Raw genomic sequence first — 72,089 nt, 5'->3', positions numbered from 1 at the left:
TGTAACACTAAAGAAATAATTACTGCACACTGCACAGTGAAATAGTGCAGAGTTCCAACCAAAAAAATAAAGTCACATCAATTTCAACCAGTAAATATGAATTTCTGGAAGAGAAGTCTCTTTCCAGAGGCAATTATTTGTCTCTTCAGAAATGTTTCCAAAAATAAACGGCCATCCCCCTCCTCCCTTGTCTGTGGAACTCAAAAATGGAAATCACAGAAATGCATCTGTATGGAAGAGGCTGGAAGGTGTCAGGCAGGGGGCACGCAAGGCTCTTTACACAGCTGCATGTGACCCACTTTACAAGTTACATTGTATTTCGGCATACATTATATCATTTTAGCCTCCTAATATTACTTCTAGGTAGGCAGGACAAGGATGATCAAATCTATTTACAGATGAAGAAGGTGACAAAGCCAGTTGGGGCAGCAATCAATTCAGAGTCATAATCGAGGGGAGCATAGCAATAGAAAAGTGGCATACTTTGAACTTCTCACTGCCATCTCTCTACAAGCACACCAGACACTGACTTTAATTCATCAAGGAAAACAGCTTGTATTCTAAACTTCAAGGAAATTGGGCAAGGCAACATAATCTTTTGATGGTGGTCAACAGCTGATCTAAGGAATTGTTATTAGGTACTAATGGGGCATCTTCATAATATTCTTTGACAATTCAGTATCTCTAGCTACTACAGAGTTTGATTGTAAAAGTTCATTTTGAGACCCTTTTGAAGTAACCCCATAGCAAGTTTCTCACACTCCAAAGGGTCACCAAAGCACTGACAGTAATTCAAGGAATTATGAATAACTCCCTCCCAAACTTTATCCCTATGGATATTTAGGATCCCTTTCAAAAGTGTCACATACCAGGACTTCAAGTTCCTGTCGTAGGCCCCCCCTTTTACAGAATATGCTCTGGCCTTGTTCCAGCTACACGACTCTCCACAGGGCTAACAGTCTACAGGGGCAAGGGGAACTGCCAATCCCAAACCCATGTTTCCATCTTTGAAGCAATTCTTAGAATACCCAAGGTTGAAAACATGCTGCCCAAGTACTCCAAGTTGGCATCTGTACCTGTATAGAACTCTTTCCTGCTCTTCCTTCCCAATGATAGACTAAATTTTGTAGCTAAGGGATGACAGAGGGGTGGCCCGAGGGAAGCTATTGCCACTCCAGCAAGTGGTAACAGATGTGGAACATATGGGTGCAGCATGTGAATTACTTAGTATCAAGTTAAGAGTCCAGATACTAGTTCAGGAGGCATAAAACTGGACATGAGAATCTGAAGTTCCTACAGGCTTACAGGTAATACTGTCCTGTAGCCTGGGGTTCACATTTTAAGGAACAAGGCTTCTGTCTTCAGGAAGCCCTATAGAAGGTCTTTCGAGTAAAGGACAGAGCCAAAAGATTAAAAAGAAGGGAGAGTTTGCATTCGTTGAGCCTATTATAGTTTGCACCCTACCCCAGGGGACCAAATTTTCATGCCAAGAGATGCATCAAAAGTATGCCAACTATTTTCACACAAAAAGGAAATAGTCGGGCCGGGAGTTTGGCCTAGTGGTAGAGTGCTTGCCTAACATGCACGAAGACCCGGGTTTGATTCCTCGGTACGACACCTACATAGCAAAAAGCCGGAAGTGGTGCTGAGGCTCAAGTGGTAGAGTGCTAGCCTTGAGAAAGTCCAAGAACAGTGCTCAAGTCCAGAGCTCAAGCCCAGGAGTGGCAAAAAAAGGAAATAGTCAAGTGAGAGACATCATTGTTATCTGTTTCAAAGTCCTAGCCCTTCTCCCAACATCACATTCCATGTCAGAAACTGTAAGCCCATCCACTATGACACTCACAACGATAATATATCATAATTTTTCAATATCAATTGCCTCTGTACATGAACTTTTTGCCAGTCCTTGAGGTTTCTTAAAGCTAGCACTCTACCACTTGAACTGAAGCTCCACTTCCAGCTTTTTCTGTATATGTGGTACTGTGCAAAACTGCTCTACCACTAGATCATGCTCCATACCCAGTACATGGACTTTCTGTTTGGGCTTTTTTAACTGTATTTTTTCTTTTCTTTTTTGGTACTGGGGATCTAACCTAGGATGTTGCACTTGCTACGGAAGTACTTTGCCACTTGCCTACATACCAGCCCTGTACATGCACTTTCATATGCTGTTTTATGACCTTGCTATGTCTGGCACTAAGAAATCATTCCAATTTATACACCAATAGTTAGCATCAAAACCTAAGACATTCAGAATTCAAGTATGTTGGAAAGGAGATCTGTATGACAACACAACCTCCAGCAGTCTTTTCTTATACTTTATTGCCCATCAGTGAGTGAGATAGGATCTTTTCTATATACCTGATTTACACTAACATATAGCCTAAAATCAATAATACTCCAGCCATAGATACGAGTAGTCTAGTTAGTTTCAGACACACTATATTTCAATGATTGCCAAGCTTGGATTGTTTTTCTGTTTTTTTTCTCATCATAAAGAGAAGAATAAAAATAAACACAAGTCACAAAGATGTTGTTTAATCAGAATATCCAACTTGAGGGGCAAACAAAAAATACATTCCCAAAGCACAGTAGTCCTCAGAAGTTTTCCAACATGGAATCATTTACTTAAACCCAGTGGTAGTATGAGCACATGTACACTAAGAAAACATAGCTGTCCGGTTGCAGTAGGGGTTGGAAGTTCAGGGTCCTGTGATTTATATGTAGAAGTCATCCTTGACAGATTCAAGAAGCCCCTGGTATATAAGGGTCCTCATTTGAAAATCACCATCTAATAAAATATCACTTCATTAAGGTCAAACTTTTTCACTAATCTCACTGATTAGCACAAGAGAAAAAAATTATCAGATGAGGCAAAGAAATCATGCCACAGTGCTCTAGTGAATAGGTCATAAGAGCTACTGAATGTTTTAATAACATCTAAACAAAACATCATAATCATTTAAGATATACAGACAACAGGATCTGTATTTTAATCTGGCACGTAAACCACTCTGTGATGTCAGATAAAGTCCTTCTCAGTTTCAGATACAGGACCCAGACAGCTATTGGCCAGTTCTGATGCCGTGGGATTTTATATTCTAGGACCCTGTATTTAAGGAAAGATTCATGGTCTCATCAGCATCACAGAGGAAAATAAAGGAAACCTTTATAGTGTTTCTGCTGGCATGGTTCTGTGCTTTCAACCAGAAGCTCAAAGCATCTTAGTAATTTATTCTGTTGGATTTGTAGCAGGAAAACAAAAAGGATATTAATCTTGAAAAATCATATGTCTGCAATCTTTGAATATCTCATATTCAGTAAGGTTCCAAGCTACTTCTACATAATGCCAGACCTTGCTAACTTCTGGATCAAGAGAGAAAGACTAGCATTTCCTTGTTTAAGAAGAGGGATGTGGATATTAGAGACTAAGATCAGAAAGGCAGGGAGTAAGAAGAGCATTCATGGTGTTCCAGATATGAGATAATGAGTACCTGATCCACCGCCATATCAGTGGAGATAGAACAGAATAGACAGATCTAAGAGCTATTCAGGAAGACACACTGCCAAGAAGGTGTGCTGGAATTCAGGGGGAGGGAAATGGAGTGGATGTTAATTTTCTTACTTGAGTGATAGTATGCATAATGGTGCCATTAAGTTGTGACTCTGAGGAGGGAATAGATTTTTGAAAGGAAAATAAGTTATGCCAGAATGCTAATGGTGAAATGTCTGTGGGTCATTACGTGGAAATGGCTACCAACATTTGGGTGCAATGTCTTAGGCAGGGTCAAATGGAATCAAAAGATTAATTGAGAAGCTTTCAGTGTATAGGGATCCTGTTCCTTGTAATTTACTACACTGGCTCATTTATTCATTGAAATATGTAGAGTCATCTCTCCTTGCCAAAATATTGAGTTCCTACTTTGTTAAGCAAAAAGATGTGAGTGAATATTTGAAGTGACAGATATATTAGTTTCATTGTTCCATACAGTATTTATAGATCATAAAATTACTGTGTATCTCCTAAACATATACAACTATACTTTGCAACTGACAAAAAGGAAAAAAATCAAATAGTGAATAAAATACATTGTCTCTGCCATTATATCATCTACCTGGGAAAACAATAAAAACCAAAGCTTAAATGATAGCAACAATAATGATAATAACATCTCAAATTGTGATAAATACTATGAGTAAAACAAATGGGTATGTGATAAGAACTATCTCTGTAAAGGTCTAGATTTACAAGATACAATTACACCAAGTATTAGACCATGACATGCCCTAGAAGCAGGAAGAACTTCTTCCTAAATTTGGGAGATTCATTGCCTTATTTTCACGATATGTCTAGAATATTTGTTGCTGTGGTTATTGATATTTAAATGATAGTAATAAAGTACTACCATAAGTAATGATGATAAAATTATACCAAAGTCAAAATACTTCATGCCTATGAAATGTTTAAAATGTTTACGTTGTCACTAATGTGACAATGTACAGATGATTGCATTAGTCAGATGTACCATTAACTTGAATAAAATTTTAAATAAACTTGCTACATAGCCCTGTGTTCCATTATTAATAACTATTCAAATCACACCATCATATTGAAGCTTTACTCTGCGCAGTCACCATTCTGTAGGGTTTCAGTTAAGCACTGTTATTGAGGAAGCAATACTTAAAATAACATTTGTTTTAATGATTAAAGAGAGTTGGCACAAACTGAAGGACAGGAAAAAAATCTATATAGCCACTGGGGAAAGGATAAGTAGGTTGTGTTTTGTAATTCCTTCCTGGTGGGTTCACAATTATTCCACAGCGTGACAGCTAAAATGCCTAAGAAATCACTTACCTGGATCTCAGTAATAATTACTCCCCTATCTTTTGTGTGTTCGCCATGAGTTCTTTTGACCTCACTGCATGGAAAGATTGAGTTTTCCCTCTTACAGTGCTAAGTATTTATTCTTTATAGGCAAACAAAAGTGTGGTAGGAGTTGAACAATTCCTATCCAACAGTGTGTTTTTTAAACTAGAATGTTTAATGTGCATCAGCTGAATAATTAACGTACAAGTCTTAGTTGGCTTGGTAAGAAAAATTAAAACAAGCTTTATGTCATAGATATACATTTAACTATATTTAACCCTTTCAGCTTTTTAAGATGAAACCTGTATGTTAAAAAAAGACAGATATACTAGTGTTTGTAGTGCAATTAAAATGGCAATTAACAAATTGTGTTAATTTGTTGTGTTTGTGATTTGGCTGAAAAATGTGGTGTTGCCATATTATTATTTGGGTATGCGATGGCATGAAAATGAACCCATCAACAGATATCAACTATTCACTTATTCCTTTGTTTGTTAAGCTATTCTGAAATCCATGGTCTGCCTGTGCTGTTATAATTAAGGCTATTTTTTATCATAAAGAACAAATTTTAAAATGAACATTTTTAAACTTCATTGGCAGTCCCTGTCTTTTGTCCCACAATAACAGAACTGACAGGATGGGCTGTTCAGAAAAGGTACTTAATCTTACTGTAGCCTGCAACAAATCCACCACATATGATTTTTTTGGCAAAAGATGAAAGGTCTTCAGGTTAGTGTTACTGGGAGTCTCTCAAATCCATCGGAGTTCCTGGAATACTGCAAATCTCTCAACTGATATCAGTATACAAATTAAGTACAAATCTTCAACACTAGTTTGCTTCCTGGTTTCCATAAATGCTAAAAGAAATTTACTGTCTTCAACACCCTTAACTCTAACAAACAAGTGAGGAAAACAATTCAACAGTTTTTTTTTTGAAGGGGGGAGATGGGGTGGATACCAGAGATTGCCCAGGATATCAGGCATGCTAGATTATGTTCCCTGAACTCCATCCCTAGTCTTTCTGTTAAATTTTGAGACAAGTTGGCCTCTAGCTTGGAATCCTCCTGTTTCTGCCTCCCAAGTATCTGGGAGTACAACATCATTCACAACTATCATTCATTTTTAACTCTTAGGGTTCTTATAGATTTAGCACAAATGTGTTGCCCAGGCTAGATTAATTTTCTCAGATTAAAAATGCACAGAATTTCTTTCTGTGGTTTAAGACTCACAACTTGTGGACATCCTGTGTCTTAAGTATCTGTGCCTTCTTAGTCCTCTTACATATAAGGAAGCTGGATACAGGACATGTTCCATGATCAATTAGTGGTATAGAATTGATTAAAATCCCAGCTTCCTATCTCCTTCAACATCAGGTAAGGTTCTTTCCAGGATACTGTTGCATCCACCAAGGTTGAGTTTGTAGCAAACGTTTAGGCAGTAAGTTGTACAGAGTAATTTTCTGATATAAAAAGAGATCTACTTGGGTGCTAGTGGCTCACACCTGTAATTCTAGCTACTCACAATGCTGAGACCTGAGTATCACAGTTGAAAGCCAGCCCAGGCACAAAAGTCCAAGAGACACTTTTCTCCAATTAACTGCCCCCCCAAAATCCAGCCAGATGTAGAGCTATGCCTCAAAAGTGCTTAACTTGAGCAAAAGAGAGACATAGGGTGGGCGGGATCTCCATGGTTTATAGTTTGTCATGAGTGAACAAGCATTCCCAGGCTTTTATGAAACAGACTGTTTACTGAGTTCTTAGCCTCCCTGTGGGTGAGATCAAAGCTTAACAATGTGCTGCCTTAAGAGAGACACTGAGGAGCCCTTCAAAAGCTTGAACATCATGGTCCAAAGAAACTTGGCTGACTTAGACTTGAACAATGACCTATTGTTCCTTGCATCTGTCCTCTCTAACCCCTGACCTAACTGTCTGTGATTTGGGGTGAACATTTAAGACTTTAGTTTCATTCATAGATTATTGTTCTTTATCACAACTTCCAAAATTTGGGCTATTAATGTTTACCTAAATTTCGAGCCCTTGGGAGGCCAAGATAACAGAATTATCCTCCTGGTCCTTGAAAGTCCTTCCCTACTTCTGCTCACACTGACACCATCATTCCAGATTCAAAATCCAGGCCACCACGGGAGTTTGGCCTAGTGGTAGAGTACTTGCCTAGCATACACGAAGACCTGGGTTTGAGTACTTGGTACCACATATATAAAAAAGCTAGAAGTGGTGCTGTGTCTCAAATGGTAGAGCGCTAGCCAAAGGACAGTGCTCAGGCCCTGAGTTCAAGCCCCAGGACTGGCATAAAAAATCCAGGCCACCACAATCAGGGTAGTCATATTCTCAAAGTCCTATAGATAAGGACCAGAGTTGAGGAGTGAAGGAAGGGAAGTAAGAACATTTCACTATTTTTATTTCCTTGAAATATCAACTGAAAAAGCTTCTCAAGCATCCCTGGTCATAGCTATTTTGTAGTGAAAAATATAATAAAAAATTAGCCAGTGGCCTTGCAAAGATATTGAAGGATCAGCTGAATCGGCAGGAAGATGAAATAATGTTTCACACATAATTAGGACTGAATGTTTTTTCTTATGTCTTGGCGTTCCAAAATTGTTCACTGTCTATGTTTTTTCATAGTACAATATCTTCTAAGCATGAATTACTATTACTTGCTATAACTGTTCTCATGATGTTTTAAAATGAGCCATGAAGTCACCTCAATAATTACAAAGATAATTCTTCCTCAATGACATAGGTGGAGACCTTTCAGAGACATAAATTCTAGGTAGAGAAAGTAAAAAACAGCACAGGCAGTAATGTCCTTGGAACTCTGATCTCCAATTAACCACTCAGAAAAAGCTGAAAATGGAGGTGTGTAGAGTGGTTGAGTTCTAGTTTTGGACAAAAAAACTCAGGGATAGAACCTAGATCCTGGGTTCAAGCACTAAGATTAGCACAAAAACATTTTTTAAAAGAATATCAATGCGCTAGAACTCCCCTATAACCCAGCAACCCCAATTCTTGGCATTTACCCAATTGTCCAGAAACAAGGACATACTACATCCACTAGCACAATGATGTTCATTGCAGCACTATTTACCATAGCGAAGATATCGAACCAACCTAGATGTCCCGCAGTTGATAAGTGGATCAACAAGATGTGGATTTATACACAATGGAATTCTATGCTGCTGTCAGAAAGAATGACATCGCCCCATTTGTAAAGAAATGAAAAGACTTCGAAGAAATCATATTAAGTGAAGTAAGCCAGGCTCAAAAGAACATAGGCTCAATGGTTTCCCTCATTTGTAATAATTAGTACACATTTAGGACTTTTCTAGCAGAGGATTACAATAGCTCAAATTCCAGGAACATAAGGTCATATAGGATGAGACTAAATGAAAGGAACTCTAGGATATGGAAACAAGAACTTTACTTGAGTGATTGTTGTTCTTAATGTACTATGTTATTTCTCTTTTCTTTTGTTGCCCTTTGGTCAATCTCATAGTGTTACTGTATCTGAATTTGTTATCTTGTATATTGTATACACGTTTATTTGTTTATTTGGAATAGGAAAGGGAAGGGGGAAAACAACATTATTGAGAGGGAGTAGGGGGAAATAAGGGCAATAACATGAGAAGGGGTATCAATGTGTGAGAAGTAATTTACCTAGTGCCTGGCGAATGTAATTGTATACTCTCTATATATTACCACAACAATAAAAAATAAAATAAGAATATCCATGTGAATTCCTATAGGAATTTAAGTCCATAGAATAAACTATTTAAGCTAACACTCATTTTCATATAAATAATTAGTATTCTGATTTGAAATTATTTTTACCTCCTTGTTCAAATATCAATTAAAACTTTTCCTTAGACCCCTTTATGCTAAAAGCTCTGGAGAAACTAGGAATCCATGGCACATTCCTCAGTATAATAAAGGCTGTGTACGATAAACCCACAGCTAGCATTATACTTAATGGCAGAAAGCTAAATCCATTTCCTCTAAAATCAGGAACAAGACAAGGATGCCTACTCTCTCCACTCCTCTTTAACATAGTATTAGAATTCCTAGCCAGTGCAATAAGGCAAAAAGCAACTATAAAGGGGATCCAAACGGGGAAGGAGGAAGTGAAACTTTCCCTCTTTGCAGATGACATGATTCTGTATTTAAAACATCCTATAGACTCCAGTCCCAAGCTGCTTGAGCTGATTCAAAACTTTGGCAAGGTAGCAGGGTATAAAATTAACCCTCAAAAATCAACTGCCTTCCTATATGCCAATAGTGAGAGGAATGAGGCAACAATCAGGAAAGCAACTCCTTTTGCAATAGCCTCAAAGAAAATAAAGTACCTAGAAATTAAGAATGTAAAGGACCATTTTGATGAAAACTTTAAAACCCTGAAAAAGGAAATTAAAGCAGAACAGCGGAAATGGGAAAACCTCCCATGCTCCTGGATTGGAAGAATTAACATCGAGAAAATGGCAATCTTGCCAAGGGCTATGTACAAATTCAGTGCAATACCTATCAATATCCCAATGTCATTCTTTAAAGACATAGAAGAGGCAATCCAAAATTTCATATGGAATAATAAAAGACCCCGTATAGCAAAAACATTTCTTAGCAGAAAGAACAGCACAGGAGGAATCTCAATACCAAACTTTAGACCCTATTACCAGAACATCTTAGTACTGGCACAAGAACAGGTCTGAAGACCAATGGAATAGAACTTAGCACCCAGATATTAACCCACAGACCTATGGCCACCTAATCTTTGATAAGGGAGCCGAAAAAATACAACGGAAGAACGACAGCCTCTTCAACATGTGGTGCTGGCAGGACTGGTTAAGCACCTGCAGAAAATTAAAGTTGGATCCTTCTTTGCCACCCTGCACCAGGGTTTACTCCAAATGGACCAGAGACCTGGAGGCAAAAGCAGATACACTGAAAATTTTACCAGAAGGAATAGAACATACACTAGATCTCCTTGGCACAGGTCAAAACTTTCATAATAAGGACCCAGAAAAACAACAAATCAGAGAAAGTCTGGATAAGTGGGACTGCATTAAACTGCAGAGCTTCTGTACGGCAAAGGATATAGCTAGCAAATTAACTAGAAAGCCTGCCTGAGTGGGAGATCTTCAATAACCATACAACGGACAAAGGCCTCATATCTAAAATACATCAACAACTCAAAAAATTGAATCACTCCAAAACTAATCTCCAAAGAAACAACCATGCCATTAAAAGATGGGCCAAAGTCTTAAAAAGAGTCTTCTCTGAAGAGGAAATAAGAATGGCTTATGGACACATGAAGAAATGCTCAATATCTCTGGCCATAAAAGAAATGCATATCAAAGCAACTCTAAATTTCCACATTACTGCAGTTAGAATGGCCATGATCAAGAAATCTAACAACAACAGATGCTGGAGCGGATGTGGCCAGGAGGGATCACTACTACACTGTTGGTGGGAGTGCAAACTCATTCAACCAGTATGGAAAGCAGTTTGGCAGTTCCTCAAAAGACTAAACATAGGGCTCCCCTAGGACCCAGCAATTCCACTACTTGGCATTTATCCAACCTTCCAGAAACAAGGGCATACTAAACCCACTAGCACAATGATGTTCATTGCAGCACTATTTACCATAGCAAAGATATGGAACCAACCTAGATGTCCCTCAGTTGATGAGTGGATCAACAAGATGTGCTATTTATACATAATGGAATTCTATGCTGCTGTCAGAAAGAATGACATTGCCCCATTTGTAAGGAAATGGAAAGACTAGGAAAAAAATCATGTTAAGTGAAGTAAGGCAGACCCAAAGGAACATAGGCTCAATATTTTCCCTCATTTGTCATAATCAGTAGAAACCTTGGGCTCTCCTAGCAGAGATTTACAATAGAGCAAAACCTAGATACATAAGGCCATATAGTATGATGCTAAAAGAAAGGACCTCGGGGCCAGGAGTTTGGCCTAGTGGTAGAGTGCTTGCCTAGCATGCACGAATACCCGGGTTCGATTCCTTGGTACCACATACATAGAAAAAAGCTGGAAGTGGTGCTGAGGCTCAAGTGGTAGAGTTCTAGCCTTGAGAAAGTCCAAGGACAGTGCTCAGGCCCTGAGCCCAAGCCCAAGACTGGCAAAAAAAAAAAAAGAAAAAAAAGGACCTCCAGGATATAGAAACAAAGCCATATAATGATTCTTGTCCTTAACGTACTATGTTATTTCTCACCTCTTTTGCTGTCCCTTGGTTATCTCATATTGTTACAGTATTTTACCTTCTTATCTGATATATTGTATATATGTTTACTTGGTTATTTGAAATATGATAGGGAAGGGGGGAAAAGAAGTTGAGGGGCGGGGGTGGAGGGAGTGAAATGCGCACCAAGACATGAGGAAGGGTATCAATGTTTGTGAAGTAATGCACCTTCCATCTGGTGAATATAATGTAACCCTTCTATTAATTATAAAAATATGTGGAAAAAAAAACTTTTACTCAGAAATTTTGACAAAGAGCAAACAAACATAGTCTCAGTACCAACAATAGTCCTGTAAAAACCTAAATAGAACGCCTAAAAATTTGAAATTACTACAGTAAAACTGTTGATTAAAACAGCTGTATATGATTTCAATGGCCGAGAACATAACAAGAAAAATGGGAAATGAAAAGAAAACATATGGAGTAGGAGAAAATTTTTGTAGGTTGTTCATCAGATAAGAGATTAATATCCACAAGATACAAATTGCTCAAAAATTGTTCACCAAAAGAACAAATAATCCAATTAATAAATAAATGAACAGAGTGTTCTCAAAAGAATAATTACAAATGACTAGTAAATACATGCAAAAATGTTCAAAAACCTTAGTCATAAAGGTAATTCAAGTCAAAACAATATTAAAATTTCATCTCACTGCAATCAGAATGGTTTCACAAAAATAAAACAAAAAATTCTGTCAAGAATGAGGGGTGTCAATTTGGGTAGGAATTTAAGTTATTACAGTTATTATGAAAAATAGAATGGATTCCTGAGGCGGGAACCCTAAGCTTTGAACTTCCAAATGATGGGACTATAACATTTTTAGATATATACTGAAAACTCAGCTTACTACAGAGATACTCATATACCAGGGCTTATTGTGGCACTATTCATAATAGCCATGGTATGGAATCAACCTGGCAAACAAACATACAAATGTACACACACAAAAATAGATGAATGCCACTTAAAAATATATACGCAAAAAAATCTTAAAATACTATCACAAGCCCAAAAGATGCCATAAGCAAACAGATGTATAGTGTATAACAACAAATAATTGATATTTGAACTGTATTTATTTATTTATTTATTGCTAGATGCCAGTGGCTCATGCCCAAAATCCTAACTACTCAGCAGGCTGAGATCTGAGGATGGAAGTTTGAAGCCATCTTGGGCAGGAAAGTCTGTGACACTCTTATTGCTAATTAACCACCAGAAAGCTGGAAGTAGAGGTCTGCATAAAGTAGCAGAGCACAACCTTGACAAAAATGCTAGAACAAAAAAATTGAACCATGCGGCGTACGGAGGCTCACACTTGTAATCCTTGCTACTGAGGAGGCTGAGATCTGAAGATCAAGGTTCAAACCCAGTCTGGATATAAAAGTACCTGAGACTCTTATCTCCTATTAACCTATAGAAAACAAGAAATGGGGCTTGGCTCAAGGGTAGGATGGTAGCCTTGAGCTGCACAGCTCAGGGACAGTGGCCCAGGCCAAATTCAAGTCTTATGACCCATATATTAAAAAAAATGAGACAAAAAATCAGCTTCACTTGTAATAAGCGTAAATTTAAATATAAATTTCCAGAGACTGGGGATGTGGGGATGTGGAAGTGGCGCTGTGGCTCAAGTGGTGTAGTGTTAGCCTTGAGCAAAAGAAGCTCTGGGACAGTGCCCAGGCCCTGAGTTCAAGCAAGCCCCAGGACTACCAAAACAAAACAACAACAAAAAAACAGAAACAAAAAATAATCCCAACAACAATAAAAATAAAATGCCAGATCTTTATACTCAACATGGCAAAAATCCTCAAAGATAGAAAGAATTTGGCTTTACTCTGCCTCTAAGAGAAGAACTAGGCCTTTCAGCAATGACTCATCAAAAGTCTGAAAACATGCATCGATATCGAACCAGCATTTCCATATTTAGGAATTAATTTGAAGGAAATAATAAAGGGCTTCCACAAAGACTAAGCTAAAGAATTCTCATCTGTGTCATTTACAGGAAAGAAAAAAAGAAAACATCCTAAATGCCCAACAGTATTATATTGATCAGATAACTGATGTTATTTTTAGAAAACAAAGTTATTTCTAAGCAGTGCAGATATAAAAGGATGTTCAGTACACTTTCAGTAAAAATGCTTATCAAGGAACACATAGAATGGAGAAAAATAACAGTGAATTGTGAGAATAAATATTAAGAAGGATTATCTCCAGAAGTCAATAATATGGGTAAGTTTTTGCTTTCCTGTACCTGTGTTTTGTACATATCCTAACAGTAGTCATTTAATACTTTGTAAAATAAGAACCTCACCTCAAGAAATATATCTTGACATTTATATTTGCATATGAGTAAAAAGTAGCTTTAAAAATGAGTACAGCCAGATGAGGTGGCTCACGCCTGTAACCCTAGCTATTCAGGAAAGTGAGAGCTGAGGATCATGGTTCCGGGCACTAAAATCTGTGAGATTATTATCTCTACTTAACCACTAGAAAACTGGAAGTAGCACTGTGGCTCAAAGGGTAGGGTGGTAGCCTTGAGCTAAAGAGCTTGGGACAGCACCCAGGCCCAGAGTTCAAGACCCACGACTGACAAAAATAAATAAATAAATAAATAAAATAAGTACATATTAATAGTAAAAAAAAAAACCAAAAAAATCCAGAAATAGCAATTGTTGAGTATATAAGAATTAGTCCTGGACTAATTGGAGATCACAGATTTAAAAAAAAAATCAGAAAAGCTAGCATAGTATGTTACTATTATATGTGTAATTTTTTTATTAAAAATGTATTAACATTGATTTTTACCTCGTATTTTTTGCCAGTCCTGGGCTTGAGCTCAGGGCCTGAGCACTGTCCTTGGACTTTCTCAAGGCTAGAGCTCTACCACTTGAGCCTCAACACCACTTCCGGCTTTTTTATATGCATGTGGTACCGAGGAATCGAACCCGGGTCTTCATGCATGCTAGGCAAGCACTTTAACCACTAGGCCAAACTCCCAGCCCCATTTACATCGTATTTCAAATGATGTGTTTAAGAAACAAGTATTCAAGAAGGGAATCTCTATATACCATCACTGACACTTATTTTTTAGAACATAATGAAAATTAGGCTGAGGGTTTGTATGTCATAGATACATATTAATCTGTAATAAAATATTATGTCTATAGAGTCATATGTTTTTATGTCTATGTAGTTGTGTTTCTATTTCCAATACCATGTCCATAGCCTTGGGTATGCATATATTGAGTCATTGCTCTTGTACTGTTTGCATCTAATAGCCACGTATTAAGGATACCATGCGCCTTTTGGTCTTGACTTGTCTCACTCAACATAATTCTTTCTAGATTCATCCACTTCCCTACAAATGCCATTTATATGTGTAATTTTTAAAGTAAAATCATAAAAATATACAAATTGAGACTTTAAGGATGGTTAGCTCTCGCTGAGAAGGATATAATGGTTACTTTTATGGTTGTGATTTTCTATATATGTTTTATATTTTCCAAAAGAGAACCAAACCAAATGAACAATGTATAAATATTTCTACTCCCTAGTATTGGAGCAATGTTAGCACCTTTGGCATTTGTCTTGGAGACTGTGGAACAGACTAGTCAACCCCTGGTTCAGGACAGAGCATTCATGGGCCCTTCACCTGATATTCAGTACCAAAAAGCAAGCAACTTTACTGAAACAGTGCAATGATGGTAATAGTGATGGTCTCTTCATTCATTACATGTCTGGAAGCCCCTCACCTATACCAATAACCTCCTAATTCAGGGTTATAGAACCTTCACAGCTTCTACCCTGAAACGGTCTCCTCCTTGCCATGACTCTCTCCTCTCTACCTCTTATGTCATCTGCCTCTGGCACTACACTGTTAGCTCCTACTGGGCAGAGCCTGTGGCTTAACTTCTGTCATGCCTCTGTGCAAATGAACTAGCATCTCAGTGCTGGTGTGAGATTTAGGAGTAGAGGGACATGGATATCAGCAATGTAGAAGCATTTCAACCTGTTGCAAGAACATCATCAAGCCTTCAGCTATCAGCTGGTCACTTCCTAAAGCGTGTACTGATACAGTAGTCTCATAGGAAACAATGCCCTCTAGCGGTACAGAGTGAGCACAGACAGTGAAGGAAGTAGATGAAAGAAATAAAAATATACAAACCATCATACTACATGCAATAAGTCGGCCCAAACAAACTCTCTATGTAAGGATATAGCGCCAATGAGTTCAATATAGCATGATTATATAAACTTACCTATAATGCAGTAGATTTTCTTGTTTCAAACTAAAAGAACACCTCCCGTCTCTCTGTGAAGTGATTTTGAATTGGAAGTGGTAATTAACTGAGTTTAGAATTCAATGTACTGACTCCAGGTTCCTGCGGATATTATGGTAGACCAAAACTGCTTATTACTTTACCATTTTCAGCATTATTTTTCTTATACAGTTTATTAACATTATTATTTCTGACTTAGCATTTTTTGCAAGTCCTGGGGCTTGAACTCAAGGCCTGGGCACTATCCTTGGGCTTTCTCAAGTCTAGAGCTCTACCACTTGAGTCACAGCTCCACTTCGTTTTTTTTTTCTGTGTATGTGATACTGAGGAATCGAATCCAGGGCTTCAGGAATGCTAGGCAAACATTCTACCACTAGGCTATGCTCCCAGTCCAGCATTATTTTTCTTAGGTGAAATTTATCTATCATAAGTATAACTGGAGAAAGATTTTTTTGTTAAAGGTTATTTGAATGGATATATATATATATATATATATATATAGTGTGTGTGTGTGTGTGTGTGTGTGTGTGTGTGTGTGTGTGCATGTGTGTGTGCCGGTCCTGGGGTTGGATTCAGAGCCTGGGTACTGTCACTGAGCTTTTTCTGCCCAAGACTAGGGCTCTACCTCTGAGTCACAGCTCCATGTTTGGTTTTTGCGTGGTTAATTAGAGATAAGTCTCATGGGAACTTTTCCACCCCAGCTGGCTTAAATCCACAATTTTCAGACCTCAGCCTCCTTAGTAGCTAGGATTACAGGCATGAGCTTTTGGAGCCCAGTGAAGAATAATATTTTTATTAAAGCAAACTAATTCTTTAAATATTTCCTGAATTTCCAAAGGCACAGGCTAGTGTTCCTATACAAAAGGAACCTTTAAGTTTTGTTATTTATTTTTAGAGGGAAGGTGTGTGTGTGTGTGTGTGTGTGTGTGTGTGTGTGTGTGTGTGTGTGTGTGCTTGACTGCTATTCCTGAGCTGTGTACTTTCCTATTTGTTGATTTTTGCTCAAGCCTGGTACTGTACCATATAAGACATGCCTCCAGTTCCAGAAGAAAGTTTTGTTTTTCTGGTGCCAAACCTGGGGATTGAGCTGAGGGCCCGGGTTCTATTACTGAGCTTTTTTACTCAAGGCTAGTGCACTACCACTTGAGCTTCAGCTTCACTTCCAGCATTTTTGTGGTTAGAGCACATTTAATTCACCATGTTACAAGTTTCTTCTAATCAAAATAACTTTCTGCAGTATTTTTGGTAAAATACACTGGATGGCCTCCAATATACTGCAATTTTAAAAGGCAACAAAATTGATTAAAAGGAATTTAGCTGTTTGTGGGGGCATTTCCAAACCTTGTAAAATATCCTAGAATGACTCAATGTTAAGAATCACTCTCACCAATATATGTGTCTCTCCATCCTTTATTGTTTCCACCTACAAAATGGGAATTACTGATATGCTTGCTCTCTCCCAATCTCCCAGGCTGGATTTTATGAGGAAACATGATATATGTCTAATACTTCTTTCCCCAGAATAAAGGAGGCATATATAATCCAGAAAAAAAACCAATTTAACTGTAACTCTAAAATTGTCTTGTGCTAGTAAACATTCTGAACATTGCCAATAACAAATGAGACACAATTGCATTACTTGACAACACAGAGAGATAAAATTAATTCTGACTACAGAAAGACATTTATATTATTGTTTACACTTGGAGATCTTGGTACTGGTGGAAGAAACAGATTCAACATCCAAACAGAATTACCATTTGGAAGGAATTCATGGAGGATTGGCTATAGCTTTTGTGGAGAGATTTTCCGAGGTGGGAAAGGGAGTTCAGGACTTTGAGAAGATAAAATGTCATCATTACTATGTGGTCCCTGTTCAGTGTTTCTTCTGTAGAGAGATTAGAGGGGAAGCTCTGAGAGAACAGGATGGAAAAGAAACATAAGGTTCCCTTATCAGTAGTACATTTTGTCTTTACAAAGCTATTTTGTTTGTCATCACAATTCAGTGAGTTCTTTTTGATAAATTTTTTCTTGTAACTGTCTCTATAAGAGATTAAGCTTCCCCAAGCAGGAATGTATCAATAATCCTAACATTGGGCTGCAATTTTTTGTCCCAGAACAAAAGGAAGGAGAACAAATAATCTTTTTTGTTGGAGCTGAAAAACAAGTTCATTTCAAGTAGACTGTGAACAATTCTAAGTCATTTTCAAAGAGTCACAGAAAGTAATGGTTTATGGATTGAATGTTTTTATCCCTGCAAAATTCCTACTGTGAGATCCTAACCCCCCTGGTAATGGTGTTAGGAAACAGAAATTATTACTACAAATCATGAGGGTTATGCTCTCATTAATGGGGTTCAATGGCCATATATAAAGACACCATTGAAAAGTGAGAAAGCTAGCTCATTTTTTCTGCAAGAGGATAGTAGCCTGCAAACTCAAAACAGGGCTTTCATCAGAACATAAGCATGCTGTAATCCTGACCTTGAGTTTCCATCCCTAAAACTTCTCTTGTTTAGGGCCAGGAGTTTGGCCTAGTGGTAGAGTGCTTGCCTAGCATGCATGAAGACCCGGGTTCAATTCCTCAGTACCACATACATAGAAAAAATCCAGAAGTGGTGCTGTGGCTCAAGTGGTAGAGCATTAGCCTTGAGAAAGATCCAAGGATAGTGCTCAGGCCCTGAGTTCAAGACTCAGGACTGACAAAAAAAGTCTCTTGTTTATAAGTGTCATTGTTTGAATGGGTACCTCAAGATCTTGTGTGTTGGCAACAATTCCTTAAACAACAAAGTTGGCAAGTGGGGCTGGGTGGGAGATGCATAGGTCCTGAAAACTGCACATTCATGAACAGATTATCATTATTCTCACAATAATGGTTTCCTTCTTGCAAGAGCAGGTGGTTATGAATGCACAGCTTCCTCAGCTTGCTATCTCTTTCTCTCTTGCACGCTTACTCTCACCATCTCACCTTCTATGTTATAATAAGCATGCCAAATGCTATCATGATACCCTCAGACTTTCTGGACTCCAAAATTATGAGCCAAAGAAACTTATTTTCTTTGTAAATCACCCTGTCTCTGATGTTATGGCCATAGTAAATGTAATAATGCAACCATCCACCCATTTTATGTTAATTTATTATAGCAGCCACAATTGACTAACATAGAACCCAATAATTGAGGACTCAAGAGCCAGAAGACACCTGTACATAACACTTTTTATAGTCTTTTGTAGTGAACAAAAGTGTTTTGCTAATTTTCTATAGGGTTAATGTTAAGGTGTTACTTGGTAACCTCAGCTGAAAATAATGAGAAATAAAAGACACATTTTACTTTCTCAAGTAATATGGATAAATAACTTAAGATCCTATGACTATTCAAGCATGGTAGAGTATGCATTTAAGCCAGGCATTCAGGACAATGAAGCAGGAGGATTATAATTTGGAAGTCAACTAGGGCTATCCTGTCTCAAAAAGATAAACATCCTATGAACATATTTACATACAAATAAGTTAGTGTAAATTAGGTGTTAGCTAATGTGAAGGTGTTAAATATTCCTTGCTGCTTATTTCTTCATCCACATTCCATTGGACAATTGCTTTAATTGCTAGAGTCCTTGGTTCTTACTAAGAATTACAAGGAACTTTCATCTTTCAGAGAAAGGACCATCTTTACCAGACCCAAAAAGAAGGCCACAAGCAGATGACTCATGCCTATAATCCTAACAACTCAAGAGGCTGTGATGTGAGGATTTCAGTTAGAAGTCACACCTGGGCAGAAAGGTCCATGAAACATTTATTTCCAATTAATCATCAAAAAACCACCCCAAAACAGAAGCTGGAGCTGTGTCTCAAGTGGTAGAGTACTAGCCTTGAGTAAAAATCTCAGACACAGGGCTCATACCTTAAGTTCAAGCCCTAGGACCCCCCCACACCAATACATACATACATACATACATACATACATACATACATACATACATACATACATAAAGACAGAAAACAGATTGACTGACAGACTGACTGACTAAAAAGAAATCAGGAAAGGAGATGGGTTTGTACTTGGTTTCCCCTAATAATTTCCATGTGTTTACAAAAGGAATTTCAGATTAAAGCAAGCCAAGAGCCTGCACAGGCATCTTAACTACCAGCTGCAAGTTTCCTATACTAGAATGTGGGTAAAATCAGATACATGGCATAGTTCTGAGCTTCTGAAATCTACATTGCTCTAGCTTCCTCAGATTCAGGAGCTCAGACATTCTAGATCTTGCATAAATTGGTATATGAGCTGCCAAGCTCTTTAGTACAAGGGGAAGTTCTTTGCTGTCTGGAAGTACTCTTCACAATAATTCTAACAGGACACTTGCATGGGATATTAAAAAGATCACAACATTGAATTATATATATATAGAGAGAGAGAAAGAGAGAGAGAGAAAGAGAGAGAGAGAGAGAGAGAGAGAGAGAGAGAGAGAGAGAGAGAGAGAGAGAGAGAGAGAGAGAGAGAGGGTTTGACATTTTCCAACCTTGAAACCCAGCAGTACCAACTGATATTAATTAATCCCTGACCATTATGCTGTACCTTGCAATTTACCAATAGCTTTCTATACACTTGTTACAGTTGATTATCCCAATTATCTTAACAAAGACAATGTTGCTGATGATTTTAGATATGAGAAGTATATGCACAAAAATGTCAAGGAGTACTCCAGGGTTATGTACCTGTTAAACAGTAGAGCTAAGATCCAAACATTCCATTTCATAGCAATACAGGGCCTGAGAATAGAAAATAGTTCTCAGTTTTTCTGTGGTGCTAGCACTTTTGGGAGATCTTTACAGGGTACAGACTTTGAAGAAAACATAGTGTAATTTTGTTGAGAAACTTTCTGCATAGATACGGAATATACAATCAAGGTTGTCTTCAGCACTGTAGCAGAAACCTTGGTAATCCTTAGAGTCAGAAATTGTCTGAAGTGACTTCCTCCACTCTGGGAGGCCAGTACAGAACTCTCTATCTCCGAAAAGAGATACTGCTCTTTGACTTACTGCCAATACCTAAGTCTGTGTCCTTGAAAAGCAAACAAGTAATTATTTGGTTTTTACTAGAACAATTATACTCCCAAGTGGAAATAACTTACTGGAGGCTTCAAAATGACCAGGCAGTATTAGAACTTCATTCAGTAATTAAGACCAGCATCTTTCATTGCAGTATCAATGAAAAATCTCTTTCTAAGACTAATTAATTGGATTGTATATATTTTCTTACCTTGTTCATCTCTAAAACAGAATCAAGAGAATGATGCAATAGTTTACCACAAGGTCTTTCTCACTCGATCATATTTCTTCACCTTAAGTCTTTCTTCCTGAAAAATAGTGGTGATTTTATTTGAAAAGAAATTTCTTTAAAAAGCACCCTTCAGTTTTTAAAGTTCACAAATGTGAAATTTAATTACCAAATAATGAATGAATAGGTAGACATTTAATTATTAAATAGAATATTGTAATTCACATAGTAGACCATACCAATATTCTTAATGAGAATAATCAGGAAACCTACATCAAAATTTTAAGAGGCTGGGAGTTTGGTCTAGTGGTAGAGTGTTTGTTGGCCTAGCATGCACATACCCTGGGTTCAATTCCTCAGTACCACATACATAGAAAAAGCCAGAAGTGTTACTGTGACTCAAGCCTTGAGTTCAAGCCCCAGTACTGGCAGAAAAAAAAGTTAAAACATTAATCTAGTGGATAGGGATATAAGATGAGGCTTGGGTTGGAGGCTTCAACTAAGAGAACAGAATCTAACAGATTTTGGGTAGTCTCTTGGAGATGGAGAAAAAATATTAGACTTGAGAGCCATTATTCTGGTGAGAAGTAAAGGGAAATGGAACTGAGTCCAATATTCTACCAGTTCCAGCCTCACTATAGTTACTGAATTTGGAAACTACATTAAGAAGAAAACTAAGCAACCTACAAACTGGAATTTATACCCTAGCAAAAATATCTTTCAAAAATGATAGAAAGGGCTGGGAGTTTGGCCTAGTGGTAGAGTGCTTTCCTAGCATGCACGAAGGCCCAGGTTTGATTCCTCGGTACCACATATATAGAAAAAAGCCAGAAGTGGTGCTGTGGCTCAAGTGGTAGAGCTCTAACCTTGAGAAAGTCCAAGGACAGTGCTCATGGGCTGAGCCAGAGCCCAGAACTGGCAAAAAAAATGATGGAAAGAATTTGGAAAGATGACACCTAGCACTTTACTGAATCTCTACAAGATTGAAACAAAACAATAACTGCATGGCTATGGAGCTGGGTGGAGTATTATAAAAGTGTATTGGAATGTAACAGTAGATAGACACCAGTTAAAACCCAGAAATATTGGACTTTAGAATAAGATAAAAAGGGTCCTAACAGGGGGGGAAAAGAAACAGTAGGAAAGGAGACCATCTCCCTTCAGTGAGGGGAGAAAGAATGATCACAAGTATAGAATTTTATAGGAATATAACCTAACCCTGGAGATATGAAAACTGCACAACTAAAGAGAAGTCTCTCTTTAAGTCTTTGGCCCATCTTTTAATGAGACGGTTGTGTCTTTGAAGACTTGTTTTGGAGAGATTCAATTTTTTTGAGCTGTGGATATATTTTAAATATGAGGTCTTTGTTATATGGCCAGTGAAAATCTCCCACTCTGTGGGGTTTCTATTCAACTTGGTAGCTATGTCCTTTGCCATACAGAAGCTCTGCAGTTTAATACAGTCCCATTTGTCCAACCTTTCAGAAATGGGGACAATAACATGAGAAGGAGGAGTATCATTGTGTGAGAAGTAATGAAACTACTATCCGGCGAATGTAACTGTAACCCCTCTACACATTACCCCGACAATAAGAAATAAAATAAAAATTAAAAAAAAACTGCACAGTGAGCTAGAACTGGAGAAGCGTTTCTTGCACTTCCCAACTTAGTCATGGGAGTACAGGAGGTCATCTTACAAGGGATCCTAGCATCTTATCTTACTGCATCTCAAATCAGAAGCCCCTACATTTTTACAGCAGCCTGCCACTTCAAGATTCATGTTATAGTCTGGACACAACATAGAGGAAATAAGACATGGGGAATGCATATAATTATCAAAAACATAAATGCAAGCATGTTCATAGCAGCTTTATTTGTGATAGGAAAACAAGGAAACAATTCTGATACCCACAACCTATACGCTGGAATGGGAAATGGTGTAATCAAAGCAAAATACTACATAGTAATAAGAACATCTCACAAACAACATTAAGTGTAGGAATGCAGACAACAGTAAGACTATGCAATATACGATTGCATTCATGCAAAATAATCAAAGATGTTGCAAGTAAACGTATTTCATCAGGCAGAAGTAATGGATTGGAAGGTATCATAAGAAGTCAAAACAGTTTTCTCTACATTTGAGTACTAGTTACATTATTGTGTTAACTTTGTGGATATTTGTGCTCTTTTTTCTGTCTGCAAATCATATTCTCCTTAAAAATATTTTAGAAGTTTGTATGTGTACTTTGTTGTCTCTACTTTTTAAAATTTAGGTTAGCTAATAAGATTCTCTGCTTCCAGGGGAAAAAGTGAGAATTATGCATGAAAACTTTATTATTGATTTAGACAAAAGGATGGGAGAAATTTGTGGCAATCTTTGTATAAAGAATGTTGCCAGGGATTTGACAAAATCCTGGAAAAACAGGTATTTTGTTTTTATTTTACCGATAAGGAAGGCTAAAGGACATAATGACTGTGTTCAACTAAGACTCTGTGATTCCACTTGTTACACTGAAAAAGTCAAGCAAAATTACAGAACAAGATCTTGAAAAAAATCAGGGAAAAAGAAAGAGAGCATTTACACCAGCTCCTTTGTTTCTTGAGACAGTTTCCCTATGTATACCAAGCTATCCTGGAATTTACTACCTTGTTCTCCTGAGTGCTAGGATTTCAAGTGTGAGCCACCATACCAGGCATCATACGAGAATTAAGCCCTTCCTTTTATAAAAGAGGAAGAAAGCTTGTCAAGTCAGTTTTTACTTTCCCTGCCTGTACAGCATGAGGTGACATTAACAAAACATATTCTTCATGTATTTCTTGAAAATGTGTACTTAAAAAATTGTGGTGGTGATGAACAGAGGGGTTACAGTTATATTCATCAGGTACTGGGTACATTACCCCTTCCCATGTTTTTCTCCCACTTTCCCTCCCCCCATCCCCCCTCATCTTGTTTTCCCCTTCCCTTCATTTTTCAAATAAACAAGTAAACATATGCACAATATACTAGGTACCAATCTCAGATACAGTAACAACATGTGATAAACCATAAGGGAAAAGGAAGAGAAAAGAGATAAATTCATATAGTGCATTAAGAACAATAATCACCAAGATAAACCTCTCTTTTTTCCATATCCTGGAGTTCATTTCGCTTAGCCTCACCGTATATGGCCACATGTACATAGATTTTGAGCTATTTGTGATCCACTGCTAGGAGAATCCTAGACGTATACTGTTAGAAATGAGGGAAACCATTGAGTCTATGTTTCTTTGGGTCTGGCTTACTTCACTTAATATGATTTTTCCAAGTCTTTCCATTTCCTCACAAATGGAACAATGCCATTCTTTGTGAGAGCAGTATAGAATTCCATGGTGTAAATATACCACCTCTTCATGATCCATTCAGCTCAATTTGCACTTTTTATCTATTCTGTTCATTTGCTCTTGGTGAACTGGATATTGATTTTGAAGGGTTACTTTTTCTCTGTACACTCTGTTTATTAGACCTAGTCAGATATGTATCCCATCTAAATAGACTATGTCAGGATCAGATGGGGAAAAAATAGGCAGAGTCTGGAAGATCCACAAACACATGATTTTATGCTCTTCTCTCACTTGAGACTCACATAGAACGTAATGTTCCCTTAGCACCAAAATTCAGTGACCGATGTGTGATATTTCTGACCAGGGCAGCCCAGACTCAGTGTCCATAGTTGATATTGGAGAGGATCATGTAGGCACTTCTGCCTATCATATGCCAACATTCCAGACTTCCGGGAGGAAAGCAAGAATTAAACACAAACACTTGTGTGCAATCTAGACACCGTGAGTCACTCATCACTTAAGTGGTAACCAGTTAATTGACAGCTAAATCCCCAGGTCCAAGAAAATGCCTCTAGCAAAAATTCCTAGCAGACCTTTCTAAGGGCAGACATTTCTAAATCTCACACCTCTTATATTGAGTATTTTTTATCACACGATCCCAAATTTCTAGCCATAGCACAGGAATTCTGGAAAATGCTATTTCAAACAAGCTGCAGGTCAAATGTTACATATATATTATATTTAGAGTTGTATACATTGCCTACACAGTACATTCCTGAAGAAGTTTTATTTGACAATGAAACATGAATTTTTTCCTTTCAACTTCACACATATGATTGATGCCTAGATTTTTCCAGTGTAGGTTGGCTACAAATATCATGAGCCTTTGGTTTTCTGCTCTGCCAACCAAACACTGGTGCCAAGTACTGTAAGGCATAGTAATTTTATAATGTACCCTCCCACCTGTCTCTTTAATTGTATTCCCTATATACCAATGGAGGGGAAAAGAGCCAAGGTCACAGAGAATGAATTGCTGAAATTCAAAGTAAGCTATTCTAGAAGACTGTGCACCTTTCCCACACACAACATCATGGCCACACCTACCTATCTGGATTTTCTATGATTGGTTAGGCAACTAAGCTAGAAGGATCACTAGAAGCAACAGGCTGCCATCCCAATCCCTGGGAAATGAATGGTATATTCCTATGTTTACATTATAAAGAGCAATAGGACTGTGTGTTTCTGTTAATGTCTCCCATTCCATATCTGCCTTCCTAGATATGTTTGCAGAAAATTAGAAAATGGAGAAGGCAGAAGTGGTTTGAGAAGGAGGAGAACTGTTTTCCAGTGAATTATCCCAGTATTCTTGGCACATCATCTTATACTCACATTGACTTAGCACTGCATGGAACTTGATACCAACGAAGTTGAAGGCTTGTCTTGCTGATCACCCACCACTTTAACTTCAGCTCAAATTTGGTAGTATAACTGGAGGATGGCACAATAAGGAATAGGTAAACCACATAAATTTAGTCAAACACTAGTTGCCTGGACCAAGGTTCTCCCTCACAAAGGTCAGTCTGGAAGCATCCTCTCGCAGTCTAATGAGTATGTGTCTTCAAGAAGCCCTTTCTGAACAATGCGTGCTGACTTCTCTCTGAACTGAGTCTGATGCTGAATCCTGAGAACTGCCCTTTACTGAAGTTAGGCTCTCACTAATGCCAACAGATTAGAGTGCCCTGTTGGCAATGAACTGGAAGTACATCTCTTTCAAAACCTAGGCTGTTATCTACTGTATCAGGGCAGTTAAATCACCTCCCAGAAGCCTGCTGCAAGGTAAGGGATGTTTCTGTCTATAAGTGTGTAAATGAGAATCATCAGATAGTGATTCTTGATCATTAAGGACCTTGGGCACCTTGTGTCTTCACTCTCATAAAATGGAAATTCTTTTCACCTCACATTTCCTCCACTCCAGTCCTGCCATCTCCTCCAGCTTCAACAAGGAATGATCAGATGAATGTCAGTAGTAAAGAAGAGAGTCAAGTGTGGTGCCAGTGGCTCAACCCTGTAATCCTTGCTATTCAGGAGGGTGAGATCTGAGGATTGTGCTTCAAAGCCAGCTTGGGCAGGAAACTCTGAGACTCTTATCTCCAATAACTACCCCAAAGGTAGAAGTATGGCAATGCCTCAAATGTCAGAAGACTAGACTTGAGCAGGAAAAATTTCAGGGACAGTGCTTAGTTCCTGAGTTCAAGCCCTGGGACCCATACACACATAGGAAAAAGAAGAGAGCCATTCCTTTGTCCTTCAAATATGTACCAAGTACTTACAGAGTCACAGAAATCTAGCTTTGAGAAAGGAGTGAAAGTAGGCCTCACCTTAGAGAATCACAGAAGCCCAGTTGTCAAATACTCAAAATAGGGTGATTACCCAAGTCAAGTCCAGGTTACAAGGCTAAAGCTGAAGCCAAAAGGCAAAGGCCCAATGCTTCCACATCTCACAGGCAGAAGTGTCAAACTTGGTGGCACAGTGAAGGTGACTTCAAACTTGTGCCTTGAAGAAAAGGGATTGCAAGAACAAGAAAAGGGTCCAGGCTGTGGCACCTACATCCTGAGCCTGAACATGGCTCACATCTGTAATCTTAGCTATTCAGGAGGCTGGGATCTGAAATTAACTATTTGAAAGCAATCAGAGCAGAAAAATCTGTGAGCCTGTCATGTCCAATTAACCAGCAAAATAAACAAACAAGAACAGAAGTGGAGCTTTGGCACTGGCCCTGAGCATTTTTGCCAGTGCTTCTACCCTGAATTCAAGGCAAAGGACTTGAACAATAAAAAAATAAAGTTTTGGTGGAGCCTGACATGCCATGATCAGGGATGTCACAGCACAGAATGGTCTTGACCCATGTGCAGAGAGAAGGATGAAGAGGACTGGAATAGACATCTGAAATGCTGGAGCTAAACCATAGAAGACTTGGCAGGTTTTCAGTAGATTGATGAAGAGCAATGATGTCATTTAGTAAGTGAATTGATGTGTGGAGGGTCTGCTATAGAGCAGAAAGAGGAGTGTTTTGGTAGGTTCAAAGGTCAGGACACTGGATTGCAGAGGCAGATGCCAGGCCTCAGGAAGCTACCGTGCAAACGGAAGAAAAAACCTATGTTCTTGCAGGTAATCCAGAAGTAGGACTGAAAACATGGCTCTCTGACAATGCCCAGTGAGAAGAGAAAAGGCCCGCAGCTCTGAAGGACACTGCACTGTGGCAAATAGGCTTGACATGCTCTGGACAATGTACATCTGAAGCACATCCGAGTATGAGTGGAAGCTTTGTCTACCCTTGCCACATAGGCTTTAATAAGCCATCACTCGGGACCCTTCCTCCGTTGAGACCCTGGACCTAGTGGAAAAGAGTGTCCATAGCTTTCAGCCTTGCAGTGTGAGACTCATTCTGGGCATGTTGGGCCTCAGACAAGTGTCCGTGATAGCAGCTTACTGCCTTCTGGGGATCCATCAAGAGTACACCACTTATGATCATTTTAAGTCACTGAGCCTTGGTCATTCTGTGTCTTGCCTATAGACATAGTACTTTAGCCCTAAGTCCAGTCTTTGGTCGGCTCATTCTCAGGTTACCTGACCCTCATCCAAGACTCCAGTATGTGACTCCAATCTCAGTTCCCATCTCCTGTGAAGTTGTATTCCCTTAAAGCATCCACAGCCATTTTATCTCAGTCTCAAAACACTTGCCCATTTCACCCACAGATCCCTACCCCCTCCCTCCTCTTTATCACTCGCAACTGCACCAGGCTTTACTTAGAGCCCCGCCCCAAATCTGCCAGGAAACCAGCAGTACCTCCTAGCTCTCCCAAGCCCTACCACAGAGCAGCCTTAGAAGTCCCGCCTTTAATCAACCACAACCCTCAAAAGTGCCATCTACTGGTCCAGGAGCTGCCCAAAATCTATCTTCCAGCACAGATCCGCCCTCAAGCAGCATTCGCCCTTGAAGCCCTTCCCTACTCCACGCGAAAAGCCATCCCCATTAACCTCGACTCTCACAGCGTGTTTCCCCAGCGGCCCCCCTCCCCCGCGACACTCTAGAATCTACTCCTTCCTCCCCATCCCCTGTTGGCTGTGCAGATTCTGACCCTCCCGGTTCAAGCCAGAGTCCATTTTCCGACTTCTTCCAGAGCACTTCTCTCAGAACACTGGACCCAGGTGCTGGCGGAATCTAGGCATGCGCTATATTTCCCTACAGCGTCTCCTAGCAACCAGTCCGCGCGTAAGCGCGTACATACGTCAGTGCGTGATTGCGTCATGCGCGTCTCCGTATCCAGGATACACAACTGGTGGTTGTCCGGCGTGGACTTGTGGAGTTGGTGTGCACGTGAACCTGCCTAGCTCCCGTCGTAAAAAGGGGCGTCAGAGACCGGGAGCTCCAGTTTTCCATTTGCAGGCCCTGAGGTGACGTCAGCAGCGACCCAGTCCGGAAGCAAGCATGCGGGGTATCCTCCCCCGTGCACCGCCCTCCTTCACTCCTCACGGGGCCTAAGAGCCTCTCAAACAGACGCTGAGAACCTCGCTGGAGACGACAGGAGGAGGTAGAGGATGCCCATCTCTTGGCTTCTGATCTGAGCCCTGCAAAGTCGAAGGAAGGCTGGTGTCTTGAGTCCTGAGGTGCTGAGGAAGCTGTGCACTGGACCCTCCTCACAAGGTACTTCTGGGTTAGGGTTTCACTCACTGTGAGGTTCAAATCCCACGCAGGAGACAATTTTTGCCTGCCTCGTCCTCCTGTCAGACTGTCACCCTTCTTCTTCTAAGTGTGAGTGCCAATGGCCTGGTTGATGTCCTACACTGAAACCCTGTGTGCTGCTACCAGAAAACCATCTCACGCGTCGCACTGTACCCATAGGCTGGGGACACCACAGACTGTGAGATGCCCAGCTGAGTGGCCTCTGCCACCCTACAGCAGGTGGGCTAGCTAAGACTCAGAGGACAGAAACCTCAATCTTCGCCCTGTAGCCCGGTGAGATGTGTGTCACAGCTAGTCACCCTGTCTGTCTACATAAGGTCTCATTGTCACATACTAGGGGTACACACTTTGATAGTAATGTTAAGGTGAAACGATGAAACACTTACCATACTTCAAGGGCCAAGGATCAGGAACAAACTCAACGTAGTTTGGAGGTCGAAGGAGGTCTGTGGTGCATTACTGAAGACACCAACCATTATGTCATGAGAGACCCCGATGGCTCTGGTAAGATTTCTCAAATTAGTTCGACTTTAGATAGGAGACCTTGGGATGTTTCAGTAGAGAGGTGACATAGTATGATGTTCCGAGTCCCAATGACATTCTGATTGGAGTGTGGAAATTACATTAGACAGCTAGCAGCTTCTCCCTGATGGACACGGTGAGATCAGTTGATAGATTAGCAACACTGGATCCTTGTTATCTGGCCAACAATAGAGAAATACGTGAGCAGAAAAGAATCATCCTGCAAAGTGATTGATAAAGCTGCCTGGAAAAACAGATAGTGGTCAGAACTGGTTATACATCACAGCTGCTCTTGGATCTCCTTTTATCCTCTCCTTAGGAAACAGGGCTTGACCCAGACACTGGTGGCTCATACCCGTAATCCTAGCTACTCAGAAGACTCAATCTGAGGATTTCATTTTGAAACCAGCCTAGGAAGAAAAGTATTTGAGACGTTTATCTCCAAGAAACTACTCAAAAAAAAAAAACCAACAAAACAAAAAACCACAAGTGGCACTGTGGCTCAATTGGTAGAATGCTGGACTTGAGCAAAAGAACCTTGGGGATACTGCCCAGGCCTTGAGTTCAAGCTCCAGGATTGGCAAAAAAAAAAGAAAAAAGAAAAAGAATTGGGCACTAGGTGGCAAAGGGGCCGTTTTACCTTTCCCAGGAAAACCAAGAGCATTTCAGCTTGTTCCAGGAAATCTGATGAGCTAGGGAGTGGGTGATTTTTCAGGATCACTGGATGATTGGGTCCATGGGAAAATGGGCAGCACAATTGCACACTGACTGCATCTATTTTTCCCATCACAGGAATGGCCAGAATGCTGCATTCAGCAGCAAGTGGGGTTTGAATGCTAACTGTGAACATACTGCAAATTTTGGCAGTGGTGCTGAGTGACACAGGTGGTGCTTGGGCGAAAGGTGAAAGAGCTAGTTTCCTTAGGGCACACACATGGGGTTGGGAAGCTCCCCACCAATAGCAGATGAAGGAAAATGTATGTGGGGTAGTCCTAGGTCTGTGGGGTCTTTCACACTCATGAGTCCACCTGGAATAACAGATAATCCAAATCATGAGCCAAGCCACTGTGGAATAATAAGCAAGACTGTGTCTGCAATATGTGGGTTGGTAGTACAAGGAAGGGAAGACTATGTATGAGGGTGGCACGCAACAGGCAGCCAAAGTTGAAAACCCCAGACCATCACCGTGCTAAAGCTAACCCTTGACCATAAAACCCTGATTTACATAGGTGGACTGTATTTCCTCTGTGGCCCTAGGGCTCTGTCTAGCAGTAACCACACACTGTGTAGTCTGTGCTTTTCTTTATATGCCCCCACCTACACCATGGGCAACCCAAAGATTCAGCAAGTGGATCCAAGACACACTAGCCCCTTGTGTTTGGTGTATTGTAGATCAGGGCATCAGTGATGCATGGTGCCACAAACAAGCAGAACACTGAGGGGTAAATGGGATTTCAGGGTACTTGGCAGATGACAGTCACATTATCTGAGCCTTAAGTGCTGGGGTATGACACGTGTCTGTGTTAGGTCCAGGGAGCTAGAGGAAGATGAAGTTTGGCTGCCTCTCCTTCCAGCAGCCTTTTACTGGTTTTGTGTTTGGTGGAATCAAGAACCTGGACACACGTTGGCGACCCCTGCTGAGGAGCCATCAGAACTGTACCATTGCCACCCACATTGCTCACAGAGACTGGGAAGATGATTCCTGGTGGGAGCTGCTGGTGGAGAGGCTGGGGATGAACCCTGAACACATTCCAACCTTGCTCCACGAAGGGGAAATGTTTGGCCAAGGTGTGGTAGCGGGTAAGTGAGGATGTGTTGAGCATGGTCCAGACATTTCTCAAAGAGTGCCTCAGGGTGGGGGTTGGGAGCATGTGGCTTCTGTTGTTCTGTGAGCTGGTGGATATGCACTTTAGTTCCCCTATGCACAACACCTTCAGAGAGGTCAGGAGGGGCACAAGGCAAGAACGCAGTGGGCCTGTGTTCTGTAGCCTAGGGGAACGAGTCCTCTGTGCTCATTGCTTCCTGTTTTATATCCCAAGATTCTGGGTCCATGGAAGTGTCCAAATGTAGTGTTTCCCTGTGTCTTTGTGTGCTTGTGGATATATACCTGTAGCTGTCATTATATCTTAGTAAAATCTGAAAACATAATGAGCCTGAGCTGGGTGGGCGGCCTATGTGGCATCACATGACTCTTTCATGTAGCAGCCTCAGCATGTCCCCTAATCTCAGCATGGCTGAAGTCTTGCAGCATCTGTTACATGGTATCCTTACATATGATATTGTTTGTAGGTTTAGCAACTGTAGCTGCCACCTTTTCACTGTCTTGTAGGGACCTAATTGTCACTTGGTTACTTGTACCTCTCCACGGATACTTGGGCCTTCTCCTGTTCATTTCAGAACGCTCCACGTACCTTGCAAGGAAGCCACGAGCACTGTTTAGTGTGACTCTAATGCTCAGAAGCTTCAGCTTGCTTCATGTCATATGGTATATCTGCATCTCCAGCAGTTATAGGTTTGTTGTCAGCTGTGGTTTGTGGAAGGAAAACCACACAAGTGTCTCCCTTTCTGACATTGGGAAACTAGACAATGTCCAGAAAATTTATCTCCTAACCAAGCCGAGGAAGAGGAAAATCAAGCTGTGCTGACCTACCTGAAGCATAGGTAACAGGCTGTGATTTCCAACCTCAGGTGTTTACTAGAGCCCCTGCCTAGGAAAAGCTGATAGATATATTCCAGGTACACATTCACATAAACTTTATCAGTCTGGGCTGTGACATATGATTAGTTTAGGACTTGGAAGACAGCATTGCTCCAAACAAAACTAATCCTGTGGTAACTCTTCCCAGTCATGGCATAGTCCTATAAAAATCACCTAGCTCTAACTGCCAAAGCCTTGTTAAGCAGTAACTACAAAGTGCTGTTCCCACCTTCAGGTGATGGGGTCACAAGAAGTGACCTCCTTTGCGCATTTCTTCTTGAGGTGTCTTACTAATGTCTTGAGTACATTGACTCTTTGGGAAAAGGAAAAGCTGCTGGCAGATGTCTCAGTGTTGTCCGACACATTGGTCCCGCTGTGTTCTGCAGGGAATAAACAAATGTGCTGATGATAGCAGCCGACTGTTGCACATCCTTTACTCCTTTGAGTAAACTTCATGGAATGGTTGGACAGCATCCCAGATGCATGTGTCATGCCTAGGACCAGACACTGCACGCTATCACCTGAGATTGAGCAGCCAGCAATGGCCAGGTTGAAGGGGACAAAACATTTGAAAATAGAGAAACCGCATATCCTTTCTCTAGTTTCTATACCATGGGAAAATTCCCCTGAGATTATGAAGCAAACAGTGTTGATTTTGTAGCAAAGGTTTTGGTGAATGTTATCTGTAAGAGTCCTGCCCTTCCACTCTCCCTACCATGTGGGAGTGACTAGAATGTCCTATCCTGTGAGCCAGGCAATGCTCCATCTCCTGCTGGACAGGCAGCTTGCAGGCCTGCAGGATATTGGGAGTAGAACTCCTCCGCTGACAATGAGAACATTCCGGGCAATCATGTTTCCATGAGGAAACAATCCCCTGCTTTTAGATCCCTAAATTGTTACTGAGATGCCCCCCCCCTCCCCAGGTGAAGACCTAGCTGTTTCTATCTCCTGTTCCCTGGCAAGGACCAGGGAACCAGATCTTCCTGGCCCATTCTCAGCCCTATGGAATCCTCTGCTGACAGTGCTGCTGCTCAAATGGATGACATCAACGGGAAGCAAAGGGGTAGGAGGTGTATGCCAGAGACTCACTGGTGAGCAGTAAGGAAGGTTCCAAGCAACAGACTCAAGAATATCATTTACTTTGTTTATTATCTCACAAGATGTTTGGGGGCTTGTCTTTATTAAGATAAAACATGGCTTCATGTCTTCAGATTAGTAATTTTATTGGTCTTCAGTGCCTGATGATTTCAGGATTGTGCATTGTCCTTGAAATGTTCATAAAACTTACATTTATAACCAGTGGACCCCTCTTCCTCCATTTCCTCCTTCTTGTCCTCCTCATCCTCCTCGTTCTCCTTCTCCTCCTCCTCCTCCTTATGATCTTCATGCCCTTTCAGATGCTCACCTGGTTCCACGAGCAGCAGGAAACCCCAGCAGAATAAAATAAGAGATGTATAAAGCCATTACATACTGTATGTTGGGGAGTGGTTTTGGTGTGCCCCACTCTTCCGTGTTGCCTTCATTTTCCTAGTCAGGCACAGATTCAGAGAGGATGTTCCCTGAGATATCTTCTCCATGAAAATGAGGTACATTTTTTAGGGGGAAGCTAGAGAGATAAACTGACATATCCCTCCTGGATGCTGGATCATTGAGGCCCTCCCTGTGGGGATCTTGGTTATCTTCATGCTCGACATTCACCTGGACATCTGAGGTCTGGGCCTCATCCCTACTTTCTTTCTTCACACTAGTTTTGTGTGTTTCTTGCAGATCAATGTGTCTATTATTTCCTCTCATGCAAATGTTCTGGACCAGACCTGGGTTGTGTCTCTGAAAATTCACATTATGGTATATCTGAAACAAAGTGAAATAGTTTATTCTTTCTTGGATAACATGATCATTGCTTTCTCCCCATGATGGAGAAAAAGAATTTTAAGTTGTTGGCAGGGATTACTATGCCATTCAACATGAGCTTGCCAAAGATAAAGTCTGAGGTGGCAGTACATGGACAAGACACTAAGGTTCTCATCAAAGATGAAGTGAGAGACAAATGCTTTTTAACCTACCATGATTTTTTCCCTTGCCCTTGAGCCTGAATAGTACAGTTGTTTGGGTAGATCTTGGCGAATTCATGCATGAATTCATGTTCAGTAGGCGAATGAAACTCTTCAAGCTTGATGCATCAAAAGCTTTGTCTAGGCCTTTGAGGTCCTCAACTTTTTTTTTTCTGTGAGTGTTCTACCTTGATATTCACAAGGTCTTCTTTGTTCCAGGTCACTGATTTAAATGCCTCATTCTTTATAATCAGCAATACTTTTCTCAGGAAGGAGGTGTTGAGGTCCTGTTGTCTTCTTTATGGGCCTCAGTCTATTCGTGCTCACTAGATTCTAAGTTTTCTTGGGTGGGTAGGCTTATCCATACCACCTGTTGAGTCCATGGTAAGAATAGGAAAGGATTTGATGACACTTCACTTACTGGAGTATGGCCAACAAGCTGAGCCAGCTTGGCTTTGTAGTCTTCCATGGGATGACATAGAAATCGGGAACATTTTGTACCTAGGACTATTTGTCACTGTCCTTTTAGTACCAAAATGTCCTTTAGTCTCAGTAAATTGTCTAGGAGAGGTGCTTGCCTAATTTTTACAGTCTGCTTACTAGGAAACCCTCTGCTAGCATCATCATTTTCATTGTGTGTCATGTGTGTCACAAATGTGAGTTACAGCCAGTCAAGAGCTGGCACCTGGTTCAAGTGCAGTGAAGAGAGACCATTAGCAGGCTCCAGGTCCTCGTTTCCCTCAAAGGGTACGGATACAGACTTTGAAATTCCTTAAAGAATCTCTATACAGTACTCTCTTTTTTTTCAAAGGGTACTGATGGAGTAGTTTAAATTCCTAGAAAAGTCTCTATCTGCTGACAGGTACATGAGCATCATGGGAACTGGTCCAGCCTGAGTTGACAAACCAAGATTCAATCGCCTCAACCATTCCTGAAGATGGGGGAGGCGTGTTTCTGCCTGCAGTGCTTTGGTCAAGAACCAGCCCCAACTGAGCCTAGTCCGGTGTATTACTTCGACTACATGGGTCAGATTGGTCACTGGGTATCGGTTCCTGTAAGGTAGGTTGTGTGAACATGATTGGTAACCCACCCTTCGTCTTCAGCCCCATCTTGGCCTTCTTTGATTTCTTCCAATTACTGGTTGCTTTTGTTTACTGATAAAGGGGGTCAGGAGAGGGGTCAGTTGTACAGCTACTTGGTCAGAATGTTCCTAAATATGGCTAAGCTCATGCATGGCCAGACAGGAACATCTCTGTTCATCTGCAATAGTGTTTCTCCGAGTTCTGTTGTGGGAGGGAATGGCCACTGCCTCACTGCTTTGCTATCTAAAATGACCTCTGCCTTTTTTTCCTTTTTCTGTGGATTCTGACAGAATTATTATTCATTTCCATTTAATGATTGAAATCTGCTTTTCTCCAACTCTGTGTGAAAAGGAAAATTCCGACTGTTAAGGTAGATATGACTAAGCCAAAAGGGAAATGTACCAGGTGACCTGTGAAAAGGAGAGAACAGAACATGTGTGGGCCACACTAAAAGACCCCGCTGAAATATAGACATCTGTGGCTCAGGTACAACCTTACTCCAAGCTACTCCAAAGGGTGAAATCTGAGGATTCAGGCTCAAAGCCAGCCTGGGAAGGAGAGTCCAGGAGACTCTTATCTCAAATTAACTACCAAAAGGTGTGGAGGTGTGGTTCACGTGTTAGAGCATTAGCCTTGAATAATAAACCTCACAGACATTGCTCAGGACCCAACTTTAATCCCCAGGACTGGCAAAACAACAACAACAACAAAACACCATGTACAGCCAGACTGTCATCTCCCATTTCTCACCAGAACTGAGAGGACCTCACTAGAGAGAGAGGGGGTGGAGAGAGGGAGGAGAGAGAGAGAGAGAGAAAGAAAAAGAGAGAGGGGGGAGGGAGGGAGAGGTAGAGAGACTCTATGTGCATGTGTACACATGCACATGCTAGTAATAGATTACACATCAGGGCATGGGGGTAGTCCCCTATCTTTTAAACTTAAGGCTCCTACTCTACTACTTGAGCCACAGCTCTAATTCTGACTTTTTTGTGGTTAATTGGACCTGAGATTCTCAAGGACTTTCCTATCCAGTATATCTTTGAACCACAGTTCTTAGATCTCAGCCTTGAGAGTAGCAAACCAATGGAAGGCCATATGACTAGAATTGTTGATATGCATTCTCTGGTATCTCATCCTTGAAGCTCATTTTGTGTGGAGATCGACTCTGCAGTAGAGTCTAATCTAACAAAAGCAAAAAGGATCAAATACCCTCATTCCACTCAGTGGCATTCCTTTCCATCTCTCAGGGTCAGCCATAGTTTCTAAAAGGGGAGTGAGTGCAGAGAGTTGTCTTCTTCCTAGATGCTGACAGGATTTGAAGGAGCCCTCCCCAAATGCTTTCAGGCTGAAGACTCTGAAGTCCTTATTTCCTGTGTCCAGGTATAGGTTTGGTCCGTGGATAGGTTGTCTTTTTTGTTTGTTCCTTGTCAGGAGGGTGTCACTTAATAGGCCAGGTCAGACTAGGATTCCCTATGTAATCCAGGCAGGCTTTGATCTTGGCCCTATACATTCTGAGAGCTGGGATGTGCAATTATACTACCACACTAGTTATCATGATGCTTTCAACCATGTTAGACAAGTGTTTGTTCAAAGATTTGGTGAGTACCTATAAGCCCACACAGTTACATGCTAAGAAACCAAACAGAGCATATTGGGTCTTCCCCTGAAACTAGGAGCTAGAGTTCCGTTAAAAAGTTCTTCTGTTCCTCTCCCACATAGATGGTCTCAGCTTAAGCAACATTTTCAAAGTTCTTGTGGATTCACTAGCTGAGAGAGTCAATTTTGTAACAATACAGTGAAACATATGAGATGAGTTATTTATCAACAAAGGGAATTTATTTATCTAGTTGGCCTGGACATGGCAGCCTAAGATCAGGTGGTTCTAAGTCTTTTGGGCCTCTACTAAGGGTATATTCTGGTTAAAGCATGTTGTGGAGAAAACTACTTGCATCACAAGCCAGGAAGAAGAAGAAACCTGATCATCTAGCAGAACATATTTCGCTTCTAGGGACCTGACCGTGTCCCTATGGCCTGGAGACCTCGCTCAACAGGGCTTCAACTTCCAGTGTTGGCAGTGTGGAAAATGAGCCTTTGACAAGTAGGCCTTTGGGTAACATTCACCATGAAAGATAGCACCGCCTTCGGACCTGCTGCTTACTCATATAGAGGGATGGGCCCTGGTCAGGCCCTAAGAGAACAGTGAAAAAAGGAACCAGGGAAAGCCCAGCTCTGTCAATCAGCACTGAGCCGAGTTTGTTGATTTGACTTATGCACACCCATGTCCTGTGGCCTCTGTACCCTGTTAGCTCACATTCTCTTTGATTTCAGGTGTGGCCTCATGTCGAACAGCATTAGGAACTTAATAAGCCATCAGCCTTCTCCCAGTGCTGACAGAAGTCTAGTCAAGGAAAAGGATTGTGGGAAAGCCACATCCCTGGGCTATTTCCTGTGTCATTCCTGTTTGCCTCTGGGATTTTGACCATCCCTGTGTTAGTGTCTGTGAGATAATGGCATTTTTAGCCCCTTGGAGAACAGGGACTGCACTTCTCCTTAGTCCTGGAAAGACCCTGGAGGGTAAGGGGATTGCTGTTCACCAAAAGCTGTTGAGAAAGAATAAGCAAAGTCTTAGCCCTTGGGAGATAGGAGTGCAGCTGTCAGGATCTTCAAAGGCTAAAGGGCAGGACACAAACCACTGGGAATATCTGATCCGTGTTACCAGGCCACTGTCCTTTGCCTTTTTCTCCCAAGCAACCTTGTGTCTTAATATAACATTTTTATTATAAAAAATAGGGGGAAAGTAGCTGTCTCCTCCTTACACTCTCTTTCTTTTCCCCACAGCTGCGTGGTGCCTGAGGGAGCATGGGGTAGCCACTGTGCTGTTGGGGTCTTCCCACCCATCCCCTGCCAACCTCAGCCACCCCCGGTTGCTGTCCCCACTCATCCTGCATGCACCACGGCTCCCACCATGATATGTGAAATTACAGCTGCCGTGGCCTTCATCTCCCATTTCCTCCGCACCAAGGGGCTCACAAGTGAGGAACACCTGCAGACCTTCAGCCAGACCCTGCAGGAGCTGCTGACAGAACACTATAAACATCACTGGTTCCCAGACATGCCATGCAAGGGATCAGGTTACCGCTGCATTCGCATCAATCATAGAATGGATCCTCTGATCACCCAGGCTGCCCAGAGCATAGGACTGAGCAGTCAGGAGTTGTTTCGGCTTCTCCCTAGTGAACTCACTCTCTGGGTTGACCCTTATGAAGTGTGCTATCGAATTGGAGAAGATGGTTCCATCTGCGTGTTGTATGAGGCTTCACCAGCAGGAGAGAGCACTGAGACCACCTCTGACATGGTAGACAACATAAGCAGCTGTAAGGAGGAACTGATGTTGGACAGAGCAAGCCCTTCCAAATCCTACAACATGATGGCTGTATCTAGTTAAGATATAGTCTGTTGATCATAAATGCAATGGAAATTTGGCCTGCTTTGGGGAATGGGATTTACACCATAACTCAACTGTGAAGATGGTGCACAAAACAGTGTTAAACAATGTTTTGATGTAACGGTGCCATAGATTGCACAGCACATTTCAATGATTTTAACAGCTTATGACTTGAAGTATTTGCTATGAAGTAAAGTCCTATAATGGTTTCTGATTTTCCACTGACATTATTATTAAATTTTGACATGAGTCACTTTAAGAAAATTCTATTTACAGAGCTCTTCTCTGTAGTAGAACTTGCAGCGGAATTTGCACTATTATACTTGAAGTTGTTACCAAAATCTGAGAGCTTAGTTGGAAAGCTCAATGTTTTAAATATAGTAGTACTGGAAATTTTACTATGAAAATTTTACCTAGCATTTCGTATGTATAAATGTACATAAAGACAAAATAGTATGTATGACCTTGGGAAATGGTCAAACCTTGTATTATGTTTTTGACTTTGAAAGTATCAAGTGACCAAAATCTGCCTTGGCCACAGACTTTTTTTAAAAAAAAAAAGTCCATAAGAAGTTTTAAATCACACTGTCTCAACTGTGGTATTAGCACTTGCCAGCACTGTACATTTGCTAGCTTATAATTTTCTAAGGCTTGAGTAAACTTCCTATTTTTAGAAATCAGAAGTGTTTGTAACTATTGTTGGCCTTAGTTGAGCAAAGCTCTTTTCCATAAAACAGCATTTATTTTGAGAACTTTGTTAATCTTTTAATTGGTAAATTATGAACTTGTATCAATTTGTATAGTTCATGTATATTGATGTTGCAAACTTGTAAAGATTTCTATATTTTGGATGCAGAAGTTCTTTGCTCTCTATAATAAATTGAAAAAAAATAGGTGTTCTAGGCAGAGTCCATCTGACATGAGGGACTCAGGGCATCATTGTTGCTGTCTCGACTTGCTGCAGTTTCTGCATCGCCAATCTCTTACGTCCAGAGCCTTAGGCCTGAAGCTGGGCATGCAGCAAGAATCACTGTGTGGCTTCTAGAAGAATGTACACTGTCTCCATTGGATAGGGGGACCTTCCTCCTTGCTGGACCCAGGCCTATTTCCTTTCCGTTCATTCACTCAAAACCTGGTGGAGAACTCCTAAGTGAAGGGTGAGAACTAGCGGGGACATAGGCACCTTCTCCTCATGACCCACAAGTCCCTCATTCCCCAGCCCCAAAGGCCACTGGCAGTCCTTCTGTTACTCACACATCTGCCCCAGCCTGCCCCTCAGTCCTTGACTCTGCATCTGCTTGGAATCAGGTCCCTGGCTCTGTATCTGAAGCAGGAATTCTTTCCTCTGAAGTCACAACAACTCCACTGCTCCTGAAGCCTCTAACTGTTCCTTCCTGTGGGAACACCTTTCTCTAGCCAGGGGTGCATTGTTTCTGAGTGGTGTAGGATCACCCCTGAGGCTCCTTCCATAGCACTTGTCACACAACTCTGCAGGTCATTGAAGCTGCTGCCTGGTATGTGGGGGACTGGGTGTGTCAGTGGCCTGTCACCCCGAGTAGTGGAGGCAGTGGAAGCCACAGTGTGAACTGCCTCCACATTTGAGTGAAGACAGCCCTCTGTCAGTGAGCGTGATGAGGACGCGTCAAGGACAGATTTCCTTGCCTGACAATATGCCATACTGTGCTGTCCAGGCAGTTGGTGCTCATCTGGTTCTCGGGCTCATCATCAAAGGAGTTAATGCAATACTGTGATAGCAAAGTTTAAAGATCGAATTTGTGTGTTGCAGAATGCAGAAAACACTGCATGCTGCATAAGAACATGGGTCCTTCTGGTAATGTGAGCCACAGAGATTGGCCTTTCAGACAGAACAGGGCATAGAAGTAGCAGATAATACAATGGAATGTCCTTTGCCAGTCACTCTCCTTGTAGGTGAAAACAGAAGGGACTTTCTGCAGTTCCTCCATTGTAGTTTGACATGGTGGTCAATGAAGCCCAAATGATGTTTCCCTGAAAACCTTGTTTACCAGTCTTCTGGGGAAAAGTTGTCTTAGTAAGCAGCACCTGAAAGCTTGGCTCAGGATCTTGGTCCCATCCCTCCTTGGCTGAACAGAAGGGGACATGGAAGCTCAAAATTCCCTCTGCTTTTTTCCTACAAAGTCTTGGTTATGTCTTATAAGGCAGTTATGCTCTAAGGAATTGTGTTGAAATGAATCCCAAGCTGTCTTAGTGAAAATCCTCCCTGTCTCTGAGCCAAAGCTGGCCTGTGTGTAGTGGCCACTAGGTGGCAGTACCAGCCTCTACATGTGGTAAGAGTCCCTTGTTTCCTAGACTGGAAATACTGCTGTTGTGTGGCTGAAGTGTCCCTGAATTTCTCCATTGTTTTTCTTTTTCTTTTTTCTTTTTATACCTCAATACAGACCTGCTGGCTCAAAGGCTGAGTGGTGGCCAAACTCAGATTTTCATATATCCGATAAGTTTACACCACTAAAGCAGCAGTTAGTCTCAGAGGCAGCCTAGGTTACATAACCTGCCAATTATCACTGTGGCAAATGTAGGTGAGATAGAACAGTATGATCATGAGAGTCACAGGCCACTATTGTCTCTTGCTGAGAATCATCATCACCTAGACTGCAAAGCTCCCTATCTGTCCTGGCTATTCCCTTGACCGTCCCCTCTCCAGATGGTGGCCCTTGGCCTGTGAAATTCCAGAGGGTGTCCTACTGTGACAACTGTCCCTGTCCCAGTGCTGATGGTACTGTGTTTGTTCTTGACCAGCCCTGGTTTCCTGTGCACCATTTCTATAGGTTGTGAGTCAAACCACTCTCCTGCAGTCATGTATTGGACCTTCATGGGTGATGATGGTGTGATCTCTCTGATCTCTTGTGCTGTTCTTAAATGGCCTGCTGCACTCTGAGATAAACAAGGCTCAAAGGATTTAGGAATATGAACCAGGCCAGCCTTTCTTGTGTGGTGGGGGCAGACCAGTGCTGCTGAATGGCTCCTCAACCAAAGTGCTGCTGAGGAATATTAACAGACTTGCCTATACTCTATGCACAATCCTGAAAAGGCCTCTTCTGGGCTTTTTGACACTTGACATCTGAGCAGAGAGGAATGTAGGCCTAGGCTCTAGGAAACTCATCACTGAGTTCCAAGCTATGAGAATATGAACATTGCTTGGGGCCAAGGCATTTCTTACAGGTGCCAACAACAAACCAGTGCTTATCCGCCGAGAAGAACTGAATTTGATGGAGCGTTCCATGGACATTATTTCTGATGCAGAAGGGATGTACTCTGAATTTGTGTCCCCGATCAAAATCTTCAAGTTGTGGATGGATACATCACAAAAGCTCGACCATACCAACACCTTCTTTGTGATAGGTCAGTGTTTTCAGCCTTCCTAGCCTGTCCAGCTGCTGTATGCCTTATGTGTCCACACACTGTCCTCAGTTGCAGTTTCTGGCACCGTTACTGAAATTTTCCCTCCTCTTGGTCCCCAGCAGACAAGGAAGCAAAGATGTGTTGATCTTTTTTTTTACACCGCTTCCTGCATGTATAAGCAGCTGAGCAGGGCTATGCAAACCCATTTTGGCTTTCAAATGTGTGTCATTCTGCCATTGAGTTCTTTCTGAATAGGAGGCATTTTTCTATTCTGGTTACATGACAACATTTATCTGAAATTGTAATCATGACCTAATGAAATTACCTATACATTGTTCACCAGCGGTAGAAAATATTTTGATCATGAGTGCAACTGTACTGTGTATGTATGTATATATATATATACATGTATGTATGTATGTATACACACACACACACATACACACACACACACATATTTGCCAAGTGCCAGGTGTTGATTGTTCAGGCCTGTAGTCCTAACTACTCATGAGGCTATGATCTAAGGAGTGTGGTTTGAGGCAAGCCCAAGAAGGAATATTTATGAGATTCTTACACCCAACTAAGGACCCAACAAGGTGGAACTGAGCTGGATAAATGATAAAAGACTATCCTTGAGGAGAAAAGTTCAGGGACAGCGCCCAGGCCCTCTGTTCAGGCCCTAGGACTGGCACACACACAGAAAACTTACTTACCGATCCAGGCTGCCAGGTGTAATGGTTCACATCCAGAATCCAAACTACTCACAGTGCTGAAATCTGAGAATCAGTGTTCAAAGCCAGCCTGGGATGAAGCCATCTTTGAGACTCATCTCCAATAAACCAAGCAAAAAGTTGGAGGTAGAGACATGGCTTAACTGGTCAGGTGCTAGCCTTGACATTCCTAAGGCTCAGCATCTGCTGGGAGCCGAGTGCAGGATCAGGCTGGCCCGGGAATCTGCATCCCTGGGTAAGATAACCACACAAAGAAATGAGCTGTCGTGTATGAATGCCATGCCTAACTTTGAGCTATATCATCGGTATTGTGAATCACTTTCTGCTGAGACTTGATTACCACTGGGTACGAATGTGTTATTGCTTTATCACTCTCTGCTGAGACCTATAGTGAGCGTAAACACGTGGACCTCCCCCTCCCTGCCCACCTTTGTGCTGATAGGCTCCTGCACCCTGTATTAGCTGAATGGACTTCCTCAATAAACGAGCTCCTGCCTTGACGGACCTCCCTGATGCGTCTGATTGTCCTCTGGCGAGGGAGGGCTGGGTGCAGGTGGTCAGTCTGTCCTCTCCTTTCTCGGCTCATCCTGGTAGGGGCGGGTCGGGAGGGACCGAGGACTAAAAACCCCAACAAACACCCAGGCTTTCAGTTCAAGTTTTGATTCCATCATGTGCACATGCTCCCACACAGACACACACACACACACACACACACACACACACACACACACACACACACACACACACACACAATTGCCGGCCAGTAAAACATATGAAATGTACATTAGCAATACAACAGATAATAGTCTTATCCAACCTACTCCTAAGACAAAAGATAGCCATTAAAGGTTGTACAAACAAAGTTAAATAAAGAAAATAGAATGTATACACTCAAAGGAAAAATAATGACTTTGGTCAGTTTTAACCATTTTAATTGCCCAATATGGCCAGTTTTAAAACCTAATGATTTCTACAGACTAGCAGTGGGGGATAAAACCCTACTAAGGTACCTCTTTAAGTCACTGATGCATTAGCAGATGTAGAAGTCACTAATAAAACAACTCAATAGAATTGGAAGTGCTCAGTTACAATTTATTTGTATTTATAGGAGACACCTGTTTTATAGTACCTATTAAGAAGAAAGAGTAGGAATATATAACTGTTACATGGGAAGGCAAACAATATCAATTTTAGGACTTCCACAAGGATTTAAATAGAGCATTAAAAGAATGTTTAGTAGTATATCTAAGTCAGGAAAATTATGAGCCCTTTCTCCTATCATATACAGATGACACAATAACAGTAAGAGAATGTACATATGTCAGGGAGCAGTAAAGGATCAACTAATAATAATTTGGAATAGTAATAATTTGGAAGGTCTCCCTATCCTCCCTGAATATCCTCATTGACTCTTAGCAGCACTTGGACCATTGATTATGAGTCCCACGGTTACCTGAAGCAAAGCAGTGGCTGGGAGAGAGGCAGAGTTGCTTCCCTAACCACATATGCAAGTAGATCCCCTTTAGTGTAGAGCTTACAACAGATGCAGGGTAAATCATTTAGCATGTCCAGTCTCAGCCATCACCATATAGAGCCTTGGTATCTTCCTCCCATTGATATCAGACCAAGTCTTTGACTCCCAGGAAGTGGAGAAAATGTGTCAGTGGAATGGCAGTCCTCTCCGGACTAGGCACCAGGGAGGACTGACAGCAAAGGCGGGCTGATTTATTTAGGGTCCCTTTTCTGCATGGGTAGGAAAAAGGTTCATCTGTCCACATCAGCTTGATGTTTCATAGAGGTTGACCTGCTTTGCTCTGCTGTCCTGAAGCTAGGACCTGAGACCAAAGTCGTCAATACTCTCCACCTCTGAGGCCAATCAATATACTTCATTTCCAGTCCTTACCTAGGGCCATCCACACTTGAAAAGAGGGGTGGAGCAGACTTCTCTGTACTCTAGCTTCCCGCATTGTTCCCAATTTAGTTTTAGACAAAGCCCATTCTCTATTGGCTTCCGGATGTTCCCCTCAGACCCCTTGATTGACAGTGGGAGTGTGAAGTTGATCTGCTATCCAGGGCCTTCCAGGGCTGACCACAGGCTAATGATGATCCCTTTAACTTTTCTTCTCCATCACAATCTTGTCTTTGGTCCCCCACAAAGCCTGACACTTCATCATCTATAGATATCAAGCTGCTCGCTTCAGACCCTGAGTGTCTCCCTAGAGGGAAGAGGAGTGAGTGGCAGGTCCAGATTGACCATGCTTTCCTAGGTGTTTCAGGGCTGAGCTCAGGAGTTGAGATGGACTTTTTTGGTGCTCCTCTACAATTTTGTCTGAGTCAACTCAATCTATTCCTCTACCAAATTCCCCTCTTTGTTCCTTGAACAGCCTGGACTCCAGCCATCTGTGGACCTCAGTCTGTTCTCTTTACTCTGTCAGAGGCCCTGCACATGGACAAATGGTGGGAGACATGGTCATACAATTGAGCTGTAGTAGCCATGGTTGTGATGGCCAGTATAAGGAGGAATAGGTCTCGCAGTGCAGTTTCTCCCCCATCCTCATGTGAATTTTTTTTGGTCAGTCATGGGGTTTGAACTTGGGGCCTTGGCGCTGTCTGAGAGCTTTCAGGTCAAGCCCCTTGAGTGACAACATCACTTTTCTGGCAGTTAATTGGAAATAAGAGTCCCATGGACATTAGTGCCCGGAGCTTTGGATCCTCAGATCTCAGCCTCTGAGTAGCTAAGATTATAGACAGGAACCAGTACACTCGGCCTCATGTGAATTTTTGAAATAATTACTTTCACATAGAAGTGTGTGTGGCAGGGAGAGAGGGGAAGGAGACAGTATTGTAGTATCACATGGTTTAGGCTTATATCCTCCTCTAACAAAACTAATGGCACTGGTCCTTGAGTCACTCAAATTAGAAAAACTGGCGTACTGAATTATACCAAGTTTATAATCATTCTTCCAACTGAGAAGGACTAGACAAGAGATGTTTTTCGGGGGGGATTAGTCCTGGGACTTGAACTCGGGGCCTGAGCATTGTCCTTTGGTTTTCTCAAGGCTAGAGCTCTACCACTTGAGCCACAGCACCATTTCCAGCTTTTCCTGTGTATGTGGTACTGAGGAATCAAACACAGGATTTCTTGCACACTAGGCAAACACTCTACCACCAGGACACACTTCTGGCCCCACAACAGTTCTTTGTTTTACATTCTTTGATACTTTTCTGTACCTTCCACTAGGGTAAGTGTATTAGTAAATAAGTGGCTGAATAGGTCATGTGTGGATGGCACACTGTAACAATTCAGGCCTGGAAATCGCAGTTATAGGCTGAGAAATTTTCCTCTCGTGACCTCCTGCAATCTGAGTCATGTGCACTTGTAAGCTGAACCAGAGGATCATCAGGTTCCACGACATCAGTGACCTTCCCTCAGCACATGGGTCATGACCCCTTGTCACTAAGCTAAAAAAGATCAGAAGTACAGAAGAGACTGTACAGGCAGATTGATGTGCTCAAGCCAAGGCAATATAGGGAATCATGGCCTTTGCCCCCCACTTCAGGAGCTGATAGGACAGGTTGGTGCCACAAAGTTGCAGGAATTCAGAATGATGCAAGTCTGTGTTGGTACAATCAGCATATTTGGCACCACACCTACTTGAGGGAGTCCAGAAAGCTCTCCCATGTCTGCAGGGTGACTAGGGTACTTCGTCGTCCTCTTCATGTACGGTGTCAAACGAGTGTTTCAATGAAGTTTCAGGTGGCACCACATGATCCAGATCCTGGTGAGGGCCAACGTCCAATCGGTGCCTTCCAGACAAGGGAATCCAGAAACAGAACCACACGGGATCATGAGGGGAGCACATGAGGAATAGCCCAGCAGGGAAAACAAGGGTCACTGCCATTCCAGATCTGCCTGTTTACTGTGCAAATCTGCAGCAGGTGGGGTCTGTGATGCCTCGTGCCCCTATATGAGTATGGGGACAGAACCAAAGCAAAAATGTGAAGGAAAACTTATGGTCATAAACTTATGGACAGAAGGCAAACACCTGAAAGCCTCGTCAGAAATAGGGTCATGACCTCCAGAGGAAGGAGTAGTGGATGCTCCAGGCTTCAGGTTACTCACAGTTCTGAGCTCCTGGAACCATATTGAGTCCAACAGTGCTAAACAAAGGCAGGAAAAGAGGGTCAAGTTCACTGAACCACAAAGACTCAGGATCACATTAGCACACAGTGATCAAAAAGGGCTCCTATGGGCTGGGAGTTTGGCCTAGTGGTAGAGTGCTCGCCTAGCATGCGTGAAGACCCGGGTTCAATTCCTTGGTACCACATACTTTGAAAAAGCTAGACGTGGTGCTGAGGCTCAAGTGGTAGAGTTCAAGCCTTGAGAAAAATCCAAGGACAATCCTCAGGCCCTGAGTTCAAGCCCAGGACTGGCAAAAACAAAAAAGGCTCCTATGAAGCTGCACAAATGCACAACACAGGTAATCAATTGAAAACAGACTCAATGGCATTTCCTACAGGAGAAAGGACTCTATGAATCTGGGTCCAAAAGTCCTTAATCTACAAGATACCTCACTGCTGGAGAGCAGTAAGGGCAAACCCTCCCTTTAGAAAGGTACCTTAATCCTGAGCCTCTGAGTGAAAGAAGGAAACAGGGGAGAGGGTGGTATTCTCAAGGCCCATAGGGAGATAATGGAAGAAAAGGGAAATGTGAAAAGGTTCAGAGTAAACATAGAGAACTCACACTTACCCTGCAGAAGCCAGGTACTGAGCACTCTGATAGAGACACAGTGACAGAAAGTCCCAGAAACAGCTTTGCTCAGAGAGGCCAGCAAGCCAGTGTGGATGACAGGAGATAGTCTAAAACACATCCTCAAGGCTCTAAAGGCTTTTAGCATGGGTGTTGTGCTGCTAAACTGTTCTTCAGCAATGAGAAGGGGAGCTGGCCTGAACGAGTGCTGTGGCCTTGGGAAAGGAGACAATGATCTGATACAAAGAGCTGAACTTGGAAATGACAAGGGCTTCTTGAAAGAAAAAACTGCTTCATTATGTGGGTGCAAGGGTGGTCAGCAGATAGTCACTCCTCATTTCAGGAGTCAAGAGACGTTGAGTGTGTGTCAGTGGGGTACAGTGGAAGCACATGGCTGGGAGTGGCAGATGCTGGAGTCCTAGAAAACCCCGTATATTTGCAGGGGACTCTAATGCTCATACTTCAGTCTCTACATTTAGAGGTGGGAGGGAATCTGCCCATGCAGGAGGAAACCCTCCAATAGATGACTGGAGATGGTGACCCCAAACCCAGAAAGGGTCCTCGTGATGAGGATAGGCAGAGAAATGGTCAGTGCAAAGAATATGACCGAGAGATCAGAAATCAGCTCTTTCCCAAAGTTGGTGCTGTTTCTCTGTTTGCAATGAAGATCAAGACAGAGACATTGTGCTCCTTCTCCCAGCCCTTAGTCCCACATCACCCCGGTCCTATGTGCAATCTGTTAGGGACCTCTCCTCACAGCAACTGCTTCCCTTGGACTTGACCTCCTTACCAGATGAAGGACCTGGCCTCTCCCATGTCCTCCACACATCTAGGGAGATTTGGAGGTTTGATACCTCATTTCTAGTATGCTCAGTAGAGCAGTAACAGCTTGAAAACTTAGATTAAGAACGCATATGTATTGCTACCGTAGGGTCTTCCTGTAGCAGCCATGTTGTTTGAGATTTTGCCTCCTTTTTCAGGTTCAGGTATTGAACACAGGGAAAGCAACAACAGAGGATATTCAGGGCTTTCTTGTTCAGGACCTAGAACTCTCAGGTGTTGGAATGGTGTATAGAAACTAGTATACTCTGAATGGGAACAGGCCTATGAGGAAGACATGGCATGAATGGAAACTGTAGCTAAAATAATCCCTGAGAACGGCCACCTATTGAGCAGATTCTGTCTCCAACTGCCCTCCCCTCCTCTCACCATTACAGCCTCATGTATTCTCAGGATTCTCCAGGGACAGACTAGGTACATCTCATTGGAGGAGAGTAGAGGCCTTTATTTATTTATTTATTTATTTATTTATTACAATTTTTTGCCACTTCTGGGGCTTGAACTCAGGGTCTGAGCACTGTCCTTGGACTTTCTCAAGACTAGAGCTCTACCACTTGAGCCTCAGCACCACTTCTGGCTTTTTTCTATGTATGTGGTACCAAGGAATCTAATCCAGGTCTTTCTCCATGTTAGGCAAGCAGAAGAGTAGAGCCCTTTATACTTTCAATGTCACTTGGCTAATACTGTGTCCCATGAAGTCAGCTCCATAAAATCAGTAAACATAGGACTTGACTTGGAGTAATGCTGAAAGCCTAAGCCCAAAGCCCCTTAGTAAGCCATTGCTCAATTACACCCCAAGTTACAATGGTCTAATACAGAGGCTTGGAGGTAAGAATTTTTTGTTGTTGTTGTTGTTGTTTTTATTTTTTTTTGCCAGTCCTGGGCTTGAGCTCAGGGCCTGAACACTGTCCGTGGACTTTCTCAAGGCTAGAGCTCTACCACATGAGCCACAGCACCACTTCTGGCTTTTTTCTTTGTATGTGGCACCGAGGAATCGAACCCGGGTCTTAGTGCATGCTAGGCAAGCACTCTACCACTAGGCCAAACTCCCGGCCCCCTGGAGGTATGAATTTTAACGTGACTTCAAAGTTGTGTGGAGAAGACAGTGGCTGGCATTCTATGCCTTGGAAGATGCCCAGTGAACAGAAGAAGCCCTAGTGGAGCTTGTCATGCCACAACCAGGGATTTCACATCATAATAACACTTCACTCTGTCTGAGCCTGCAAGGATAGAGAGGACTGGGTTGACTCAAATTGCTGGAACTCAGAATGCAAGACTTGACTTTCATTATGTATTTCAGTGGGAGCTTATAGGGAACACAGTGAGCATTTAAAAGTGAATCCAAGTGAGAAGAACAAGCTGGAGGAAAGAGACAGGGCATTCATATACTTTATGGAACAGTGGGCACCAAGAGATGCCTGATCCTGAGAACACAAGGGGAAGACGTAGAATTCTTTGGGTCTCCATGCAATGCCCATGAAGAAGAGGGAAACATGTAGGCTCTGAAAGATGGAAATGGAAAGACTTAGAAAAAATCATATTAAGCAAAGTAAGCCAGACTCAAAGGAACTTAAGCTCAATGGTTTTCCTCATTCATCATAACCAGTAGAAACCTTGGGCTCTAATAGCAAAGATTTACAATAGATCAAAAACTTGATACATAAGGCCATATAGTATGAAGCTAATTGAATGGACCTCTAGGATATTGAAACAAAAGCCATATAATGAATGATTGCTGTCCTTAAGGTGCTATGTTATCTCTCATCTCTTTTGCTGTTCCTTTATTATCTCATATTGTCACAATATCTCACTTTGTTATCTGATATATTGGATACATTTGTGTTTGGTTACTTGAAATTGGACAGGGAAGGGGGGAAAACCAAGAGGTGGGGTGGGAGGGAGGGTAATGGGGACCAAGACATGTGGAAGGGTATCAAAGTATGTGAATTAATGCACCTTCTATTTGGCAAATATCATGTAACCCTTCTATTAAATACAATAAAAATATTTTTAAAAAAGATGGCTGAAACCTATAGCTGTAACCATCTGTGGTATGGAAGGGGAAAATAGGGTTGATGGTTGGTGTGCCATACTTTGGGCAATTTAAATTATAAGAACAGCAGAGCAGAAGAATAGGGACTATTTTTATTTACCCTTGACAGATAGGGCTTAGTAAGATATCCCTGTTGACCCTCCACCCAGTGAGAGACACTAGAGCTAAAGAAAAGGAGTGCATTCTTATAGGATTCAGCTTTGCAGTGGGATCTTTGGAATCCAGGCAAGAGCTTGCTCCTTTCCACCACCTTCCACGCCTTGTGAGCATCCCCCAGAATGACACTGTAAAACAAAGCATCAGACTCCAGGCTGATCCCAGGCAAGCACCAGAGCCAGTAAGGACTGCCCTCCATCCTCAACAAACACTCTCACCGTACTCAACACCACAGCCCTGCTCAACTCTAGAAGCCACCCTTCAACCTACTCGCATTTCCTTTAGACTATCACAGTTCTTTCTTACCGCCCTGCCCAGCCCACGTATAAACACACATCAGACAGGCTCCACCCTACATCACTTCATCCATCAAAACACAGATAACCCCACCTTCATGTCGCCCCTATCTCCATATAGTCAATCGTCGCCCCTATCTCCATATAGTCAATCAGCCTCTCCCCACTCCAAGTCCATGAGGTGCCTCCCCCCTTATATATCTAACCCAATCAAACTATTTGACAGCCTTAAGTACTCACCTCCATTTATCTCAGGTTGGAAACCCGTGCCTCTCTACATTTTCAGTATTCACAATGCCACTTGGATACACGTGTACTGTTGTGCCCAAAATTTGGGGTTCCCAAAGACCACCAAAGAGCCAAATCCAATGTAAGAGCACAAGAGTCTTAATTGCAAGGTCGAGCCTGTACTCACAACTGACACCAGTGCAGAGGATCTGAGTTGCAAGCCCCAACCCACCTGGCAGCATGGTTTTTATACAAAGTCCGGTCTTGGGGGTTTCTAGCTGAGTTACTACATGATTGGTTCAAATCACAATCTTGTTGACTATAGGCACAAGTTTAAACAATCCAATGCTCTCTTATGTCCAGGGCTCTGATGTTTGTCACCTGGTAAAAACATTATTAAGATGGAGTCTGAATTCAAAATAGCTTCACTGTGCTTAGGGCTCAGCAGTACCCTGACCCAGCTCTGCTGTAGTACTTATGTCATCCTGCCACTCTTGCATTGGCTCTTCAAAGACCCATCTCCAGGGCATCAAAACGGTCAAAGCACGACCTATCCCACTCGCCCAAACAAGTCCTGACCCCAACCTGCCTCCTCCCTCTAAGTCCTTCCCTCCTCCATGAGGAACCCCTCTTGAACCAACTTAAAAGCTCCAATCCCTCAAGGAACCCAAAACCCTGTACCCACTGCCTCCTGAGAAACTCCACTGCTGCCAGAAAACCCCACCCCAACCTTTCCTCTGCTCTCACAGCCTCCCCATGCTGGGCCTGCAGAAGTCAACAACTTCCAAGCAAAATATCTACTCTGTTTCTACTCCTTCCTCAACAGCACAGGACCCAGCTTATTACCCAGTTCCTGTTCCTCCCTGTTCCAACCAGATTCCTTTTCTCCTCTTCCTCTTGCTCCTACTTGATAACCTCACTGCAGACTCTTAGCATGGGAATAATTTACACATGTATCCTGTGTCTTACTATGTCTCCCAGAAACCAGCGTGCACATAAGCATAGGATGACCTGAATGGGTGCGTGATTGCACAATGCGTGTCTGTACCAAAGTTACAGAAATGGTAATTGGGTATCAACGAGCAGTGGCTTAAGTCTGCAAGTGAACCTGCTTATTTCCCATCTTATAAAGGGCATCGAAGGCTGAGTAGCACAAGACATATATTTGAGATCCCTTAGGCGATATAAGCAGTTTCCCAGTCCATAAGCATGTGTGACAGGCATCCTCCTACTTTCGCCGCCCTCCTCCACTATTGACCTGGCCCAGAAACCTTTGCTACCTGTGCTTGGAGTCGTCCTTGGGGGCAAGGCAAGGAGGCCTAGAACACCCATCTCTTGGCCTCAGCTCTGAGCCTTGCAAAGTTGAAGGAAGGCCAGTGTCTGGGGGCACTGAAGTCCTGAGGTGGAAGGGAACAAGGAGTTGTGCACTGGACCCTCTTAACAAAATACTTCTGAGTTGCCATTTCCCTTATGATTGAGTCAAAAGTCCCTTCAGAAGGGAAGATTTGTCTACCCCATCTACTTACCAGACTGTCACCGTGTCTTACTTTAACTGTGGGTGCAAATGGCATGATTAATGTTCAGCAATGAAAGCCTGTAAGCTGCTACCTGAATGCCATTCCACCAGATCTCACCTGCCCATAGACCAACTCCTGCCCATGCTCTTGCCACCCCAAGCTGTGAGAAGGCCAGATCAGTGGCCCAAGTCACTGCAAATTGTATAAATTTGGGACATAGTTTATCTTTATGGAGTGATGGGTAAGAGATAGTATTAATTCAACCAATGCTGTTCCTCTCTCTCTCTCTCTCTCTCTCTCTCTCTCTCTCTCTCTCTCTCTCTCTCTCTCTCTCTCTCTCTCTCTCTCTCTGTCTTTCCTTCCTTTCCCCATCCTTCCCTTCATTCTTTATGACTTTCCTGGGCTGGTTTTCCTCTCCTACCTCTAGCTTCTGAGTAGTTATCAAATATTCAACCATATAGCTGGTTGGCAATTTTTTTCAATAGGCAGTACCATAACTCTTTTGTTCATTTTAAGTAACTTTGTGAGAAGCAGTGCATATTATATGGCAAGGTAAGAAAAAAATAATTAGAATAACTAAATTCATAACATTTCTTTACAGTTTATGCCACCCATCCCTCCGCTTGTTTTCCTTTAAAACATTGGCTATTAATTTGTTTATTTGAAACACGAAAGGGAAAAGGGGAAACAACATGATTGGGATAATGTGGGGAGAGGGAAATGAGGACAAAACCATGAGAAGGGGTATCAATATGTGGGAAGTAATGCACCTACTACCTGACAAATGTAACTGTAATCCCTCTATACATTATCCTGACAATTTAAAAAAATTGAAAATAAAAAGACCTGAGTGGATTGAGAAGCTGAGTAGTGGGAAGTAGGCAAATCCTTTCTGTTCAACTGTCTCCGTAGGAGAAGTAGAAGTGGCTGGCCTACGAGAGGCATAAACTTATGTCATCAGTAATCCACATACAAGGACTGGGGTGATCATTTGTCACCACAAGAAGAATGATGACTCACAGGACCATAAGGAGTGTGAGGAAAGAGCAGCTTTGGCTTCTGGAGTGTGTATGGAAAGTATCTGTGGGAGGACTTCAGCTGCAATGTGCCAGGAGCTTACATGGATTTGCCAGTTCACCTGGGCATCCTATTCAACAAGTCTTCACACAAGCAGTGTCAATGACAGTGTCATCTCTAGTGGCAGTGAGTGAGAATGAGGAATTGCCCACAGGTAGCACAATGGTGAGGTCTTCAACCACAAAGGAGAAAATAGGGGAATACTTGGTGGAGATTTGTGGGGATCACCTTTCTCCTATGTGATAAGAGAGCACACATATATCATCTTGCTGACCTTGATTACAAATGTTTCCTTCTATGAAATGAAACACTGCTCTGCACCTCACTTCTGTAAGGGATAAGGCTGAAGGGAATGGGCTGGTGAGGACCCCTATTCTGTGACACAGGAAAAGATTCTGCCCTGTCCCTTGTTTCTACTGTCTGCTGATTGGCTGACAGTCATTGGCACTTCTTGATCTCTGAAGTGTTGCATTGATCTAGCTAAGCCTTCACCTTCTCATGCGTGTTAGCTTGTGTGCATGTCTAACTCTAAATTGCATCTTTATATTAGGAGGCCACCATATTGTATGTGGGCCCTCTGATGACTTTGCTGTCGTGTTATTGTATTGGAAACTCCATGTACCTCAGTATGAGGCACTAGATGTGCACACATGGACAGGAAACCTAAGGTGACTTGATGGAACCTGTTAGCTCCTTTCAAAGGCCCAGAGTCAGGAACAAAGTCTGTACCAAAGGTGGAAGGAAGTTCTGTGTGGCTGCATGCTTTTGTTGGAAGGAGGAGAAGTAAAATGGTCAGATCATGAGGGAGCCAGAAGACACTCACTGGAAGTGATGAATTTCTCTTTGTTCAATCAGGAGTCCTTGGGAGGATTTAGCCGAGGAGTGACATGATCTGTCTCTCCTAGTCCCATGGGCATTCTGACTCTAGTGACAGTTACATTGCAGCAGGCAACTCTCAGTTGAAAGACACAGGGAAATCTAGGGTAGAGAGACTGGCGCTGCATAAACAGCAAGTAGCATGACATGAGTCTGAGGTGCTGGTTGTGGACACACTGGAAATTTGGGGGATCATGCTGGGTGACGACTGTCATGCTTAGGAGAAAGAGAAGAAAGAAGGCTGGCTAAGTTAGGGCACAAGTCTAGGGGCAGGCAGTCACCATATAGGTAGTGCTGAAGGGGGAATGGATGTCCAGTGTTGATCCTTGGGGTTCTACGTCTGTGACCTGAGGGGTCCACATGGATCACAAGTGGTCCAGGACATGAGCTCTGGTTAGATACCAAGGATGTGTACCTAGAAGCTCTGGGGTAGGGACCAGCTGTCCCTGCAGCATTAGGATGGCAGGTTCTGGGAGCTGAGGGTATATGTGGGGATGCTATAGGACAGGCAGGCAAAGTAGTTGAGCTGAGATTATCTGTCACTCTATGAAATCCTGTGGCTTAGCTGTGCTGTCCCAGCTATGAAGGGGCCTCTCCTCCTCTGTGCTTCTAGGTACAGTGACCTCTACCTCATTACTGACTTCCTACTGTCCTTCCTGTGGCTTTCTCTTGCTGTCCCCTCCTCAACCATGAGCTCCATAGCATGGACCCAAATTATCCCAGCCCCTTGTGTTTGTCCTATGGTGAAGAAGAGTATCAAGTAGAAGCAAGGAACTCTTGTGGCCAGTGGGAATTCAGGATACAAGGGCAAGGTTGAGGGAAGGACTAATTCCACTGGCTGTCAACCTGTAGGACTGTGATGTGACACACATGTGTTCCACACATGGTAGAACATGAAGTCTGGCTGGTATTCTTCCAGAAAACCTTTCACAGGTTTTGTCTTCAACCAAGTGAAGAAAAGCAGCTTTCCAGTGACTATTATCGCTAAGAATCACCTCCTCCCGCCACCCGAGTCCCAAGTTGTTTTGGAATGGCCTGTCTCTGCTGCATGAGGAGAAGGGAGTGATCCATTCCTTGCTGCTTGGGCAGCTTGCAGGCCTGTGGGGTATTGGGCAGTAGAACCCCTCAGCTGGTAAGAAGATCTTCCTGGCAGTCTTGATTGGAGAGCACCCACGAGGAACCAGTTTCCTCTTTGAAGATACTTCAGTTGTTAATGAGTGGACTCCCCCACCCCAGATGAAGCCTGGCTGTTTCTATCTCGGGACCCCAGGCACTAGGACCAGGGAACCCGAACATTCTGGACTTCTCTCAGCCCTGTGGAATCCTATGCTGACAAAGCTGCTGCTCAAATAAATGCCATGAAGGGGAAGCAAAGGGAAGACTACAGACTCAAGAATATCATTCAATTTGTTTATTGCCCGACAGCATATTTAGGGATTCATGTCTCATTTATAGGACATGGTGGTCTTCACTGATCTTCATTTGTCGAGGATACTTCCATGCTTCTTGATGTACTCACAGAGGTCACAATTGCAATAGGATTTTATCTTCTCTTCTTCCCTCCTTGGAGGCTGGGGCTGAGGTGGAGGTGGAGGTGGAGGTGGAGGCGGAGGTGGAGGCTGAGGCTGAGGAGGAGGAGGAGGCTGAGGTTGAGGCTGAGGAGGCTGAGGTTGAGTTGCGTACACCATTGTAGGGGTTTCGATCGGCACGGTGACCTGGTACATGCTGTATGTAGGAACTACAAACCTGTAATTGGGGGCGGCCATGTAGTAGGGAGGCAGTGGCCTCATGCCATAACTGACAGGCATATACTGGACACTTGTAGGGATACCTGGCCAGACTGGTTGCTGAGGAATTTGGTATGCTGGCGGAGGCGCATGGAGTATGAACTGCTGCATTAATCTGGGTCTTGGGATGTTGGAGGCTTCCCTCTGGAAAAATGCACTTCTTTCATTCTCAGCCCTGCGGGCATATGGTGTTTCTTTTCGAGGCACTGAAAGCTTTACTCTTGGTGCAATCGGCCTCCACACTGGTTGCTCCACAGGCTTCTGGAGTGGCATTGTCACACATTGCTCTTGAAGAACGGGCATGGTGAGGTTTCCATCTCGGGAAGTGTTCATGAGGATGCGTGGATTGTATGTCGCAGCAGGGTTCTGGAGTGGAGTTGATATATACTGCTCTTGAAAAACAGGGCTTCTATAGTTTTCTGCTGCAGAAATATTCATGAAGACGCGTGGATCATTTCTTTCAGCATGATTCCGTTGTGGAGTTGATATATACTGGTCTTGAAAAACAGCGCTTCTAAAGTTTTCTGCAGTAGAAATATTCCTGATCATACGTGCAGTGTTTGTCTCAGCACGGTTCTGCACTGGAGCTGACATGCATGGCTCTTGAAAAGCATGATTTCTAAGGTCTTCTGTGGCAATATTCCTGATGAAGCATGGAGCATTTGTCTTAGCAGGGTTTTGCACTGAAGCTGTCATACATGGCTCTTGAAAAGCATGATTTCTAAGGTCTTCTCTGGTGACAATATTCCTGATCATGCCTGCAGTGTTTGTCTTAGCAGGGTTCTGCACTGGAGCTGACATACATGGCTCTTGAAAAGCATGATTTCTAAGGTCTTCTCTGGTGACAATATTTCTGATCATGCGTGCAGTGTTTGTCTCAGCAGGGTTCTGCACTGGAGCTGTTATACATGGCTCTTGAAAAGCATGATTTGTAAGGTCTTCTGTTGCAATATTCCTCATGAAGCATGGAGCATTTGTCTCAGCTGGGTTCTGCACTAGAGCTGATGTACACTGCGCTTGGTAAACATGGCTGTTGAAGTCTCCTTCCGTGGAAATATCCATGGGCGTGCTTGAATCATTCATCTCAGCAGGATGCTGGAATAGAGTCGATGTGCTCTTGTCTTGGAAAAAAGGGCTGGTGAAGTCTTCTGTGGAAATATCCATGGGGATGCTTGAATCACTCCTCTCAGGAGGGTTCTGGCGTGGAATCACTGTGCACTTGTCCTGAAGAACAGGATTTCTCAGGTGTTCTCCTGCGCAACTACTCATGACGAAGCTTAATCTGTGTTTCTGAGCAGGGTTTTGCCGTGGAGTTGATGTACACTGCTCCTCAAGGACAGGGTTTGTAATATCTCTGGAAATACTCCTGATGATGCTTCGACCACTTTTGTCAGCAGGGTTCTGGAGTGGAGTTGGTATACACTCCTCTTGAAGAACAGGACTTGTAAGGTCTTCTTCTGCGGAAATATTCAAGAAGGTGCTTGGAACGTTGTTTTCAGCAGAGCTCTGGAGCAAAGATGTGCAGGGCTCTTGAAAAACATGTCTTGTTAGGTCATCTCTGGACATATTCATGATGATGTTTGCATGGTTAGTCTCAGCCGGGATCTGGGGTGCAGTTGATAGGCACAGCTCTTGAAGAATAGAATTTGTAAGGTCTTCTGCTGAGGAATTATCCAGGATGCTTGGATTGTTTTTCTCAGCAGGGTTCTGCAGTGGAGATGACGTAGACTGCTCTTCACAAACCTTCTTTGTAGGGTCATCTGTGGAAATCTTCGTGGCAATGCGTGGGTCATTTTTCTTCGTAGGGTTCTGCAGTGGACATGAAGTACACTGCTCTTGACGCACGTGGTTTTTAATGGCTTCTTTTGTGGAAATATCCTTGATGATTCTTGGATCGTTTTTCTCAGAAAGGTTCTGCAGTGGAGATAATGTATACTGCTCTTCACGAACTGTGTTTGCAGCACCTTGTGTGGAAATATTCGTGACAATGTGTGGATCTTTATTCTCAGTAGGGTTCTGCAGTGGAGTTGATGTACACTTCTCTTCATGAACCATTTTTGCAAGATCTTCTGCGGAAATCTTCATGGCAATGCGTGGGTCATTTTTCTTTGTAGGGTTCTGCAGTGGAGATGAAGTACACTGCTCTTGACGCACGTGGTTTGTAATGGCTTCTTCTGTGGTAATATCCATGATGATTCTTGGATCGTTTTTCTCAGCACGGTTCTGCAGTGGAGATGAGGTACACTGCTTTTGAAAAACTGTGTTTTTAAGATCCTCTTCTGTGGAACGATTCATGGCAATGCTTGAATTGTTTGTCTCAGCTTTGGGTTTTTTATCCATCTGAAACAAAATGAAATATTTCAGGAAGTCTATGTAAAACCTTCTCTACTGCCATCCCCGACCAGCAACCATGTTTCAGTAACTAATGCCTCCTGCTAAAAGAATTGATCTTGGAACCAAGCCCTCACAGTAACCCGTTAAGCTGGGGACCTTTGTAGATGTTCTTTTCACAGAGAAAGCAAGATACAGAATTACTGTGTAACATACCTTTCTTGTGCTGTTCCTTGAAGACTGAACTGCAGAGTCCTCTGAGGGTGTCTCCCGGAACCTATGGAGGTTAAGACGTCGAATTAATATCTTCAAGGGATGTGTGTCAGGAAGCGTGGTATCGCCTTCTGGGTCATTAATCTCTCGCTCAAAAAGTTCATCCTCGTCGATCTCACAGTTTGTCACTGGATTCCACCAAATAGAGTTGACCACATCGTCGTTCTGCGTGGTTATTTTCAAATCATTCACGATGGAGACCCTTGTTTCACGGCTGTTAGCAAAATATTGGTTTTGATCTTCCCAATGAAGATTCTCTTGGAAGTCTAGATCATCAACTACGCCTTGGCTGCCATACCTAGCTGTACTAAGATTAGGGTTACTCCATGCTGGGTCACCATCAAAAGGTGAACTCAACTCAATTTCACATTCTGCTTGGATATCCTCATTCTCCATGGTACTACCCAAGCACCAAGAGGATATTCTCACAAAATGTACTATTAATCATTGTCCTAGTAAGACAAAAGTATATGTAGTCTTAGTGGATGGTCCACCACAGACTGTCTACCAAGTTGTAGAATCTAGTTACTAAGGAAACCACCTGCTGACATCATCATTCTTTCTCTGTGTCACAGACATGAGTCAGCCAATCTGATTTGGTGCCATGTTCAAATATGGGGGACAGGAAGAGAGTGGGGCTCTAAACCATCTATTGTGTCAAAGGATACAGATGAGCAGTTGAAAATCCCAGAGAAGTTTCTTGTTTACTCACTAAAATACCAGAGTCATTAGGCTTGGTCCTTCCTGAGTTGAGAAACCAAGATTCCATTGCCCCTACCACTCTTGACAATGAGAGGCCTGTTTGTGCCTACAGTGATTTCATCAAGAAAAAACCCCTAGAGACTCCAAACCAGGGTATTACATTACCTCTATCAGGTTGGTTTCTTTGTGTCCAATTCTCTAAAATAGGTTTGGCCTGAAATTGTTTGGTAACTTGGTTAGTTGGTAACAATCTGCACTCCCCCATCTTGCCCTTTCATGGTCTCTTCCAAATAATCTTGCTGGTAGTTTGAGTCTCCTTAGATGGGTCCAAGGCAAGAGTGTGTTTTGCTGCCAGATGGTTAGTGTCCCCATAGTGTGGAAATGCCCCTGCATAGGCAGAGAGGAGAGTGTTTATTTATCTGGGATAATGTTATTCCAAGACTCACAGTAGAACAGAATGGACACAGCCTTGGCTGTGGTTTGAGATCTAAACAGACATCTGCTTGTCTCCATATCTCATTTATCTGTGGGTGTCCATAGAAAAGTAAAATCTGGGATATGGAAACAAGAGTTTTATCTTTGTAATTGTTGATCTTAATGTACTGTGTGAAGCTATTTCTTTTTTCTCCTTAAAGTTTACCTCATGTCATTACTATATCTGACTTTGGTACTTGGTATATTGTTTATATGTTTATTTGTGTATTTGGAAATGGAAAGGTAAGGGAAACTCAAGATGAGTGGGGGGTGGGGGGAGGGAAAGTGGGAGAAAAATATGGAAAGGGGTAACTATGTTCAAGATGTAATGTACCCACTACCTGATGAATGTAATTGTAACTCCTCTGTACATCACCACAACAATCAAATATTTTTTATTTTTTCCATATATTTTTTATTGTAATTAATAGAAGGGTTACATGATATTTGCCAGATAGATGGTGCATTAATTTCCATACATTGATATACTTTCACATGTCTTGGTCCCCATTTCCCTCCCCTCTACCACCACCCCTCATCTTGTTTTTCCCCATTCCCTATCCAGTTTCATATAACCAAATACAAATAGCCGATATATCAGGTAACAAAGTGAGATAGTGTAACAATATGAGATAACCAAGGGACAGCAAAAGTGATGAGAGATAACTTAGTACCTTAAGAACAACAATCATTCATTATATCACTTATGTTTACACCATATTTTAAATGACAATTTAACAAACAAGTGTTCAATGAGGGAATCTCTAATTACAATCTCTGGGACTTAGTATTTAGAACTTAATCAAAATTAGGCTAAGGGTTTCTATGCCATAGAAATATATCAATTTATGAAATAAAACATTATGTCTATAGAGTCATAGGTTTTTATGTCTATATAGTTATGTTTGTATTTCCATTACCATGTCCATAGCTTTGGGTATGCAGTTATTGAGTCCTCGCTCTTGTACTCTTTGGACTTAATAGCCACATATTAAGGATACCATGCGCCTTTTGTTCCTTAGGTCGTGACTTGTCTCAGCATGATTCGCTCTAGAGTCATCCACTTCCCTTCGAATGCCATTATTTTATCTTGTCTGTTGGCTATGTAGAATTCCATTGTGTACATTTTCTGTATCCATTCATCTGCAGTAGGGCATCTGGATTGTTTCCATCGCCTGGCTATTGTGAATAGTGCAGAGATGAACATAGCTGAGCAGCTGTGTTTATAATATCCTGGGTTATGCTGTTCAGGATACATGCCCAGAAGTGGTATGGTGGGATCATAGGGAAGGTCTATTTTCAGTTCTTTCAGGAACCTCCACACTGCTTTCCAGAGTGACTGAAATAGTCTACTTTCTCACCAGCAGTGTAGTAGGGTTCCTTTTTCTCCACAACCCCGCCAGCAACTTTCATTGTCTGAGTTCAAAATCTTGGCCATTTTTGTTGGGGTAAGGTGGTATCTTAGGGTTGTTTTTATTTGCATTGACTTTATGACCATAGATGATGAACATTTTCTCATATGTTTTTCTGCCATTTTAATCTCTCCTTCTGATAAGTCTCTCTTTAGTTCCCTTGCCCATTTAGCGAATGGTTTATTGGGTTTTCAGGCGATTAGTTTCTTGAGTTCCCTGTAGATACTAGATATTAAGCATTTGTCAGATGTATTGATGGTGAATATCTTTTCCCAGTTGGTTGGCTGTCTCTCTACTTTTGCAACTATGTTTTTATCTGTACAGAAACTTTTTATTTTTAGGTAGTCCCATTTATCGAGTCTCTCTCCAATCTGTTGTGACACTGGGATTCTGTTCAGGAAACTGTTGCCTGTGCCTATGAGTTCCAGTGTCTCTCCTATTTATCATGTAGCAGTTTCATGGTTTCCGGTCTGACATTGAGGTCTTTGATCCACTTTGAGTTAATGCTTGTGCATGGCGAAAGGCTAGGGTCAATTTTTAGTTTTCTGCATGTGGCTGCCCAGTTTTGCCAGCACCAATAATTGAATAGACTGTGTTTGTTCCACTGTATATCTTTGGCTCCTTTGTCAAATACATGTTGCCTATAGGTATGTGGTTCTATTTCTGGGTGTTCTATTCTGTTCCACTGGTCTTCTGGTCTGTTTTTGTGCCAGTACCAAGCAGTTCTTGTTATTATGGCTCTATAGTAGAGTTTGATGTCTGATATTGTAATACCACAAGCATTGCTCTTTTTGCCTAGAATTGTTTTGGTTATTCTAGGTCTTTTCTTGTTCCATATGAATCTTTGGATTATATCTTCAATTTCCGTAAAGAATATCTTTGGGATTTTGATGGGGATTGCATTGAATTTGTATATCAATTTTGGCAGTATAGCCATTTTCACTATGTTGATTCTCCCTAGCCATGAGCATGGGATGTCTTTCCATTTCCTAGTGTCCTCTTTAATTTCTTTTGTTAGGCTTTTATAGTTTTCATTGAATAATTCCTTTACATCTTTGGTTAAGTATATTCCTAAGTATTTTATTCTTTTGGGGGCTATTGCGAATGGGATCATTTTCTTGATTTGGCGTTTTGTTTGTGTATTGTTGGTGTACAAGAAGGCTACTGACTTCTGAAGATTGATTTTGTGTCCTGCCACTTTGCTAAAGTCGTTTATTAATTCTAGAAGTTTGGGAGTGGAGTTTGTTGGGTCAGTAAAGTAGAGGATCATGTCGTCTGCGAATAAGGATAGTTTAATTTCTTCTTTCCCTATGTGGATCCCTTTGATGTCCTTTTCTTGCCTTATTGCTCTGGCTAAGGGTTCCAGCACTATATTGAAGAGAAGTGGAGAGAGTGGGCATCCCTGTCTAGTTCCTGATTTTAAGGTGTATGGTTCCAGTCTTACACTATTTAGTATAATACTGGCTGTATGTTACACCCACTCCAGTGGAGTCTGTGCAGCATGGAGAAGAAAGAGCTTGAATGGCTGCCAGTCCTGAGGTTCGCACCAAAGGTGATCAGGCCTCCTGGAGGTCCCTGGCAGAGACCGGGATATATGCGTGGAATTCTCATAATGCTGGGTGCTGGGATTCTTTTAACACTCTTTTCATTTCTGATAGTTGATGGTATGGCAGTAATATTCTGTGCCAGCTACTGGCCTAAACAATTGATTGAGTGACTAGATGCTCCAGGAACTAAAAGTGCATGCCCGGCTACTCTGGCGCAAGACACATCCACAGCAGCCTTAATGACCTTAATGCATTCTAGTAATAATAAGACAGAATTAGAAACTAAAACGGAAAATATGATATTTGAATTAGTAATAAATGTTAGTTTGCCTGAATATGCCTTTAATGCATCTGCATTACTTGTGTAAATGTTGCAAGTACATAATGAATCACATGGGAAAGGATTAGAAGGGCTAGAGCACCGTGGTGTGCTCTAACTGAACAGCAACAATGGACTCTTAGGTTTAAGGTTTTACAATTCCTGGCACAGGGTAATAATTACTGACTCTAGGAAGAACTAGAATGGAACAAATGTTAAACAAAACTAATATTGATTAATGCCAAGGCGGATGACGCCTAACCACAATGTCTGATATATTAACCATAACTCCTTAGAAGGGAGGGAGAAGTTTCTTTTCTACTTAGAAAATATACCCTGTAACCATTCTTAAACATGATTGTAATATTTTGACCTTATGCCAACTGAAAGAAAATGTTCCTGCTTTGACTGTATATAATCTTACATTCAACAAGTAAAGCTTCGCAGCAGACTTCAAATCTCCCTTGCGTTTGTGTCTGTCTGTCATCGCCAAATCCATTCCTGACCTGTGAATCCAGACTTGGTCTCCCCGCACTCCCGCTGAGTCGGTCTGTGGCAGCTGTAGGTTTTTCATATATGGCTTTCACTATTTTGAGGAATGTACCCCTTATTCCTATTTTTTCTAGTGCTTTCAACATGAATGGATGTTGTATTTTGTCAAATGCCTTCTCCTCATCCAGAAAAATTATCATATGATTCTTATCCTTAACTCTATTGATATGATGTATTACATTGATTGATTTGTGAATGTTAAACCAGCCTTGCATTTGTGGGATGAAGCCCACTTGATCATAGTGTATGATTTTTAAAATTTGTTTCTGGATTCTGTTGGCTAATATTTTATTGAGGAGTTTTGCGTCTGTGTTCATTAGAGAGATAGGTCTGTAGTTTTCTTTTTTTGTTGGGTCTTTCCCTGGTTTGGGGATGAGAGTAATATTAGCTTCATAAAATGAGTTTGGTATTGCTCCTTCTGTTTCTATTTCTCGGAAGAGTTTCAAGAGTATAGGTGTTATTTCATCTTTAAACGTCTTGTAGAATTCCGCAGTGAATCCATCTGGACCTGGGTGTTTTTTGGTTGGCATTTCTCTGATTACTTCCACAATTTCTTAAGAAATTGGTCAGTTCAATTTGTTTACCTCATCGATGTTCCGTGAGGGTAGCCTATATGTATTTAAGAAATCATCCATTTCTACTAGATTTTCTTGTTTCTTTGAATATAGGCCCTGGTAGTACCTATTCATTATGGACTGGATTTCTTGGGAATCAGTTGTGATTGTTCCCATGGGATCTCTAATCTTGTTTATTTGAGTCCCCTCTTTCCTTTTTTTGATTAATCTTGCCAAGGGTCTGTCTATTTTGTTGACTTTCAAAGAACCAACTTTTTGATTTATCAGTTTTGTGTACAGTAGATCTTATTTCAATCTCTGAAATTTCTGATTTTATTTTTGTTATTTCTGTCCTTCTAGCGGTTTTAGAATGAACTTTTTCTTGCTCCTCTAGGTGTTTCAGTGTTTTTTAAGGTTATTTACGTGCTCTTGTTCTGTCTTTTTAATATGCGCTCCTAGTGTGATAAATTTGCCTCTTAGAACTGCCTTTGCTGTGTCCCATAAGTTCCTTTGTGATGTTTCTTGATTGTCATTACATTCAAGGAAGTTTTTAATTTCATTTCTGATCTGATCTGTTACCCAGGAGTTATTCAGAAGTGTGTTGTTCAGTTTCCATGTGATTGAATGTTTTTTGACTTTGACTGCATTGTTCAGAATTAGTCTGACTCCACTGTGGTCTAATAGAATGCATGGGATTATATCAGTCCTCTTGTATCTGCTTAAGTTTTCTGTATGAACTATTATATGATCTATTTTGGAGTGTGTTCCATGTGCTGCTGAGAAAAATGTAAAAAGTTTCGCCATTGGGTAGAAGACTCTGTGTATATCTTTTAAGCCCACCTGGGCTATGGTGTCGTTCAAGTCGATGGTGTCTTTGCTTAACTTTTGTTGAGTTGACCTGTCATTTGTTGAGAGTGGTGTATTGAGGTCTCCCAGTATGATTGTGTTTGAATTTATCTTGTTCTGTAATTCTAAGAGAGTTTGTTTGACAAATTTGGGTGCTCCCGTGTTGGGGGAGTAAATGTTTATAACTGTAATATTGTGGGTATGGATTGTACCCTTTACTAATATGTAATGGCCGTCTCTATCTTTATGTACTGATTTTACTGAGAAGTTAATTTTGTCGGAGATTTAGATTGCTACTCCTGCTTTTTTGCATGGTGCATTGGAGTGGAAAATTCGTTTCCATCCTTTCACTTGGAATTTGTTTCTGTCTTTGACAGTGAGGTGGGTCTCTTGGAGGCAACATATGGATGGGTGGTGTTTCTTAATCCAGTCTGCTGCTCTGTGTCTTTTGATTGGATTGTTCAGCCCATTCACATTTAGGGAGATTATGGAGAAGTGGTCAGTGTCCATTGTCATTATTTATTTTTACTTCTAGGTTTCTTTCTCTCTCTTTTTTCCCCTTTTGTGTTTAGTGAATTATAGATGTTTGCTTCTTGATGGGGGTTCTTGATGTTCTACAATTTATTCTCGATTAATTAGTATTCTTTGTAACGCTGGTTTAGTGTGCACGTATTCATAAAGCTTCTCTTTGGAGTGAAATATTCTTGTTTCTCCCTCAAATGTAAATGCGAGTTTTGCTGGATATATCAGTCTGGGTTGGCAGTTTTTGGTGTTCAGGATATCAATGATGTTTTTCCAAGCTTTTCTTGCATTTAGTGTTTGCATGGAGAGATCTGCTGTAGTTCGAATTTTCTTCCCATTATACTATAGCTCCTTCTTTGTTTTTGCAGCATTTAAAATCAGTTCCTTGGTATTCGGGTCTAGTGTCTTTACTATGATATGTTTAGATGAGTTCCTTCTAGGATCTTGCCTGTTTGGGGTCCTGAAACCTTCAATAATGTGAGTATTTTTCCCTTTTGAAGTTGGAGAAGTTCTCTCCTATGATTTTGGTGAATAAATGTTGTATACCTTTGTCCTGAAATTCGGCCCCCTCCTCAATCCCTATTATACGAAGATTAGACTTCTTTTCTGCATCTGCCAGTTCCTGGAGCTCTCTCTGGTAGATTCTGACTGATTCTCTGTTCCAGCTCTTGTGTTTTATCTTCCGTTTCTGATGTTCTATTCTCCATCTCCGTCAATCTGCTGCTTAATGCCTCCATTTTGGCTTGAAGTGTGGACACTGAGCTGACCATGTCTGCTCTGAGGGTATTAATCTTTTCTTCCATTTCTCTTTTGAATTTGAGGAGCTCTTTGGTGATTTCCTGCTTATGTTCCTGGAATTGTTTTTGGAGTTCTGTTTTAATCTCTTTAGTCATGTTCACAATCATCTCCTTGAATAGGGTCATGTTTCGTGTCTCTTCATGTGTCATTTGTTGGGATGGTGACATCTCTCTTGTCCCTTCACTCTTGTTACCTTTTGGGCTTTGCGTGGGACTTTATTTATGTATGTCGTAATTCGTCTTTGTGCTCTCCTTGTCATCGAGAACTGTTGTTGTAGTTCGCTCTGTGGTCAGCAGGTAGCGGTCTTTACTTGGATTGGGACCAGTGGTTCTGGGAATATGTGAATACTGTGGTTCTTGGCCAAATTGATTTCTCTGCTGACTAGGTCAGAGTTTGCAGTTTTTTCAGGTGTTCAGCCTGTTTCCAGAGGCTGTGTGCTGCTTCACGACTAGCTCTCAGCCCAACCATTGGCCTCACAGTGGGCCGTGGGATGGATCTGCGAGCTTCCGACTCAGCGTGCTGAGTAGATGGTTGATTTTCCTGTGCTGCTTCTAGGGGCGGGCCCTGGGCCAAGGGTCTGGGGTTTGGGAGTTTCCAGGGGTTCCCAGCAGGACCAGCAGGAGACTGCTCTGTTCCCAGGGGCGGGGCCCAGCTGAGGATGTGTGCTCCAAGGGCGGAGCCACACCTTTCTGATTCTCAGAAGGCAAGCTTGGCTGCTGGTCAGCCCTTCAGTTCCCTGCTGCTTTGTCAGAGAGTCTGTGACTGTGGGGGACCCCTCGGTGCTGTCTTGCTCAGGATTCCCATATGGAGGATGCCCAGCTCAAGATTTGAGGGGGACAGATGCTGGCTCCTATTTTCCCACACACCCCACCCGCTGTTGTAAGGCCGGGTCTCATTGCCCCCCACTCTCCAGACCCAGTGGCCTGGGAGAGGAACCTGGTGGGCAGGTGGGAGCTGGGATACCTCCGCCTCCCCTGGTGGGGTGCTGAGTCTTAGCGTAGCCCGCCTGTCAAATATTTTTTTAAAAAAATACTGACTAAATTATTCAGTATGAGGAATTTTTACATAAATTAAAAAAGTAATGACATTGGCTTCCATTTAATTTCTGAGTTCTGAAATCTATACTATGGGAAATTCACACTGATAAGCTAGGCATGACTAAGCAAGAAATGAAATACAACAATGTGTATATGTGATGCAGAGATTATGTATGGGGGATAAAAGTAAAAAAATCGTAATAACACTCACCTCCTTTCACTTCCCATCAGACCTGTGTGTGCGTGCACACGTGCACATGCACACATGTACATGTACATGCACACACACATGCTCACGCTTAAACTAAAGGGTTTGGGCATTGCCCCTAAGCTTTTTTTTCTCTCAAGCCTCACATTTTCCTATATGACCTACAGCTCTACATCAAGCATTTTAGTGGTTAATTGGAGATAAGCATGTTATGGACTTTACTTGCAGTGGATGGCTTCAAACCACACCCCTCAAATCTCAGTGTTCTGAGTAGCCAACAGTGCCCAGCTCATTTTGCTGGTAGAAGTTCTCCAGTGTCTCACCCTTGGAGCCTATGATAGGAATAGAATGAAAATTCAACAGAAGGGTTGACAAGTCCTTCTCCCACTCTCTAACACCATTTGCCCTGTCAGAGGGACAGCCATTGTTTCTAAAAGGGGAGTGCAAACAGGCCATTTCAACTAGGATGAGAAGGGGGACACTCCTCAAGTGGTTTTCAGACTGAAGGCTCCCTAATCATTACTTGTGGTACATTACTATGTACCCCAGCAAATCACTAAAATTGCCAGGTTGAGCTTCAGTTTGTAGTCCTCCTGCCTCACCTCATGATTACTAGTGTGGACCACCACTCCTTGCATTGTGATGTTTTAAGCATATTTACACAATCCCCCCAACCTGCAGAAACCTGCCTCCAAGCTCCAAGCTCCAGCATCACAGAAAAACTTGCCCTCATCTTGCATCTGCTCTCTCAACCCATCCCTGATGGGCCGGCAGAACCCACTGATTTCCCAATCCCCCTTCCATGCTTGAGTGACTGGAAGGATCTGTGCTGTGAGGTACAAGATGGCAATGGTTCATCTTCTGCTACATGTGCTACATGGGCAGCTTGCAGGCCTACGGGACATTGGGAGTAGAACCTTGCCACTGACAATCACAAGACTCCTGGCAGTAATGTTTTGGGAGGGCTGGGAATTTAGCCTAGTGGTAGAGTGCTTGTCTAGCATGCACGAAGACCCAGGTTCGATTCCTTGGTACCACATATGTAGAAAAAAGCCGGAAGTAGTGTTGAGGCTCAAGTGGTAGAGCACTAGCCTTGAGAAAGTCCAAAGACAGTACTCAGGCCCTGAGTTCAAGCCCCAGGACTGGCAAAAAACAATGTTTGGAGAGCATCCCTGAGAAAACAATCCCCTGCTTTAACATACCTAAATTGATACTGAGTTAACTCCCCCACCTCAGATTAAAACCTGGCTGTTTCTATCTCCTGATCCCAGGCAAGGACCAGGGCACCAGATCTTCATGGCCCTCTCTCAGCCCTGAGGAATCCTCTGCTGACAGTGTTGCTGCTCAAATGGAGGACATCAACGGGAAGCAAAAGGTGTATGCCGACGACTCACTGGTGAACAGTAAGGAAGGTTCCAAACAACACAGACTCAAGAATATCATTTACTTTGTTTATTATCTCACAAGATGTTCCAGGATTTGTCTTAAAGTAAAAATGGCATTGTCTGTAGGAAACAATAATTTCATAGACCTTCAGTGCCAAATAATTTCAAGGCTCCGCATTGTCCTTGAAATGCTCACAGAGATTACATTTGTAACACTCTTCCTCTTCCTCTTCCCCTTCCTGATCTTCCTCACCATGCAGAAGCTCATCTGGGGTCATAAATAGCAAGGAGCCCAGTAGAACCGAATAACAGAGGTTATACAAATCCAATATGTTCTGCACGTCGGGGACTGGTTGTGAGGTGCCAGGCTCTTCCCCATTGCCTTCATTTCCAGAGTCAGACACAGGTTCAAAGGGGTTGTTCCCAGATGTACCTTCTCCACTGGAATTATTTGGTTCCTGAGGCTGCAGGTTACCTAGGGGGAAGCCATGGAAATGTACTGACATATTGCCCCTGGGTCCCATACCATTCCACCTCTCCCTTTGGGGATCTTGGTTATCACCATTCAGCAACATATGCTTACCAGACTCTAGGTTTTCTTGGCTTGGTACCTTCTGCATTCTGACCTGGTGCTCAGGTTCATCCATCTCTTTTGAATCCCTGGCTTCACAGTCTTCTTCAATATCATCAGTCTTATCCATTGTACTATACAAGTAGCAGGAGAACTTTGTTCTGATGACGAGTAGTCTCTGTCCTTGTGGGACCAAAATGCCCCTCGTCTCAGTGGCTTGTCTAGAAGTCTCTGCACTAATGGTACATGCAGTAACTAAGGCAACCCTGTGCTGACATCACTCTCTTTGTGTGTCATGGTTTGTCATAATCATGGGTTACAGCCAATCAGGAGATGGTATCTTGTGCAAGTGTAGGGAGTAAGGAACGGTGGCAGACCCAGGCCTTTCCCAGTCTCCTAATGTATAGATAAACATTTGGCATTCCCAGACAAGTCTCCTGATTTTTCTGACTGTCACACAGGGTCATAAGTCCTTTTCCTACTTAAGTTGAGAAACCAAGATCCCATCACCCCTCCCACACCCGATGAAGGGGAGGCCATTTTCTGCCTTTGCTCCTGTGAGTCTAACCTGAGGTGCTATTTGGTCTACCTGGGTCAGATTGGCTACTGGATATCTTCTAAGAATTTTTTTTAACTTGGTTGGTAACCCACCTATTTTCCTCTCCCACCTCCAGTACCTGTCATGCTCTGCCACTGTTGGTCAGGTTCAGCTTTAGATGGGCCCAAGGGAGGGGGTATTTTACTGCCACTTGGTCCATTTTTCTACTTTAGGAGAACATCCACTCATTATCAGTGTTCTACAGCCATTCAGAGTCCTGTGTTTCTGCTCGTTGTTTCCCTGTAAGCCTAAGGAAGGCACTGAGATGGCGTGTAGGTAATAGGGGTTGGCATCATGGGTGAGCCTATGTTCTGTGGTTATTGGGGCCCTTTATATACATTCAGCATGTCTTTATCACCTTGATACATGATGCTGACTCGGTGTCATCTCTTCTATGATCAGCAAACAATCTGCTCAGTCTCCACTCCCAAAAACATTCATATGAATAGTACTGAAGCCCAGCGTGGTGGCTCATGCCTGTAATCCTAGCTACTCAGGAGGCTGAGATCTGAGGATCACAGTTGAAATCCAGCCTGGGCACTAAAGTCTCTTCTCTCCAATTAACCACCAGAAAACAGGAAGTGGCACTCTGGCTCAAGCAATAGAGCCGAAGAAATCAGGGACAAAGTCCAGGGCCAGAGTTCAAGCCCCACGACCAACAACAATAACAAAAAAAGCACTGAAGAGTATTCTTTATTTCTCTCTCTCTCTCTCTCTCTCTCTCTCTCTCTCTCTCTCTCTCTCTCTCTCTCTCTCTCTCTCCTCTTCCTCTCTACTTCCCCATTTCACACTTTCGATCTCTCCATTCTCTGAGACAAACCATTAAAGAACAACATTGAGATGTTTCCTGCTATGGGAGGGGCATTCTGTGAAGTACTTCTGCTATGGAGAGAAAATCCATTCTGGGAAACCAAGTCTTACCTGAGAGACCCTGCCTCTGCTTCAGGAGATCTGAGACTCTCACAAGTTTCCACCTCCCTGAAATGGGCAAGGAGTCACCTCTGGCTATTTGTGCCCAGAAGTGACAACAAAAAGTCAGTGAATTCAGTGTGGGCCAGGTGGAAGTGGGGCATGTTTAGTTTGCTTAGTCAGTCTTTATCTTGTGGAATGTCAAGGTGTAGAACCAATTTCCTTAAGCCAGCCCTGTCTTCTATGAGATGCGAGAAGAGGTATTCAGAAGCCAATTCATCCACAGTCCTTAATTTCCCTTGATTGAAGAAAGGGCAATTGGTGGCTGAGATTACTATTGTTTGGGTGAGGGTAATCCCTTTCCTCCACATCACTCATCACAGATCCTGGACACTTCTTGGGCACTGCATCTGCTCTCCTAATGCTGCCTCTCACTCAAAAAGCAAAGCAACTAGAGACTAAGGAGACAGAAATGAGGATGCAGCTCAGGTGGCAACCTTGCAGGAATTTCTCCAGGTGGGCAGAAGAGGTATATTTCTGTCTTTCTGGTATGGTCTGCAATGTTCTTAGTCCTTAGTCCTCATGAGGTCTAGGCATTTCCCTTTGCTGAAGTACATATCCAGTACACATAGAAAAGCCACCTTCACTCTCATCCACCTCCATTCTCACTCAGGAACACAGAGATGGAGTTTCTGTTCACAGTTCTGACTGGACATATGGCATGGTGATACGGGGCAGATTTTCCACATCTTGGAGCAGGGGTCTTGTCCAGTCCTCTATCATGGCCCTGCTCATCTGAGGTC

The 72,089-nt window shown here is 42.2% G+C and overlaps 3 protein-coding genes and 1 long non-coding RNA gene across 4 annotated transcripts; 2 read left to right on the top strand and 2 right to left on the bottom strand.

The window, feature by feature from the left end:
• Positions 1-15,414: 15,414 nt before the first annotated feature.
• On the bottom strand, positions 15,415-28,230 carry LOC150041675 (uncharacterized). Its single transcript, XR_016533851.1, has 4 exons — positions 28,157-28,230; positions 25,407-25,505; positions 20,676-20,772; positions 15,415-15,517 (listed from the first exon to the last, which is right to left on the bottom strand). It is a non-coding gene; the product is annotated as an uncharacterized LOC150041675 (long non-coding RNA).
• A 242-nt stretch (positions 28,231-28,472) lies between these two features.
• LOC150041673 (protein BTG1-like) lies at positions 28,473-39,447 on the top strand. Its single transcript, XM_090326946.1, has 3 exons — positions 28,473-28,722; positions 34,895-35,091; positions 37,953-39,447. The coding sequence occupies exons 2-3, from the start codon at positions 34,970-34,972 to the stop codon at positions 38,557-38,559; spliced, it is 729 nt and encodes a 242-aa protein (XP_090183072.1). The 5' UTR covers positions 28,473-28,722; positions 34,895-34,969; the 3' UTR covers positions 38,560-39,447.
• Eola2 (endothelium and lymphocyte associated ASCH domain 2) lies at positions 30,831-34,958 on the top strand. Its single transcript, XM_090326947.1, has 2 exons — positions 30,831-31,083; positions 34,895-34,958. Exons 1-2 carry the CDS (start codon positions 30,831-30,833, stop codon positions 34,900-34,902), a joined length of 261 nt encoding a protein of 86 aa, XP_090183073.1. The 3' UTR covers positions 34,903-34,958.
• Positions 39,448-69,265: 29,818 nt separating the features above from the next.
• On the bottom strand, positions 69,266-69,986 carry LOC150041672 (heat shock transcription factor, X-linked member 3-like). Its single transcript, XM_090326474.1, has 2 exons — positions 69,792-69,986; positions 69,266-69,683 (listed from the first exon to the last, which is right to left on the bottom strand). The coding sequence occupies exons 1-2, from the start codon at positions 69,907-69,909 to the stop codon at positions 69,373-69,375; spliced, it is 429 nt and encodes a 142-aa protein (XP_090182600.1). The 5' UTR covers positions 69,910-69,986; the 3' UTR covers positions 69,266-69,372.
• Between the last annotated feature and the right edge of the window lie 2,103 nt (positions 69,987-72,089).

This window comes from Megascapheus bottae, chromosome X, assembly GCF_031878675.1.
Source record: "Megascapheus bottae isolate mThoBot1 chromosome X, mThoBot2.hap1, whole genome shotgun sequence".
NCBI lineage: Eukaryota > Metazoa > Chordata > Mammalia > Rodentia > Geomyidae > Megascapheus > Megascapheus bottae.
The sequence above is the reverse complement of the archived record's forward strand: the minus strand, read 5'-3'. Positions and strand labels throughout refer to the sequence as shown.

Bases quoted from the DNA above. Each gene is read 5' to 3' on its own strand.
- Eola2 (XM_090326947.1), top strand. From the start codon at position 30,831: ATGAAGTTTGGCTGCCTCTCCTTCCAGCAGCCTTTTACTGGTTTTGTG.
- LOC150041673 (XM_090326946.1), top strand. From the start codon at position 34,970: ATGGGGGAGGCGTGTTTCTGCCTGCAGTGCTTTGGTCAAGAACCAGCC. The intron at 35,092-37,952 runs GTAGGTTGTGTG...TTTTCCCCACAG, and splicing joins TGGGTATCGGTTCCTGTAAG to CTGCGTGGTGCCTGAGGGAG.
- LOC150041672 (XM_090326474.1), bottom strand. From the start codon at position 69,909: ATGGATAAGACTGATGATATTGAAGAAGACTGTGAAGCCAGGGATTCA. The intron at 69,684-69,791 runs GTAAGCATATGT...GCTTCCCCCTAG, and splicing joins CCAAGAAAACCTAGAGTCTG to GTAACCTGCAGCCTCAGGAA.